General features: G+C 40.5%; 1 protein-coding gene across 2 annotated transcripts; it reads left to right on the top strand.

The window, feature by feature from the left end:
- Positions 1–11,879: 11,879 nt before the first annotated feature.
- On the top strand, positions 11,880–65,311 carry LOC308679735 (uncharacterized protein). 2 transcript variants are annotated; one of them, XM_081347382.1, is made up of 10 exons: positions 11,911–12,124; positions 57,108–57,155; positions 57,730–57,804; positions 59,363–59,410; positions 59,747–59,860; positions 60,456–60,491; positions 60,572–60,670; positions 60,764–60,788; positions 61,755–61,837; positions 64,350–65,311. In XM_081347382.1, exons 1-10 carry the CDS (start codon positions 12,070–12,072, stop codon positions 64,361–64,363), a joined length of 597 nt encoding a protein of 198 aa, XP_081203508.1. In that variant the 5' UTR covers positions 11,911–12,069; the 3' UTR covers positions 64,364–65,311. The 2 variants fall into 2 exon arrangements, with proteins under 2 accessions (XP_081203509.1, XP_081203508.1); XM_081347383.1 differs by lacking the exon at positions 57,108–57,155 and having other exon boundaries at positions 11,880–12,124; positions 64,350–65,307.
- The last annotated feature ends 6,778 nt before the right edge of the window (positions 65,312–72,089 follow it).

Below are 72,089 nucleotides of genomic sequence, written 5' to 3'. Positions count from 1 at the left end.
CTGTCTTTAGTGACAAGATCTTTAAATCAGCTGACTGCAGTAGTTCAAAGGGAGGTCTCTGCAGTGCGCTGAGCACCAGAGACAGGTCCAAAGAGGGTATAGAGGGGGAGCGAGGCGGATTCAGTCTCCTCGCACCCCTCAGGAACCTGACGATCAGGTCATGCTTCCCCAACGACTTACCTTCAACTGCATCGTGATGTGCAGCAATAGCGGCAACATACACTTTGAGGGTGGAGGGAGACAGCCTTTGCTCCAACCCATCTTGCAGGAAGGAAAGCACGACTCTGATCGGACATCTTCGGGGGTCTTCCCGGTGGGAAGAACACCATTCAACGAATAGGTTCCACTTCAGAGCATAGAGGCGCCTTGTTGAGGGGGCTCTAGCATGGTTGCTCTAGATGCTTCTGACTCCATAAGAGACGGCGGGCGTAGACCACCTTGGCGGTTGATGTACGCAAGGGTCGCAGTGCTGTCCATACGGACCAGTATGTGCTTGCCATGTAGGGGCCCTTTGTGGCGGCCCAGCGCAAGGCGTACTGTGAGCAACTCGAGGCAATTGATGTACCAATGCAGTTGAGGCCCCGTCCACATACAACTGCATGCCAGAATGCCTGGACACTTGTTCTAGGGGAACACCTGCCCGTAGAAACGAAGTGTCCGACCACGGGATGAAGGTTTGGAGGCAGTGCGGGGTGAAGAGCACCCGGTACGTGCCGCTCTGCCACACCCATCTCGGGACTTGGCCATGAAGCCAGTGCCGAAGTGGTTTCATATGAAGCAATCCGAGCGGCGTTACTGCGGCTGCGAATGCCACATGCCCCAGTAGACTGAAAAAAAAGTTTTAGTGGGACCGCTGTCCTGCTCTTGATTGTACTCAAGCACCTCAACACTGACCGGACGTGCTCCTCTGTGAGTCGCGCTGTCTGGTTTACCGAGTCCAACTCCATACCGAGATAAGAGATCTTCTGCGCAGGAGAGAGTTTGCTCTTGTCCCAGTTGACCCGAAAGCCCAACAGGCTGATGTGACGGAGCACCATGTCCCTGTGCTCGCACAACTGATCTCGAGACTGAGCCAGGATCAGCCAGTCGTCTAGATAGTTGAGAATACGAACGGCGCATTCTCGGAGTGGAACAATGGCTGCCTCCGCGACTTTCGTGAAGACGCGGGGCGACAGGGACAGCCCGAAGGGCAGGACTTTGTACTGATATGCCCGTTCCTCAAACGGAAACCGCAGGAGTGGTCTGAGTCGAGAAAGAATCGAGACATGAAAGTACGCTACCTTCAAGTCGATCGCTGTAAACCAACCTCGGGGACGGATGCATTCGAAAATGCGTTTCTGCGTTAGTATCTTGAACAGAAGCTTGTGCAGTGCCCAATTCAAGGTTCGCAGTTCCAAGATTGGCCGTAACGCACCCCTTTTCTTGGGTACAATGAAGTACGGGCTGAGAAGGTCTTCATATCGGCTGGAGAGACCGGCTCGATCGCGTCCTTCGCCAGTAGGACATAGACCTCTGCCCGCAAGACACGCTTGCACGGTGTCTGGGAGCCTGGCTAGCGCTCCCCAGCCCGTCTCGCTGGCTCATCTGTACCATTTTCTTTTTCCATTTTTTTTTTTTTGTAGGGGACTGACACCCTTGGTGACAAACAGACTGAGGGGAAGCCCACGAGTGACTCTGGTAGCACATCAGCACAAGCTCTTGGTTACCTCAGCCTGCTTCTGAACTGTGGAGAACCGCTGGGCACAGTCTCCAACAGTGTCACCGAAAAAGGCCACCTTGTGAGATGGGAGCATCGAGAAAGCGAACTTTGGCGATGTCTCGCACCTCAGCGAGGTTTAGTCCTGGGGCACTTCTGGACCACCAGCGTGGACATCGTCTGACCGAGGGCCAGCGCTGTGACTTAACCACGGTAGTCACTATGCGCAGATCAACCCTGACTAATTAGCAAAGGCAATTAGCAAAGCCGCCCCACCACCAAGAGTAGTGAGAGAGGAAAAACTTTTTCTGCAGATTTTGGCATGTTTGCCTTGCCATATTGGTGCCAATATGCTTCCATACTGCCAAAGTTTTTCACACACATCCGGGCAGGCACGGGGGTGGTGCAAGGCGATTAAGCGTCGCACATCGCCCCCAGAGTAGCCCGGGAAAGTGTGGCTGTCAAGTCTGAATCTGACTCAGCATGAGCACACACACCATTATAGTGGGAACTCAGCATCATCTTCATTTCCAGAGTGTAACAGCCCTCTCTCCGATGCAGCGATCGACATCTGATCCTCCCTGGAATCCCGAATTTAATGCTTGGTCCCTCATGAGAAGGACCAGTAATCCCATCCAAAAGCTGCCATGCATGCGAGACAGTGAACGTGGCCATCAAACTCGATGACGCACGGCATGCTGAGCGATCAAGCCCTCATGAGAAAGGCAAGACAAAGACAAACAATGTGCCGACGTGGTCATGCTCTCATGAGAGAGAGCATAAACCACCAACGAACTCAGTCTCAGCATGAATAGCTAAAGGAATGAGGGGCCTGAGGAGGTGGTTTCATCGGGGAACGCTCACTGTAATCCTCAAATCACCAATGCAGTCTCAACACGCTTAAGCCCAGGCATGTGAAACAGTGATCGTGGCCGTCAAATGAGGACAGGAAATGACCGCATCCAGAAATACACTGTTTGAATGACATCTTGAAAAAGACGCAGTCAAACCGTGTATGCTCTGTCAGGAAACTGCTCTCTCTGGTGCTGAAGCACCCAGGGATGACCGCGGCTACACAAACAGGACGAAAGTGCAAGCCTGATGTGAGCACTCACATTCTCATTGAAGGCGCAACATTCTGAGCTGTGAAAACAGCTGTTTTGCTCTCTGTGAGATCGCGGCCAGCGCTGTCTGCGCTGTAACACTGTAAGAGGCGATCTCCTGAAGAAGCAGACTCGTCTTTTGAAGTTAAAACACTCTCAGATAAGAAATCCAGAGCAGGGACAGCATTCACCATCTGGCTCCGAAGCAAAAGACAAGGATGCGAACGCACCTGCTGCTCGTTATATGCTCACGCGGCGATGCACGGCAGCTGGTGCAATTATCGCATGCCAATGTGTATTGGCGCGTTTAGTTTCACTTGAAGTAGATAGGCTCTCGCAAGCAATCCCCATTCGTCAGAATCACTTCTGACTCACGTCATAGTGAGCTGACGAAGGGGAACTTTGGAACAGTCTTCCTAACATTGTCCGGGAAGCAGACACACTGTCAGTTGAGATCTAGACTAAAAACACATATATTTGGCCTAGTATACACATAACACATTATAGACTTCTATAATTCAATGTTAGGCTGCATAATTTAGGTCAGCCGGAACCAGGAACACTTCCCATAAATCCTGATGTACTTGTTACATCATAAGAAGGATAGCGTCTACGTCCTGAAGTGTCTACTAGGTTCTCCACTGTGAATACCTCCTTCCCTTCCCTTTACCTCTGTCACCACGTGGCTACGCGGACTCGATAAATAATTCTGTATTATACATTTTTAAGGCCAGACAAGTAGTTTGTTGAGGGTTGATTTGTAAAGAAGGACTTCACTCCTGCGCACATATATATTCAAACGTGCATACCTATGGACTAAACACGTGATGCGTTTGCGCGGCGTCTGTGTTTGCAGAGAGGTTTGCGCAGAGGTTGCGTAGAGTGTTTGCGCAGAGATAACTGATAATCGTTTGCACCTGGGAACCTATTTCCGGGAGTGCAATCTCGAGCCACCAGGCACTGTTTTGTGCGGATGGGCGGCCATAGCGTGTTGAGGGTTTTCTGTTAGAAAGGTGTCGTGTTAGCGGCCCCTAAGTTAATAACTAATGATCTTCGCAACGGAAGTGAATTAATCAATCAAAACTAATTTTCTTTCCTTGCAGCCTTTCCTCGCATCCTTCAGGGGGTGGAGCTGACTCAGGTGAGACGCGAGGAAAGGAAGCAAGGAAAGGAAATTAGGATGCAAAAATTAGAAATGAGAAGCACCCTATGTTTGTGATGTGTGTCAGCACATGGCTTTGTCTTTGTTTGTGTTTGCCATGTGCTCCTCTTGTTCCCCCTCCTTGTTTAGTCCTTAGGCTTGTTCGACTTTATTTATTTAAGTTTATTTGAATAGGGACAAGTATGTTACATAAACTCATGTTACATACTACAACATTTTAGCCGAAGCTAATTCTCAATGTTCATGAATGGACTTGAACCGGTGCTGGACAGACCGATCAGTTTATGACATCAAAGTAATGCGAGAGCGATTGAAAAGCATGGGAGCTGATTCTCAAATCTGTTCTCAAACAGGAAAAGCTGTTCTCGAATCGCTCTCACGGTATTTTGATGTCATTCATCACCGATCGGTCTGTCCAGCGCCGGTTCAAGTCGAACAAGCCTATTGTCTAGTTCTTGTTTGCTTGGTTGTGTTCACCTGAACCTCATGTGCTGTTCCCTTTATATTGAGCCTCTTTATCCTCATGTCTTTGCTGGTTCATTGTGTGCATTCATTGTGTTTGTGCATTTCTCACTTATCTTGTCAGTCAGTGCTAGATTTAGTTTCTTTGTCAGTTCTAGCTCTGTATTTATTTTCTTTTGATTTTTTCTGTTTTTTCTTTGTTTTTAGTCCAGTCAAGTTCTAGTCTTTATTTTGCTCTAGCTCTCTAAAGCTTTATTTTTGGTTTCTCTTGTTGTTGCTTTTATCGTTAACTAATCTTTTATTTCTTTTCTCTTTAGCTTCCCTGCATGGTTGCAATCTTGTTTTATTTCTTTGTTTGCTAGTTCCAGTTATTCATTTATAAAAAAAACTTTTTTTTTATTTTTTATTTTACCCATTTAGTTTCTTATTTTGTTTTCTGGTGTTCTAGTTTTGCCAGTTTTGATTTTGTTCTTGTGTGTTGGTTCCTCCCTGAGAATCTCTGCCTGCTGGTTCCTTCTGCCTGGCATTTAGCCTGGTTCAGAGTCTGTGTGCAGCAAATATCAGATATCTGCTTCATGGTGCCTTGCCCTGTCTTCACCACAACCATCTCCCTGGCCTGGTCACGTCCACAGCAGTTGTTCGACCTGTTGTCAAGTCAAGTCAAGTCAAGTCACCTTTATTTATATAGCGCTTTTTACAATACAGATTGTATCAAAGCAGCTACACAGTGATAACATGAAAATAATACAACAAAGTTTGTTTCTAGAAGAAAATTGTGTGATGGTTCGGAGTAAAATCAACCTAGGGTCCTTTGCACCATGACATCGAGCCAAACACCGAGGTATTTGATACCACATTGATAACACACTGATTCGAGATATCAGCCGGGTGGCTTAGTGCAGGCGCTATTGGCTCCAAATTTGTATCTCGTAAATTACCCCACTATTGTAACGGTAAAAGATGAGGAAGCAATTGCAAGTATATTCATTTATTGAAGTGTGATAAACAAAGAACAATGATCAGCTGAGACACAGGATGGTAACGCAGGGACCCCGATGGTCAGATGTTCCAGTGAAGACGGTGAAGTGGTATGGTGAGAATCCCAGGTGACGAGTAATCCAAATCCAAGTGAACACGAACAGGAACAGGAACAAGGCAGGCACAAACTCGACACGAAGACTGGGAACACAACCGGGAAACCACATACAACGATCTGACAGGGGAAATGAGAAAGTGGTGAGTATTTATAGGGTGATGAGATGAGCTGCAGCTGGTGACGGGAGTGATGAGCTTAATTGTTGATGATCGCTGATCAGACGACCCGCCCACACAATCAATGCACAACACACACATGACAACAGAACACGAGACAAGAAGAAGACAATGGATTTATGAACCGTGACAGTACCCCCCTCCCTAGGAACGCCTCCTGGCGTTCCCAGGCTCCCTTACCTGTCGATTGTAATCATCGATAAGGGAGTGATCCAGAATGTCTCTAGCAGGTACCCAACTTCTCTCCTCCGGACCGTAACCTTCCCAGTCCACCAAGTACTGAAATCCGCGTCCCCTTCGCCTCGAGTCCAGAACACGATTAACCGAATAAGTAGGTTCCCCATCTACGAGTCGCGGCGGGGGGGGGGGAACCGGGGCTGGCGGATTAATGCGTGCAAAAAAGACGGGCTTAATTTTAGACACATGAAAGACGGGATGAATCCTCCTGTACACTGGAGGAAGATTGAGGCGGACTGTCACCGGACTAATGATTTTAGTGACAGAGAACGGGCCAATGAATTTGGGTGCAAGTTTATTAGAAACGGAGCGGAGCGGAATGTCCTTAGTAGAAAGCCACACTTTGGAACCGACGACATATACGGGAGGCCTACGCCGGTGGCGATCGGCTTTGGCCTTGGTGCGTGCCCCCACTTGGAGTAGAGTCTCACGGGCTCTAGTCCAAGTGCGGTGACACCTCTGGACAAAGGCGTGGGCGGAGGGGACCGCGACTTCGGATTCCAGACTAGGAAAAATAGGTGGCTGGTACCCTACACTACACTCAAACGGTGATAGGCCCGTGGATGACACTGGCAACGTGTTGTGGGCGTACTCCACCATAGACAGTTGCTGACTCCAAGAGGAAGGATTCTTGGACACTAAACATCACAACGTTCTTTCCAAATCTTGGTTGGCTCGTTCGGTCTGACCATTGCTCTGGGGATGGAACCCGGAGGACAGGCTGACAGTCGCCCCCAGAAGTCTACAAAACTCTCTCCAAAATTTGGACACAAATTTGGGTCCTCTGTCAGAAACCACGTCTGTCGGGAGGCCATGAAGCCGAAAGACGTGGTTAACGACAATCAACGCTGTCTCCTTGGCTGAGGGTAATTTGGGCAAGGGAATGAAATGGGCCGCCTTCGAGAACCGGTCCACCACGGTTAAAACTACCGTGTGACCCTGGGAGGGTGGGAGGGAGGTGATAAAATCTAGAGCGATATGGGACCAGGGTCTCGAAGGCACCGGCAGCGGTTGAAGTAACCCATCCGGGGGCCGATTGGAAGTCTTACCCATGGCGCAGACTGAACAAGCCAAAACAAAACTGTGAACGTCACGAGCCATACCAGGCCACCAGAATCGTTGCTTGACTAAAAATTGAGTACGATTAACTCCTGGATGGCAAGCCACATTGGAACAATGACCCCACTGAATAACGCTGGACCGTAGACCCTCAGGCACAAATAAACGGTTCGGTGGACAACGAGTCGGAGGCGTTACCCCTTCTAAGGCCCTCTTGACCTTCGATTCGACCTCCCATGTGAGTGAAGAGATGAATAGATTCTCTGGTAAAATGCACTCGGGAGTAGACGGGCGTTCGGAACGGTCAAAAATGCGCGATAAAGAATCGGGTTTGATGTTCTTAGAACCCGGGCGGTACGAGAGAGTAAAGTCAAAACGACCGAAAAAAAGAGCCCACCGAGCCTGCCTGGAGTTCAATCTTTTAGCAGTCCGAATGTATTCCAAATTCTTGTGATCGGTCCAGACGATAAAAGGTACCCCCGACCCTTCTAACCAGTGGTGCCACTCCTCCAATGCTAACTTGACTGCCAACAACTCCCTGTTGCCAATGTCATAATTACGTTCGGCAGGGGATAAACGATGTGACAAAAACGCGCAAGGATGCATCTTGTCGTCTGAAGGAGAACGCTGGGATAACACTGCACCTACCCCCACCTCTGACGCATCGACCTCCACCACGAACTGACGTGATGGATCAGGGGTTATCAGAATAGGGGCTGAAACAAAGCAACCCTTCAGTTTGGCAAACGCAGCCGAGGCTGCGTCTGACCACCTGAACGTAGTACTGGGGGAGGTCAAGGCGGTCAGAGGTGCGGCTAGTTGGCTGAAGTTGCGAATGAAACGCCGGTAAAAATTGGCGAACCCCAGAAACCTCAGTAGGGCCTTACGGGAATCTGGGTTTGGCCAATCCACCACAGCCTTAACCTTCTCAGGATCCATGCGCATTCCCTCAACCGAGATGATGTAACCTAAGAAAGGAACAGACTGTGCATGAAAAACGCATTTCTCCGCCTTGACAAAAAGCCCATTCTCTAGCAACCTCTGAAGCACTTGTTGGACGTGTTGCACATGTTCCTGGAGAGACGAAGAAAAAATCAATATGTCATCCAGGTAGACATAAATGAACTGATCGACCATGTCTCGTAACACGTCATTGACAAGTGCCTGGAAGACCGCTGGGGAGTTGGAAAGGCCGAAAGGCATAACCAAGTATTCAAAGTGCCCCCTGGGGGTGTTAAAAGCGGTCTTCCACTCATCCCCCTCCCTGATGCGGACCAAATGATAAGCGTTTCGTAAATCCAATTTCGTAAAGATAGATGCTCCCTGCAACCTCTCGAAAGCTGAAGACATCAACGGTAAAGGATAAGTATTCTTTACCGTGATGTTGTTCAACCCCCGGTAGTCAATACAAGGTCGCAGCGACCCATCCTTCTTCCCCACAAAAAAGAATCCCGCCCCCGCTGGAGAAGAGGAAGGACGGATGAACCCCGTTGCTAGAGAATCAGAAATGTATTTCTCCATGGCCTCTCTCTCCGGAACAGAGAGTGAATATAACTTGCCCTTAGGCGGAGACGTACCTGGTAATAACTCTATAGCACAGTCATAGGGACGATGCGGAGGAAGAGAAGCAGCCCGAGACTTACTGAACACCTCCTTCAGGTCCAGGTACTCCGCGGGCATGTTAGATAACTCCACTGTCTCCTCCTGAAACACAGGGACAGAAACAGACGGACAGGCAGACACTAGACAAGACTTATGACAAAAGCTACTCCACGAAGACACAGATTGTGATGACCAGTCCACTCTGGGGTTATGACGGGTGAGCCAGGGATGACCAAGGACGATGGGTGCAAGGGGAGTGTCCATGATGTAGAATGAGATGGTTTCGGTGTGGTTGCCTGATGTGATGAGGGTGATGTCTTCGGTGGCAAGTGAAATGGTGGGGAGTTCTTGACCGTTGAGTGCGTGTACTGCAATCTGATGTGTGAGGGATCTGAGGGGAACTTGAAACTTGAGTGCAAAAGTGTAGTCCATGAAATTACCTTCAGCCCCAGAGTCCAGAAGTGCTCGACAGTCGTGAAGGTGAGAGGACCATCGGAGCCTTACCGGAAGGAGAGTAGATGTGGATGAGGTCTTCTCGGCAGAGATCCCACCCGACAGTAGCCTCATATTTACTGCCGGGCTGGGCCTTTTAACGGACAGCTGTAAGCAAAGTGTCCCGCTCTTCCACAGTACATGCAAAGGCCCAGGGATCTCCGCCTTTCCTTCTCCTCCCGGGAAAGCCGGGCTCGACCCACCTGCATGGGCTTGTGATCTTCGACGGGGCTGACCGCGTCCCTCTCTCTGGATCGTTGTCCCTCGATCCCTCCCGGGACCCGCTGGGACTGAAGACGTCGATCAGCTCGAGAAAGACGACCATCCACTCTTATCGCCAGGGCAATGAGATCACTCAATCTGGCCGGAAGGTCCATGGCGTAGATTTCTCGTTGGACGCGGTCAGCCAGCCCATGCAGGAACATGTCCCACTGCGCCTCCTCGTTCCATTGGCTCTCGGCTGCCAGAGTGCGAAACTCGATCGAAAAGTCAGATACGGATCTTTCTCCTTGTTGAAGGTCGGCTAATACTCTGGCAGCCTCACGTCCGGACACGGAACGGTCGAACACCTGTTTCATTTCTTTGGAGAGCCTCTGGAACGAGGAGCAGCATTCTTCCTGGTTCTCCCACACCGCCGTTCCCCAAAGCGCCGCTTTCCCAGTCAGAAGCGCCAGAACAAACGCGACCTTGGTTCGCTCGTCGTGGAAAGTACGGGGCTGCAGAGAAAAATGCATAGAGCATCTGGTCAGAAAAGATCGGCAGTAATTGGGTTCACCTGCGTAAGCCTCCGGAATCGGCAGGCGGGGCTCTGACTGGGATGGGTCCGCTGATGGTGGTGGGGGAATCGGCGGTGCGGGTGGCGCAGCGGGAACCTGTGGTTGTTGTAACTGCTGGGTGAGCCCGGACACCTGCGTTACCAGAGCCTGAACAGCGCGAGCTGTCTCATGGAGATTCTTCTCCTGCGTGTCCATTCTCTTCATGCATTGATTCAGAAAATCCTCCATAGGACTGGAGGAACCACTCGCTGCTTCCATGCTTTTGGTCAGATCGTTCTGTAACGGTAAAAGATGAGGAAGCAATTGCAAGTATACTCATTTATTGAAGTGTGATAAACAAAGAACAATGATCAGCTGAGACACAGGATGGTAACGCAGGGACCCCGATGGTCAGATGTTCCAGTGAAGACGGTGAAGTGGTACGGTGAGAATCCCAGGTGACGAGTAATCCAAATCCAAGTGAACACGAACAGGAACAGGAACAAGGCAGGCACAAACTCGACACGAAGACTGGGAACACAACCGGGAAACCACATACAACGATCTGACAGGGGAAATGAGAAAGTGGTGAGTATTTATAGGGTGATGAGATGAGCTGCAGCTGGTGACGGGAGTGATGAGCTTAATTGCTGATGATCGCTGATCAGACGACCCACCCACACAATCAATGCACAACACACACATGACAACAGAACACGAGACAAGAAGAAGACAATGGATTTATGAACCGTGACAACTATGCCCAGAATGGTACCAAACTTCTACAGTAGTACAAATAGGTTCTGTACTCATAAAACGAGGCATTGAAAAGTTTGTAAGTACATCAGGAGTTTATTTATATAACACTTGCCCGACGGCTCATGCTACTGCTAACCCGGACACCGACGTCACTTCACTGAGTTGAGAAAAGCACGTAAAAGTCCTGACAGAAAGCAATGCATAAGGATGTAGTGTAACGTCAAATTATTATTTTTTCCGAAGTGTTGACAACTTAGTGTTTACTAATAATTGTTATAAACTGGTACTACCAACAAAATATTAGTGCATTCCTGGAACTGGGCGTCGTTACACTACATCTTTATGCATCGCTTTCTGACAGGACTTTTTCGTTTTACGTTTTACTGGGCATTATTAGTGGGGTAATTTATGAGATACAAATTTGGAGCCATTAGTGCCTGCACTAAGCCATGCGGCTGATATCTCGAAATAAGCTCTAACTTTAAAAATGTTTGGGGGGGGGGGGGATGTTTGGCTCAATGTCATGGTGCAAAGGACCCTAGGTTGATTTTACTCCAAACCATCCCTTTAAGTAAGGCAGATCAATAATATTGTTGAATATTAAATGTCCCCAACTAAGCAAGCCAAAAGCCAAGGCAACAGTGGCAAGGAACCAAAACTCCATCAGGTGACAGAATGGAGAAAAAATCTTAGGAGAAAACCAAGCTCAGTCGGGGGCCAGTTCTCCTCTGGCCAATGAGCAAACAGTGTATGATTATGATCCAGGCAGCATTACAGGTCAGAAGTCAGATTGGAGTTGGTTCCAGCAGTCCCCCACAGATGTCCTGTCACTGTTTTCCATTGGCAATTTTGTTTGGACTGTTCCTGCCTCACCCTTTCTTGTGCTGTGCTCTGTTAATAAACATCAACCTTGCTTATTCTGTATCTGGGTCCTCCCTCTCAGAACTCCTGACAGAAAGAAAAAAAGAAAGAAAGAAAGTCTTAGACTGTCTGGAATCACACCCTAAACAGTTAAATTACTTTAAGTTCTGTCTACAGCAGTGGGCATCATGTATCCGAGAGTTTACCAATGCTGCCTAACTTACTTAATCCTAACACAGCCATTCAGAAAAAAAGTAGAACATTTCTTTTGGATTAAGGTTGTCCCTCCAGAGAAAACAGGTCAGTGGCTAGAGTAGAAAACACTAACATAGACTTGTAGAGAAGTTCCTGACAAAAAAGGAATGTCAGCTCTTAGCTGAGCACCAATACTAAAACACTACCCACTTCCAAAGCTACGCCACATCTCCCGGTTCTTGGTCCTCCACCCTCAGTAGCTGCTGTTTCCTGTACCTCTTTGTCTAAGGGAAGTTCTAAAATAAGCATTGGAATAGCTGGATACACATCTCTTTCTCATCACTTTAGTGCTCCACTCTAAAGCAACACTCTGGTTTTCTGGTTGTTTTTTTGTAATTAGAGAAGAACTACACCATGGTTAGAAGGATTTCATTCTTCATCTGTTCTTGTATCCTCCTCCACTGGACAGGTGAAATAAACTTTTCCTTTATAGCATGCTGTAAAGATTAGTGGGTGTTGTGTAAAGTGCCTGGGTGGTTTTGAGTTTGATCGCTGTGATTTTTATATGATGATGTACATATGGTGTCTCTAAATTATGGTCTTTCTTTATAAAAGTTGCAAATGATGTGACATGGTATATAAAACAAATTTTTAGATATTATAACATTTCATATATACAAAGTTTGTTGTGCTAATGCTGAGCAGGGTTCATATTTAATGTTTCACATTATTTATCCATGTTAAATTTAGTTTTAATTGATTTAATATAAAAATTAATTTAATCTTAATCTTAATCAAACCTTCTCATTTAATTACCCCCTTTAAACTAATCTGCATTTTATTTGTTAGACCTGAATCAGACATACTTTATTTTAATGCAGAAAATTTACTTTTACATATTTTTGTTCAGTGATGCATGCACAGAACTGTGACATAAGCATTAGACGATATTACTGAATCTTAATATATATGGATTTGTATGCATATCATGCCAACCTAAAAGAAAACTGATTACTAGGGTGCTTCTTATTTCTAGTTTGTGCTTCCTTGTTTCCTTTCTTTGTTGCTTCTCAGTTCAACCCCCGTTAGCATGCTTGGGTAGGACGTGAGGAAAGAAAATGAGAATGCAGGAATTGAAAGAAATCTTGTTTGTATCATCAGCACTTAAGGGATCTGCCCTGAAGCATTTGAATTTTGGTCATTTAAGAAATTCATAATAAATAATAATAAAGCAAGATGCCCTCTTGAAATATGTTAGATGTATGGTTTATTTAAACAGCAAAGGTAAAGCATAAATTACAATTGTGACGTGTGAAGGGGGAGGAGAATTTATATGTGGATCAGATTAAACAAGAAAGAATTCCCCATGCATCCTCATGGTGCAAGGGGAATTGAGATGTCCTTTAAGATGATTTCTTTGATCAGTTTCCGGGTCACATGCTGGAGGACAGAGCGGCAAGGAAAAGGAAGCATCAATTTGAGAATTAAGCTAACTAAAAGTTAGAATCAGAGTGAAGCTGTGTAGGATATAACATTAAAGGAGTCATGACATGGATTTTTTAATTATTTTAATATGATCCTAAAGGTTCCTTATGTATAGCGGTAATAAAGTTTTTTGCACAAAAAGAAAATATAAATATACTGTATATATGCAGAAAAGTGACTATTTTCAACCTTCATTCCGACCCTCTATCTGAAATTATCTGTTTTAAGGCGTGGCTCCTTATGCCGAGTTCAGACTGCATGATTTTAGCCCCGATTTTGGCTCGCCGACAGGTTTTGAGAAATCGCCGACAAATGCCCGAAATCACAGGCAAATCGGTGCTCGTTCACGCGAGTGACAATCACGCAGTGTGAATGAGCAAAGACGCGATCTGAGAGAATCACAGACGAGTCGCCGACGCCCGTGAGATATTTGGCATGCTAAATATCTGGACCTGTCGGCGATTCAAAATCCTGCTGTGTGAAAGTGTTCTGACTGAAAACTACATCGGCGATGACCGACAGCCAATGAGAGAGCAATATACGGAGCAGCGGGGAGTTCGGGGAGGAGTTATAGACCACAATATCAGTATTTTAATAGATATATTTACAATTATATCAAACAGAAACAAAGCACAAATATTTGCTTGACCAGCAGCAACAGCAGCACATTGCAACATTATTTATTTACCCCAAACTCTCTTTGCAAAACACACAGTCCTTGCTCCCCTTGTCTTCCCAGCAATTTCCTCACGCATAATGTTTTTCTTTTTCTCCTTTTCGCTGCAAATCAGTGCACAGACAATTTGGATCGCAAGCTTCTTGCAGGCTATCATTTTTAATAACAATTTCAGTCTCGCGCGAGAGCTGCGGTCTTACGCACGCGGGATTTTGCGCTATTTCCTTATCACTTCTCGCGTGTGTTTGGTTGCGAAAGGTAGTTTGCGGATCAGACAGAAGTTGTCGGCGATTCTTCCTCCTGAAAGTCATGCAGTGTGAAACCTCCTGTCGCCGATGCATCGTGCAGTGTGAACACACCAGCAACTTAATCTTACCCTGCATAGTCATGCAGTGTGAAAAGAACAGTGACCCGACTCTTTTGAAAATCGTGCAGTCTGAACTCGGGATTAGGTACAGCTAAGCCTCTGTTTTAAAGCTACACTGTGTAATTTTTTAAGTTGATTCTTAGCAAAAAACAAGGGGTCCACAGCTTACAGTAAGCATCTGTTTAGTTGATTAATGGTTCGATAGTTCAATGGCAGTGAAGATGCATTCAGATTCTTCCAGGATTAGTGAAGAATGGCGAACTTCAATCTGACTTGGTTGTTATTGGGAGAGTGTGCTCTCCCAGGTGGAAAGTTGCAACATTGCTTATTGTACTTTGTGGCCCCATCAGTGCAGGGAGGTCCCGCGATGTTCCAGTTGGACCGGATGTCTCCAGCCTTTTCCACACAAACAGCAACAAGAAGAGCGTAGAGCCAAGGTCACTGGGGTTAGAGGCCCTTTTACCTTTTGCAGTCACACCTCTCAAATTGGCTTGACCAATAACAATGGGTATAATTTTAGGCTATGTGTCTGTTTCAATAGGAAATGCAGTTGAAAACAAACTCTGCATACATTCCTTTGGGCCATAAAATCAGTCTTATCTCTGTTTCCATGATAACCAGGGGCCTGTTCTGCTTTTTGGGGGTTGTTCACACACACATACTGTAGGCACATAGTTTTGTTGTTGGGTGTGGGGGTCTGTTGAATTATTCATTAAATATAACAAATAATTGTGTGTCTGATTGGTCCAGTTGCTACAATTTTATCTGAATTTGATGCTTCTGGGAATATTCTAACCTATGTCAAGTCAAGTCATCTTCATTTATATAGCGCTTTTAACAATGCAGATTGTTTCAAAGCAGCTTTACAGAGATAAGCGAATAATTTAAGGTAATAGAGATTGTTTTGGCTTTATAGCGGTTCTTTAATAAAGTTATTTTCCAGCTAAAGTTAGTTTTGATTGATTCGCTTCCGTTGCAACGATCAATTGTTATTAAATTAGGGGCCGCTAAGACGACACCATTCTCTCTACACAGCCTTTAAACGCGAACCTGTGATAAACGCTGATGGCGTTCACATGCGCATTAAGAATTGGTTCTATAGTTATGTGCGTTTGAATATATGTGCGCGGGTTTGTAATTCCCTGCAAACCAAGCCTAAACAAAGTACTGGTCTTTCCTTATAAATTTTGATACAGAATTTTATTTTGTCACTTCGGGGTAAGTACGCGAAATGAATTTTCCCGAAAACGCTTTATCTGGAGTGGTAAAGGGATCATCCATAGGGAGAGACTAGTTGGCACTTCAGCACTGCGTTGTCATCGGGTCCAGGCGAAGGTCCTTCGTCAGATCTGGATAAGGCCTGGATCCGGCAGGCTGCGGGAAAACCTCGGGATAAACAAAGACACTAAAATTAGCGTAGATGCCATTCTTCTTATGATGTAACGAGTAGGCCTACATAAGGATTTACAGTATGGGAAGTTTTCCCGGTTCCGGCTGACCTAATCTATGCGGCCTAACATTGAATTATAGAAGTCTATAATGTATTATGTGAATTCTAGGTCAAAGAGATGTGTCTTTAATCTAGCTTTGAACTGACAGAGTGTGTCTGCTTCCCAGACAATGGTAGGAAGACTGTTCCAAAGTTTTGGTGCTAAATAGGAGAAGGATCTACTGCCAGCGGTCAATTTTAATATTCTAGGTATTATCAACTGGCCGGAATTTTGAGATCGCAATAGACGTGAAGGACTATAATGCGTTAAGAGCTCGCTCAAGTACTGCGGAGCTAAACCATTTAGTGCTTTGTAAGTAATCAGCAATATTTTAAAATGTATGCAATGTTTAATAGGGAGCCAGTGCAGTGTTGACAGAACCGGGCTAATGTGGTCATACTTCCTGGTTCTGGTAAGAACTCGAGCTGCTGCGTTTTGTACTAGCTGTAGTTTGTTTATTAAGTGTGCAGGGCAACCACCCAGTACAGCATTACAATAATCTAGCCTTGATGTCATGAACGCTTGTTCCGCATTTGTCAATGAGAGCATATGACGTAATTTAGATATATTTTTAAGATGGAAAAATGCAGTTTTACAGATACTAGACACGTGACTTTCAAATGAAAGATTGGTATCAAAGAGCACACCCAGGTTCCTAACCGACGACGAAGACTTAACAGAGCAGCCATCAAGTGTTAGACAGTATTCTAGGTTATTACGTGAGGAAGTTTTATGTCCAATAATTAGAACCTCTGTTTTTTCAGAATTTAGAAGTAGGAAATTACTAGTCATCCAATTTTATATATACATATATTAATTTAAATATACAGCTGAGTATTGTCAGCATAACAGTGGAAGCTAATTCCACGTTTCCTAATGATATCTCCTAAGGGTAGCATGTACAGAGTGAACAGCAACGTAGTGACTAATTCTGTAGGATCAAGTTGCGTTTTTTTAACAAGCGGTTTAATCATAGCCATCTGGTTTTTGGTACGTATCCTAGAGACAAAGACGAATTAATGATAGTAAGAAGAGGATCTATGACCTCTGGGAGCATCTCTTTCAGTAGCTTAGTCGGTATAGGGTCTAACATACATGTTGTCGATTTAGATGAATTAACGAGTTTGCAAAATTCTTCCTCTCCTATAGCAATAAATGAATGAATGAATGAGAGATTTACCAGATACTATGAGAGATTTATCAGTCTCTATGGCTTCCCAGTTCCATTAAAGGAATATAATACCTTGATGGACCCTTTTCACAGACTGTGATGGTGTGTTTTAACGGTCATCAGCATCAGAAATCCTGCAAAGTTTTTTATATTTTCATTTTTTTTAAATGTATGTACATGTATAACATTACTTTGTATCACCTTTGCATCAGATTACAAAAAAAAACAGGGTAACACTTAAGAATACTGTTCCTTTATTAATGAATAACTACACAGGAACAAATGAGTAACGCACTATTAACATTCTAGTAACTACTATTAACTAACAAGAAACTCTGATTAACAAATGAGTAAGTAATAGCGCTCATTTGAATGTGGTATAGTTCACTATTAGCTAATCAGTAACTACAATTTTTTTCATACCTCCCAGATAACTACTATACAGGTTTATAATTAACATGAATAATGCATAATAAAAGGTAATGGTAAAAGTAATGACTCAAGTGTTACTACATCCTTCTAAAGGAACTACTAATTATTTGGATCAGTATTCTAAAGTGAAAAACATGATACCTGCCTAATATTAACTGGCTATTAAGCCAAGTCATTGTAAGCTTTTGAGGTTTTTGTAAGATTTTGAATTGTAATTTATTCCAGTGGATTTGGTAACACTTTAGTCATTACTAGTGTGTTGCCATGATCATCACTTTAGAATACCGATCCAAAAAATTTGTAGTTCCTTTAGAAAGATGTAGTAACACTTGAGTCATTAGCTACTATCCAAAACCTTACAAAAACCTCAAAAGCTTACAATGATTCAGTCAATATTAGGTACAGTAGTTATCATGTTTTTCACTTTAGAATACTGATCCAAATTATTAGTAGTTCCTTTAGAAGGATGTAGTAACACTTGATTTATTACTAATGGGTTACCATTACCTTATATTATCCATTATGCATTTTTAATATTAATTATAAACCTGTATATAGTAGTTTTTAGAAGTCTTCAGTGAGGTATGAAAAATAGTAGTTACTGATTAGCTAGTTACCAAGCGCTATTACTTACTAATTCGTTAATCAGAGTTTCTTGTTATATACTAGAATTTTAATAGTGCATTACTTATTCCTGTGTAGTTATTCATTAATAAAGGAACAGTATTCTAAAGTATTACCAAAACTAGTTAACGTTGCTGCGAGGGTGTTTCTAAGGCCGAGAGTGTTGCTGCGAGGGGGTTTCTACATTAATCTGGATACATTTGAAAACGGCTTTTTCGTTTATAAACGCTCTCCATCCACACTAACGGTTTTAGGTGTTTTCCTAAACTCATCCACACTGAAAAGTCATAAAATGCTAAATTCACTTTACTGCGCATGCGTAAAACCTCACAAAAGCTCACTGAGATAATACAGATGGAAAAATAAATAAGAAAGTTATTGCACAATTCTTCTGGCAGGATAATTTTATTAAGCAAAATATCTCACTATTCACTGATGCATCCAGGTCGCACTCAGTCACCATATGTTTGGTCAAAAACGCGACTGCTCTCATTTATTGCTGCAGGACAGCAAATATGAGTAAATTTTCTGTCTTTGCAGGACAGTGATATGAAGAGTGTGCAAAGTAACATATTTTAGCAACAGTGTGAAAGTGAATAGCACATAACAGGTGCAATACCAGTATAACTTGAATAACCTATTGGTACAATATGCGTCCCATGACTAAACTTACATCATCGTTTTTAAATATCTCCATTTTGACAGTCCACACTTCAATGCACAAGCGGTGTTTTTTCAAATTTATCCACTTTGAAGAGCGTTTTCAAAAAGGTTAGTTTTCATTATTAAAAATTGTCTCAGTGTGGACATGACCATACAGCGGCTATGGGAGTGACGGTAAAATTTACATCTTTCTCTCTTCTGACAGCCATTATCAATCTCTCTCTATTTTTTCCTCTATTTGAAAGTTGTGACACTAAGAAACACTATTGTGGAGTTTTTCTTTTGTTATTTGAGCAAATGGGAACACATAAAATATATTTAATGTAGTCTGTCATTCACCACTATAGAAGTTTACTATGACGACTTCCACTTCTAAGAAATGTGAAAAAAAGAAAAAGAAAAGAAAAAGAAATTATTAAAAGTCACCTGATGTTAAGTAAGGGGACTCAGGAGAATGTTATACATTCTGCTTTAGGTGGCATTGATCTATTTTGGTGTGTTCACAAAAAAAAAAAAAACTTTTAGTCCTGGGGCTGTCTGCATAAACATAGCCATTATGTTAAGAGAGTGTCTTAAGTTCTAGTATGACCCACTGGCAGTTAGCCAGGGGTAGTCAGTCTTACTTTTCGGTTTCAAATTAGGCCAATGTTTTTATGTAACTGATTTAAAAAAGCTATGAACAGTCTTAAAGTAAAAAAATGTATGTCTAACTTGTAAGTATAGTCTTAGCAGTTTATGCAACCAGCCCCTGGTCTGCTTAGCGTTCACATTGGCATTTTAACACCGAACCTAAAGGCATAGGGATATGTTCAAAACCTGATTGGTCGGCTTTTGTGAACTTACCAAACATCCAAAACAATGCTGTGTGCTGAGATAAACGCGCTTGTTGTATGTGCATAGCCTACACATGATAGTATTTTGACCAGCTAAGAACTCGCAAAGAGCTTATAAAATGTGTAAAGGAGTCAAAACAGCAGCAGTAATCCATCCGTCACACATCCAAACAAAGATCTGCTGTGAGGAGACGCGGTTCTGATACCTATACTGAACTGTGGTGGCCAAAATCATGACTATGACGAGAAAAAACAGGTATGCTTGAGCATCCTGTCCTTTTTAGGGTCGCATCTTGTGACATCATGTCCCGTCTTTGGTGCAGATGGGAGTTTTACTTACTCAAACATGTTCTGAGGGCAGAAAGGAAAATGATTGGTTTACAGCTTCAACCAATGAAACTGAAGCAAGGGCGGGGTTTAGACGTTTGAATTTGAGATGCGCTGCGGAGGGATTTCTTGAGGAAAGAGGAATAGTCGGAATAAAAGACATGTTCGTGGGAGAACGCATTTATTGCAAGGTAAGTGAATTTACAACTATATTGTGTTACAATTCAACATCCTCTAACGTTTACTAAGATAATAAGCGAACATTTAAAAATGCACAGAACTAGTCATTGTCTAAATATCGTATTGTATGCATTTTGATTGGACTGTTTCATCAGTCGACCAAGCTTATGGGGTAACTGGTGTAAAACATGCTTTTCCAATGCTACCTCGCTGTCTGTTAAATTGATATGCAAGAACAGAACTCGTTCAAATTTTCCGCGATATTTCAACGGTCAAAATGATACATCTCCCGCGATCGCGATGCTCTCAGGGCAGGAGTACTATAGATTCAAATTGCTGTTATTTTTAGTGTATTACGAGCTCTCAGGGCAGGAGTATAGATTCAAATCACTTTTATTTTAGTGTATTACGCGCTGCTCTCAGGGCAGGAGTACTCAATAGATTCAAATCACTTTTATTTTAGTGTATTACGCGCTGCTCTCAGGGAGTACTCAATAGTTTCAAATTGCTGTTATTTTAGTGTATTACTCGCTGCTCTCAGGGCAGGAGTACTCAATAGATTCAAATCACAGTTATTTTATTGTATTGCGCTGCTCTCAGGGCAGGAGTACTCAATAGATTCAAATTGCTGTTATTTTTAGTGTATTACGCACTGCTCTCAGGGCAGGAGTACTCAATAGATTCAAATTGCTGTTATTTTTAGTGTATTACGCGCTGCTCTCAGGGCAGGAGTACTCAATAGATTCAAATCGCTGTTATTTTTACTGTATTACGCGCTGCTCTCAGGGCAAGAGTACTCAATAGATTCAAATCACTTTTATTTTAGTGTATTACGCGCTGCTCTCAGGGCAGGAGTACTCAATAGATTCAAATCACTGTTATTTTTAGTGTATTACGCGCTGCTCTCAGGGCAGGAGTACTCAATAGATTCAAATCGTTGTTATTTTTAGTGTATTACGCGCTGCTCTCAGGGCAGGAGTACTCAATAGATTCAAATCCCTTTTATTTTAGTGTATTACGCGCTGCTCTCAGGGCAGGAGTACTCAATAGATTCAAATCACTTTTATTTTAGTGTATATTACGCGCTGCTCTCAGGGCAGGAGTACTCAATAGATTCAAATCACTGTTATTTTTAGTGTATTACGCGCTGCTCTCAGGGCAGGAGTACTCAATAGATTCAAATCACTTTTATTTTAGTGTATAACGCGCTCCTCTCAGGGCAGGAGTACTCAATAGATTCAAATCGCTGTTATTTTTAGTGTATTACGCGCTGCTCTCAGGGCAGGAGTACTCAATAGATTCAAATCACTTTTATTTTAGTGTATTACGCGCTGCTCTCATGGCAGGAGTACTCAATAGATTCAAATCGCTGTTATTTTTACTGTATTACGCGCTGCTCTCAGGGCAGGAGTACTCAATAGATTCAAATCACTTATTTTAGTGTATTACGAGCTGCTCTCAGGGCAGGACTACTCAATAGATTCAAATCACTTTTATTTTAGTGTATTTTGCGCTGCTCTCAGGGCAGGAGTACTCAATAGATTCAAATCGCTGTTATTTTTAGTGTATTACGCGCTGCTCTCAGGGCAGGAGTACTCAATAGATTCAAATCGCTGTTATTTTTACTGTATTATGCGCTGCTCTCAGGGCAGGAGTACTCAATAGATTCAAATCACTTTTATTTTAGTGTATTACGCGCTGCTCTCAGGGCAGGAGTACTCAATAAATTCAAATCACTTTTATTTTAGTGTATTACGCGCTGCTCTCAGGGCAGGAGTACTCAATAGATTCAAATCACTGTTATTTTTAGTGTATTACGCGCTGCTCTCAGGGCAGGAGTACTCAATAGATTCAAATCGTTGTTATTTTTAGTGTATTACGCGCTGCTCTCAGGGCAGGAGTACTCAATAGATTCAAATCACTTATTTTAGTGTATTACGAGCTGCTCTCAGGGCAGGACTACTCAATAGATTCAAATCACTTTTATTTTAGTGTATTTTGCGCTGCTCTCAGGGCAGGACTACTCAATAGATTCAAATCACTTTTATTTTAGTGTATTACGCGCTGCTCTCAGGGCAGGAGTACTCAATAGATTCAAATCACAGTTATTTTAGTGTATTACGCGCTGCTCTCAGGGCAGGAGTACTCAATAGATTCAAATTGCTGTTATATTTAATGTATTACGCGCTGCTCTCAGGGCAGGAGTACTCAATAGATTCAAATCACTTTTATTTTAGTGTATTACGCGCTGCTCTCAGGGCAGGAGTACTCAATAGATTCAAATCGCTGTTATTTTTACTGTATTACGCGCTGCTCTCAGGGCAGGAGTACTCAATAGATTCAAATCGCTGTTATTTTTACTGTATTACGCGCTGCTCTCAGGGCAGGACTTCTCAATAGATTAAAATCACTTTTATTTTAGTGTATTACGCGCTGCTCTCAGGGCAGGAGTACTCAATAGATTCAAATCACTTTTATTTTAGTGTATTACGCACTGCTCTTAGGGCAGGATTACTCCGATTCAAATTGACTTCAACATGCACTAACTGTGATAAGCACAATATAACTGTGTCTTTAGTGCTGTTTTGAGGGCATTATAAATGTATTTTAGCTTAAAGATCAGTAAAAGAAAGTAATTTTATTTGTTTACATTGGTACCACGTTACAATAAGGTTTCATTAATGTCCCTTGCACCAAGTTTACTCCACAAAAGAAATAGTCCAGGAAATATTTTAAAATGAGGATGAAACTGAAGCTTTCAGGTGAAATACATTTTACGTTTTGTTTTTTTATGACTATCAGCTTACATTGAAACCAACATCTTTATGTAATTCATTTGCAGGAAGACCTATAGATCTGGAGAATTTAAGGAGGAACTGACAGACATTTAACCAGGCGACCCGTAGCGTTGGGCCTGGTTTAACAGGAAGCCCATTCAAGTTCAATGACACCCCTCTAAAAGAAAAATAATAAAGCAATTAAAAACCTCTAAGAATAATGATATAAGCTAGTTAAAAGTACAACAGTTTAATGATAGGCTACATATTTGCTCTGCATTTTTTTTGTGATATGTTTCTGTTTTATACATTTAATTCACTGGAAATGTTTTGTAATAGCCTACTATAAAAAAGGAAAGTCATAATTATGCTTGAATTGGTTATTTTGCACAATTGGACCAAAAGACAGTTCAATAAAAATATAATTAGTAGGGCTGGGAATCGATTAAAAAAAATTAACTAATTAATTGCACAATTTCTGTAATTAATTGCGTTTCCCCCAAGCCAAGTAATCATCAATATTTAAAGGAATAGTTCACTTTAAAATTAAAATTCTGTCATCACTCACCCTCATGTTGTTTCAAACCTGTATGAATTTCTTTCTTCTGCTGAACACAAAGGAAGATATTTAGAAGAATGTCAGTAACCAGACAGTTTCTAGTACCATTGACTTCCATAGTAGGAAAAATATATGACGTCGATCGAAACACCACGCCTATCAAGTAAGGGTACTGTTGGCAGTGGAAACGCTAGCCAGATCATGGTTAACAGACCCGAACCGTACCGTACTGGCATTTAAAGACATTGTAAACTCAATTGGAGTTAGACAACACGTGTCAGGACCTACTCATTGTCGTAATCATACTCTAGATCTAATATTATCTCATGGAATAGATGTTGATGCCGTTGAAATTCTGCAGCAGAGCGATGACATCTCAGATCATTATCTAGTCTTGTGTAAACTTCATTTAGCCAAGGCTGCAAAGCAGACTCTGTGTTTCAAATATGTTAGACCTATCACTTCTGCCACTAAAGATTGCTTTATTAATAATCTTCCTAATCAGTTTCATCATCTCAGCATCCCAGATAGCTTAGAAGAACTCGATATTGCAACAGAAACTTTTAACTCTCTCTTTTCCAGCACTTTAGACACAGTTGGTCCGTTGCGCTTAAAGAAGATTAAAGAAAATAGTCTAACGCCGTGGTACAACGAGCACACTCAGGCCCTTAAGAGAGCAGCCAGAAAAATGGAGCGCAACTGGAAGAAAACAAAACTAGAGGTATTTCGCATTTCATGGAAAGAGAGCTCGATTGCTTACAGAGAGGCCTTAAAAGCTGCTAGATCTGCTTATTTTTCAAACCTATTAGAAGAAAATAAACATAATCCTAGGTATTTATTTGAAACGGTGGCTAAACTAACGAAAAAGAAAGCTTCAATCACCGAAGTTTCCAAGCAACACAGCAGTAATGACTTTATGAACTTTTTCACTTATAAGATTGATAATATCAGGGAGAAAATTATAACTATGCAACCGTCTACTACAGTATCGCATCAGGCAGTGCATTGTAGTCTCCCGGAGGAAAACTTTGATTCGTTCGTTGCTATAGAAGAGGAAAAATTTACTAAACTCGTTAAGTCATCTAAATCTACAACATGCATGTTAGACCCTATACCGACTAAGCTACTGAAAGAAATGAAGAGTTCGGTTGCAAAACGCGATAAATGCCATTTTTTGACATTTGGATTTTATTATTGGAAATCACTGTTCAGATGTACCTTAATCTATGTGTGAATTGCTGCCATTAATAAGATTTAAAAATGTACATTTTAAGCCTACTACAAAATGTATTTTTTCACAGAACGCGATATCCGCCAGCCCAGTTTCTTTACAAAGTGCGATATAACGGTTAGGCTAGAACGTTCAGGATGCTGCGCGAGCTCAGGATGTCAAGCGAGGAGAGAGTCACCGCCGGTGAAGTGCTCCGAGTTTGCTCAGTGATTTAACGATAATATCAAAACATAAAACATATATTTTTAAAAAGAGGATTCAATAGGCTAACTAAAAAAACGTTTACCATTTAATTGTTTATACTGTAGGCGGCGAGCTGTCAGTCACGTAGGCTATGTCACTGATCAACAGCTGTCTGTCAAGCGGGTCGCACACCGGACGCGCAGCTCAGCGCCGCGCCGCGCAGCGCCACGTCTTTTAAATTCGAACACATTATTCTCTATGAGAGTACACACACCGGCGGCGTCTGTCCGCGGCGCCCAGCAACGGCTCAGGACCGTGTTCAAAATCCTGCCGCGCCACAGCGCCATTTACATAGTTTTATATTAAATTTACATTTATGTGTCTCAAATCGTAGTTAATGTATACGGACTTAACCCCGTGCTGCAATATACATTTAGTTTTAAATTTATTTACAGAAATCAGAAAATTGCTGATGCTAATGGATTTTCAGGTGAGAGTTGTCCTAGACGTGGCGCGGCGCGGCGCTGAGCTGCGCGTCCGGTGTTGCGACCCACTTCAGAGTCAAGCTAACAGAGGTGTCAAGTAACAAAGTACAAGTACTTTGTTACATTACTTAAGTAGAAATTTTGGGTATCTATACTTTACTGGAGTAATTATTTTTCAGACGACTTTTTACTTCTACTCCTTACATTTTTACGCAATTATCTGTACTTTCTACTCCTTACATTTTAAAAATCGCCTCGTTACTCCTAGTTCATTTCGGCTTGTTTTCATCCGGATTGTCGTCGTTAAAGGGTAACTAAACCCTAAACCAACTTTTTTTATTTAATGATTTGTAAGAATGAGGCTTTATTAGTGCTGTTCATTGATTCGAGTAACTTTTTTGACATTTGGGTATAAAGTGTTTTAATTTTACAATATATGGTGTAAAAACGTCTGAGTGCTGCCCTCTTAAGGTTGAACGGTGGCTACTGCAGTTGAATTTTCCTATTGGATGTTGCGGTGGCAAGTGACGTAAAAGGTGGCAGGTGACGTAAGCAGGTTCCAGCTCTACCACGCCCCTGGCACGAGCTCAACACGCCCTTGGTATGAGCTAGCGTAGATTTATCTGTGTACAGTGGTCAGGAGGGTACGTAGGTGTAGTGTTGCTGGTTGCAACAGCACTGCTGGACTGCATAACTAGGCGCCAGTGTTTGCATGCACTTGGCCTGGAAGACCGTGAGTGTGAAACAGGCATTTTCGCGGGATTGCTTCTCCAACGCAATAGAGGTAGAAATGGGTTTCTCCACACAGCTCGCGCTGAAAAGCGACGCAGTGACAAACGCTGCTCCTCCTGCATGGACTCCACCACAGCAGCGGCGTCTTGATGTGAGTGATCATATTTAATCACAATTTATGGTTAGGCTAAAGTTATTCCTCTGGGGTCGACAAACGCGTCGGCGCATTTTGCTGGATTTTTTCACATAGCGGCAAAATATGAATGTGCCTATATAGAGAGCGCGCGCTATTGACATCAACTGGATAAAACCAGAGAATGACGGGCTCTGATAAAACTCATCAGATGCATGTACTTTATGTCGTCTTGCGAACCTGTGAGCAAACTCCATTTTAGAGTCTGACAGCAGGTCTCAGGTGCACGCCCACCCCGCTCACGGTTCGTCCCCTCTATCTCCGCTGGGGTCTGCCCACTTTTCTAGCATTTTTCAAATATTGACAGTGGGTGGAGTCAGGCTCTGACCAGGGGTTTAGTTACCCTTTAAAAAAAAAATTGGCCAATTACACAAACGGTTTAGATCTGAGTCCCGCCTCCTGAACACACATCGCTAAACTGATTGGCTTTGTGTTTTCTTTCTAACTTGTGAGAGGCTGTAGTCACATTTGGTTGTGCGAAGCGCCAAAACTCCTAAGTCCTAAGAAAACCAGATGCGGTAAGCGAGGGAGAAATCAACAGTTCTGTGCTCAAGAATACGGGGCAAATCGCGTCAAATATTGATTTGGGGACAGACGTTTTTACAATATAATTACAATCGTAACATAACACTAACATAAACGTTAGTGTGTGTGTGTGTGTGTGTGAGAGAGTGAGAGAGAGAGTGGGAGTGTTGTGTGTGTGTGTGTGAGAGAGAGAGCGAGAGAGAGAGAGAGTGTGAGTGTTGTGTGTGTGTGTGTGTGTGTGTGTGTGTGTGTGTGTGAGCGAGAGAGAGAGAGAGTGTGAGTGTTGTGTGCGTGTGTGAGAGCGAGAGAGTGTGTGTGTATATGTGTGTGTGTGTGTGTGTGTGTGTGTGTGTGTGTGTGTGTGTGTGTGTGTGCAACTCTACATTATAGGGTCAAAATATCCCCACAAGATGTCAATATCCGAAATCCTTGTCCTTTTGGGGATTTTTTTTCTTCTTCAGAAAACAGCTTATAAATCAGACTTTTGTTTTTTGAAAATGTAAAAATGCAGACAGTTTTCTGTGATAGGTAAGGTTAGTCTGTGGGGGGTAGAATACACAGTTTGTTTACAGCATAAAAATCATTATGTCTATGGAAAGTCCCCATAAAACATGAAAAAATGACATTGCTTGGTCTGTTGAAGGCTGGTCTTGTTAAAATGAGAGGCCTGTTGACCAAATCATCCCAGTCTCATCAGCTGGACTGAAAGAAGTTCCAGTGCTCTTAGGACACTGAAAACATGGCTCAGAGGTCACAAGTGACACTTGACAGTATTGCTGTGTGTCGTGTCCAACAGGACAAACTGGACAGAATTGATGTGAAACATATGCCAACAGTTCATTTCTGTTAAATGATTAGTTCACTTAGTTAAAAATAAAAATTCTGTCATCATTTACTCACTCTCGAGTTGTTTCAAACCAGTTTCTTTCTTCTGCTGAACACAAAAGAAGATATTTTGAAGAATGTCGATAACCAGACTGTTGATGGTAGCTATTGACTTCCATAGTATTTTTTTTTTTTCCTACTAAGGAAGTCAATGGGGTCCATCCACTGTCTGGTTATTGACATTCTTCAAAATATATTCTTTTGTGTTCATCAGAAGAAAGAAATTCATACAGGATTAAAACAGTTTGAGGGTGAGTAAATGATTTTCATTTTTGGTAAACTATATCCCTTTAATGAAAGATGCAGACATGTGTTTGGCCTCTTCAAAAAGCAAGGAACAAGACAGTATTGCACTATTGCATTGCACTATGAGCGGAGTAAAGTTAAGTCTCTGTTATACTGCCACCATGTCTTTATTAGTTATTTGTAACATTACAGAATTAATTAATTTACGTATTGCATTTTTTTCCTTGCATTACTTTTACTTTTATACTTTAAGTAGTTTTGAAACCAGTACTTTTATACTTTTACTTGAGTAAAAAGCTTGAGTTGATACTTCAACTTTTACAGAAGTCTTTTTAAACCCTAGTATCTATACTTCTACTTGAGTAATGAATGTGAATACTTTTGACACCTCTGCAAGCTAACGTTATGGATCTGATCATACAGGTTTGGTTTTCAGCAGCGGTGTGGAAGGAGCCTCCACTCTTTCTGTAACAAGCTACAAGTCGTTTATCTAAATAACTTAATCTTACTTATCTAAATTGTAACTAATCACAAATAGTCCGAAGCTGTTTAAGGATGGTTGAAACGATAAACATCCTGCAGTTTGTCTGCTCTGACAGCTCAGCTAGCCAGGCAGCGCAACGGGATTTTTTTTTTTTTTTTTTTTTTTAATGCCCACTGTCCCTATGTGAAGCACAAGCACACAGACGTCCGTACGTTGTTATCCGACCTTTTCATTCAGGGACTGCCGGGGTTACTGGCACATGCCATAGTCACATTATGTTTATTATGGCATTATGTTTTTGAATATTATTTACGATTAATTGATAAATTATTGTTAATTTTCCCACTGATGATCCAAAAGATTTCTTCAATGGTATTACAGTAGTAGAATATAGCCTATGGTGGATATATAGCGTTTTGCAAAAAAAAAAAAAAAAACATGTTGTGTATGTTCTGGCCAAAACTAACTCAGAATCTTATTATTATTAATCAATCTTTGTATATACTATTCCATATATTTATGATGTATTTTTTTAAACCAATTTAAGATGTTTGACAATGTTAAGATAAATATGTTGCATTTTGGCATGGTTTTTGACTTATTTATGGACATAAAATTAAATAAAAAATATCGTGGATTTGAAGAATATTGTGTCCCTGGCCTTCACTGAGCTCAAGTAATAGTTTAATGTACAAAAAATGTGAATGAACTTGACTGTTGATGTCTTAAATAATAATGTCAAATAACCAACATTTCTCAAAATGGATATATCTCGTTTTGCAACGAAACTCTTCAAATACTTCCAGAGGTCATAGATCCTCTTCTTAATATCATTAATTCATTTTTGTCTCTAGGATACGTACCAAAAACCTTTAAGCTGGCTATGATTAAACCGCTTGTTAAAAAACCGCAACTTGATCCTACAGAATTAGTCAATTACAGGCCGATCTCGAATCTACCTTTTCTGTCAAAGATATTAGAAAAAGCAGTATCTTCACAACTGTGTTCCTTTCTTGAAAGAAATGATATCTGCGAGGATTTCCAGTCAGGATTTAGACCGTACCATAGAACTGAGACTGCTCTCGTTAGAGTCACAAATGATTTGCTCTTATCATCCGATCGTGGTTGTGTCTCTCTATTAGTGTTACTCGATCTTAGTGCTGCATTTGATACTATCGACCACAACATTCTTTTAAATAGACTCGAAAATTATGTTGGCATTAGTGGAATTGCACTAGCATGGTTTAAATCATACTTATCTGACCGTTATCAGTTTGTAGCAGTAAATGAAGAGATGTCTCATCGATCACAAGTTCAGTATGGTGTACCACAAGGCTCAGTACTAGGACCGCTGCTGTTCACTCTGTACATGCTACCATTAGGAGATATCATTAGGAAACATGGCATTAGCTTTCACTGTTATGCCGACAATACTCAGCTGTATATTTCTTCAAAACCTAACGAAACTTACCAATTCACAAAATTAACGGAATGCATAGCAGATATAAAAAAATTATTTTTAAGTTTTCTAATTATTGGACAAAAAACTTCCTCAAGTAATAACCTAGAATACTGTCTAACACTTGATGGCTGCTCTGTTAAGTCTTCGTCGTCGGTTAGGAACCTGGGTGTGCTCTTTGATACCAATCTTTCATTTGAAAGTCACGTGTCCAGTATCTGTAAAACTGCATTTTTCCATCTTAAAAATATATCTAAATTACGTCATATGCTCTCATTGACAAATGCGGAACAATTAGTTCATGCGTTCATGACCTCAAGGCTAGATTATTGTAATGCTCTACTGGGTGGTTGCCCTGCACGCTTAATAAACAAACTACAGCTAGTTCAAAACGCAGCAGCTCGAGTTCTTACCAGAACCAGGAAGTATGACCATATTAGCCCGGTTCTGTCAAAACTGCACTGGCTCCCTATTAAACATCGCATCAATTTTAAAATATTGCTGATCACTTACAAAGCACTTAATGGTTTGGCTCTGCAGTACTTGAGCGAGCTCTTAACGCATTATAGTCCTTAACGTCTATTGCGATCTCAAAATTCCGGCCAGTTGATAATACCTAGAATATCAAAATCGACTGCTGGCGGTAGATCCTTCTCCTATTTAGCACCAAAACTTTGGAACAGCCTTCCTACCATTGTCCGGGAAGCAGACACACTCTGCTAGACTAAAAACACATCTCTTTGACCTAGCTTTCACATAATACATTATAGACTTATATAATTCAATGTTAGGCTGCATAGATTAGGTCAGCTGGAACCGGGAACACTTCCCATAAATCCTGATGTACTCGTTACATCATAAGAAGAATGGCATCTACGCTAATTTTAGTGTCTTTGTTTATCCCGAGGTTTTCCCGCAGCCTGCCGGATCCAGGCCGTATCCAGATCTGATGAAGGACCTTCGCCTGGACCCGATGACAACGCAGTGCTGAAGTGCCAACTAGTCTCTCCCTATGGAGGATCCCTTTACCACTCTACAGATAAAGCGTTGTCGGGAAACTCAATTCGCGTATCTACCCCGAATTGATAAAATAAAATAAAATTCTGTATCAAAAATTATAAGGAAACATCAGTACTTTGTTTAGGCTTGGTTTGTAGGGAATTACAAACCTGCGCACATACACTATATTCAAACGCACATAACTATAGAACCAATTCTTAATGCGCATGTGAACGCCATCAGTGTTTCTCACAGGTTCGCGTTTAAAGTCTATGTAGAGAGAATTGTGTCGTCTTAGTGGCCCCTAATTTAATAACAAATGATTGTTGCGACGGAAGCGAATCAATCATAACTAACCTTAGCTGGAAAATAACTTTACTAAAGAACCGCTATAAAGCCAAAACAATCTCTGTTACCATAAATTATACGTTTATCTCTGTAAAGCTGCTTTGAAACAATCTACATTGTTAAAAGCGCTATATAAATGAAGATGACTTGACTTGACTATTATCTGCTAACTTATTTATAGTGCGTGATACCTCATGTGAAAAAATTGCCTTAAAATCAACACACTTAACATTGTCAGACATATAAATATCACTTTTAACCAAATTAAACAAGGTCCTGTAGTGCTGTCCACATCTCAGCAATATTCTCAACACCTGAGATACCATCTACAGTACACGGGGGTGGTATACTACATTTGTTAAGACCCTTTACCTCCTTCCAAAAATCAGTAGTGTTGTTATCCATTACCTTCTCGGCCATAGATTCTGCCCTCATAGCTTGCTCATTTTTACAGATAAATCTGACAGCATATTTATACGCTGCATTAGCACTTTCCTTTTGTTCAAACAGTGGCCCCTGCCTTGGTCTACCAGCCAACACCCAGGATTTAAACACTAACTTAGCTTCCTCATGATATCCGGCCACATACTTATTCCAGCCAGGCCTCATTTTACCCCTTTTGTTTTTCCGTTTAAAATATGGTCTACTGCTTTCATAAAGGGCTCTCACAACATGATCATATAGAGTTGTAAATAAACTATAAAAAACTATGCTCTGTTATTTTACATTTGATTACTTTATTAGATTTCTAGCATATTATTATGGATACTTATATCCTGATCATAACTGGGATAGTTATGTGCATGTATATAATTTGCATATAGTGGTGTCCCATTTCATAGGGAAATATCTTCAACTCCACTTCCCCTCGTTGAGGGGACTTTACTTTCGAGGGCACTCAAAACCAAGTGGAAGTTTTAAGGGGGGAGAAATGGGACAGGGCCTAATAAACTAATACAATCATCCCTTTGTGAAAAAGAAGTACACTTTTACCTACTTTTAAAAAGAGTTGTATTATTTATATTTATTATTATATAATATATGGGGGCAGTCATGGTCTAATAAATAATATATATATATATATATATATATATATATATATATATATATATATATATATATATATATATATATATATAACCCCATTTCCAGAAAAGGAAATAAAATGCAACAAAATGCAAAATATGTGATTTGTTAATTCTCTTGAGCTTTTTTTTAACTGACAAAAGTACAAAGAAAAGTTTTCCAATGTTTTCACTGACCAACATAATTGTATTTTGTAAATATAAACAAATTTTGATATTGATGGCTGCAACACACTACAAAAAAGGGACAGATGCAAAATAAACATGAAAAGATTATAAAGGTTAGATTATCCAACTCTTTTGAAATAGTCCACAATGAGCAGGTGAGTTGGTAGTAGGTGATGGTATCATGTTTGGGTGAAAAAGGAGCTTCTCAGTCTTTGCAAACAAAAAAATGGCTCACCACTTTGTGCCAAATATCATAAGAGAATTGTCAAACAATTCAAAAATTACATTTCTCAATGCAAGATTGCAAAGAATTTATGTCTTTCACCATCTACCACACATACTATTGTGAGAAGATTCAGGGAATCCAGAGAAATCTCAGTCTGTAGGGTAAGGCAGGAGAACCATGTTGAATGTGCATGACCTTTGACCCATCAGAAGGCATTGCATGAGAAACCATCATACTACTCTGTTAAATACAGCCACATGTGCTCAGGAGAACTTAAAAAAACATTTTCACTTAACACAGTCTGACGCTGCATCAAGACATGCCACTTGAATCGCTGTTACGCAAGGAGAAAGCTATACATCAGTTCTATGCGGAGATGCCGGCAAGTTCTCAGGGCCCGAACTCATCTCAGATGGTCTAAAAGACAGTGGGAATGTGTGCTGTGGTCTGATGAGTCCATGTTTCAGCTTGTTTTTGGTAAAAAAACAGACATTGAGTTTTCAGTCCCAAAGAACAAACATCTGTTCTTTATTGGGGTGCGTTTGTGTGAAGGTATCACTGACATGGAGGCATATATTTGGACTGTACAGAGACATAAACTGCCATAAAGATGACATCTTTCCTGGGAAGCTAGACAATGCCAGGCCTCATTCTTCACATGATAAAACTAAGTGGTTTCTAGACACTCTGCACCATAAAAAGGATGTGCCTGCCTGCAGTCCAGATCTGTCTCTTATTGAAAATATATGACCATCATGAAAAGGAGAATCAGGCAACTATGACCACAGACTGTTGAGCAGCGGTCTTGTATCAGACAAGGTTAGGCAAATATCCCACTTGCAAAACTGCAACAATTAGTATCCTCAATTCCCAAATGATTAAAAAGTGTAATTAAAAGGAAAGGTGATGTGACACAGTGGTAAACATGCCTCTGTGCAACTTTTGTGGAGTGTGTTGCAGCCATCAAAATCAAAACGTGTTTATATTTACAAAATAAAATTAAGTTGGTCAGTGAAAACATTAGAAATATTTTATTTGTACATTTGTCAGTTAAATAAAGGTTCAAGAGAATTAACAAATCACAGATTCTTGATTTTATTGCATTTTACAAAATGTACCAACTGGAAATGGAGTTGTGTATATATCCTATATTCTTCAAAAGATTTCATTTAGTCTTAAATAATGTCACACAGGCTTGGATAAATAATGATAGAATTTTCATCTTTGGGTGAGCTATCCCTGAATCCATTAATTGTATATTGATTGCAATTCGATGAAAATACATTATAGTTTGAATTATAAAGTTTGTAGACAAATTTTGATGGCTTGAGAAAGCCTAGCCAGAAGGCTTAAAGTAGGCCAATTTAAAAAGCTTGATAGATTTAAGCAATTTTGTTGTTGTTGTTGTTGTTGTTGTTGTTGTTGTTGTTGTTAGATTAAAACATGTAGCTAGCAAGTGTTGCTAGCATGTTTTAACACATTGCTAACATGATTTAACATGTTGCTAGAATGTTTCTAGTAGGATTTAACATGTCGTTAGCATGCAGAGTGTAGAAGTGTTTTAGCACACTGTTAGCATGTTTTAACATGTTGCTGGAATTTTGCTAACATGTTTTAACTTGTTTCTAGAAGTTGCTAAAATCGTACTGAAGATATTACTATAAATTACAGCAACACCTCCCACTTTGCCTTTCAAACGAGGCTTGTGTTTATAACAGTGATCTTGGGTGAAAGACTCATTAAAAGCAAAGAATTCGTCTGATTTAAGCCAGGTTTCTGTCAAACACAGCATATCTAGGTTATGATCTATAATCAATTCATTTACAATAAGTGCTTTTGAAGAAAACGATCGTATATTCAGCAACCCAAGCTTTATCATTTGTTTATCTTTATTATATCTGTTTTTTATTTGTTGAACATTAATTGAATTACAGTGTGCTGGTTCGAAAGTAACTCACTCCCACTAAACCTTTTCTCTTTGAATTATTGCACCTGCATGGGAACAATACAAGTTGACACCATTATGACTAAAAGTTTGCTTATAAGTATTTGCTACTAAAGTAAGGCGGTATTTGACTGCATATCTATTGCAGACTGGTGGGAGTGGACGGCAACATGCCCAGTGCACTATGGGTATAGAAGTTTACCTACCTATTTGGCAAAAAGGAAGATGACAGCCTTCTTTCTTGGTTTTTCTCTAGTCAGGTAGCACCGATTTCAGTTCCCTTTCAAGGGAACTTGCGTTGCGTCGAGATTGACGCTATGGGAATGCTTCGCGTGATGACGTCTTGAAGCACATGTAAAATCAGTCCAATGGTGTGGCGGAACGTCAGATGCGGGTGACGTCACGAACCAGGAAGCTATAAAGCCTGCTTGAAAACAGAGAGCGCCAGCTTCTTTGTCTTCAGTACCTCTTTTTGTGAAACTGTCCAAGTCATATTTGTTGTTGTTTGTCTTTATATCATATATATATATAAAGCTATGGCGAGCAAGCAACAGTTTAGATTGTGTGTTCACCCCTTCCCACGTTATTTAACGGGTAGGGACACACACGCTCTTTGTGTAGCTTGTTTGGGTGAGGAGCATATCATGGGAGGAGCGTTCTTTCGCAGTCATGGGGTTCACAAATGGATCTATCAGAGGGGTTTGAGACGGGCCCAGCCTTATCTCTGCCTTCACCTAGCTGGATGTTGTCAGTGTTGATGCAGCAGAGACTGAGGATTCGCCACCTCAGTCTCATGCATTTGAAGAGCTGGTAGAGGTTGTGACTAGAGTAGTTGAAAGATTGAGCATTGACTGGCCAGCTGATAAACAGGATGTTCGTTCAAAAAGTAAACTCGACGAACATTTCCTGCCATCTAAATCGCAACGTCAACGCCGGAGCCTACCATTTCCCCCTGATCAACCGGTTTCATATAGATTATTTAGTTCTCAAATATCCAACTATTCCTCTATATCAAATTATAAAGAGCACGGTTATGGGGAGATGCCAAAGGTGGAAAAGACGCTTGCGAGCTATCTCTCCCCCTGGCAGCATCTTCCCTAAAGGCTCCGGCACTGCCCAATAAGCCAGTCAGAACTACACCTTCGTTGGTGGGCAAAGCTTATTCAGCTGCTGGTCAGGCTGCAGCCTGTCTACACACTATGTCGCTGCTGCAGGCCTACCAGGCTGAATTATTAGGAGATTTAGATGAGGGCGGGGGTATCGGACCTGAGGTAGTTTTTGAACTACGTCGAGCCACAGATTTATCTCTCAGGGCCACCAACGGCAAAATCTATCGGCCATTCTGTGGCAGCCCTGGTGGCCAATGAAAGGCATCTGTGGCTCAACCTCAGCAATATAAAGGAGAAAGACAAAACTTTTCTGATGGATGCACCTCTGTCACCTTCTGGCCTCTTCGGCGAGGCTTTTAATTCAGTCGTAGAGAGGTTCCAGGAGGCATCTAAACAGGCAGCCGCATTTCAGAAACTGCTCCCCCGTCGCTCTCATGCCGGGGCTGCTGAGCGGGAGCAGCCCCAATCTTCTAAAACCAGCTCTTCACACCGTGCCACCCAAAAGCAGAGCGTTGCTTCCCGTGCTCCCCCACAGAAATCCTGGGGGCACAGAGGGCGCACTCAGCCGCAGCCTTCAAAGGGTAAAGCGGATCTGAGGACCGTTATTATTGCTAAGAAGGCTGCAGGGAAAAGGTCCCTTCAGGCCAGTGAGGGCAGTTTCCCCCTAAGTAGAGCAGTCAACACCTCTTTTTTCTGTGCCCTCAGGGGACCGTTCTGCCAACCCTGCCACCTCGTGTGCTTCAGGGTGCAGCGGTCTCCGGCGAGCACATATCTCAAGGACCACCTGGAAACGTAGTGGCCTCGGGATGCCCGCCCCCTCTGAGGAGGGTCCCAGAGCAGTCTGTTCAGTCGTTCCCTGCCGGTCCACTGTTACAGGGCGACGGACTGACTACTCAACAACAACTAAATCCAGAAGCCAGTCTCGAGAGACTGGTACTTCTAGTAGAATCTTTGGCAGCGTGGAAGCTACTGCCAAATGTTTCTCATTGGGTCCTGCAGACCATAGAAAAAAGGTATCAAATGCAGTTTGGGTCTCGCCCGCCTCGGTTTATGGGGGTCCTACCCACCGTGGTGAACCCCGAGCAGGTTCTGGTTATGGAACAAGAAGTGAAGACCCTGTTAGAGAAAGGGGCCATTGAATATGTACCTCCCTCCAACAGGGAAACCGGGTTATACAGCTGGTATTTCATAGTTCCAAAGAAGCATGGTGGGTTGCGTCCCATTTTGGATCTTCGAGTTCTAAATGAGTCTGTTATGCAACTAAAGTTCAAAATGTTAACACTGAGACAAATCGTACCACAGATCAGATCCGAAGACTGGTTTGTCACGATAGCTCTCAAGGACGCATACTTCCACATTTCCATCCTTCCATGTCAGGATCCCATGCGCCTTCAGGGTATTCGCATTATGAACTACATCGACGATTGGTTGATTCTAGCTCAGTCGCATCAGTTGGCAGTTCGGCATCAATATGTTGTTCTCGCCCACATGAAAGAGTTGGGGTTACGGCTAAACACCAAAAAGAGTGTGCTTTCTCCACTACAGAGGACCACTTTTCAAGGCGTGGTTTGGGACTCAATGTCAATGCAGGCACGCCTGTCACCGGCACATATAGAGTCCATCCCTTTGGCTGTGAAAAGTATAAAGCTAGGCCAGTCATTCACTGTCAAACAGTTCCAGAGACTGTTGGGCCTGATGGCAGCAGCATCCAACGTGATACCTTTTGGACTGCTGTACATGAGACCCCTGCAGTGGTGGCTCAGGACCAGGGGGTTTTCCCCGAGGGGCAACCCCTTTCACATGATCAAGGTCACGCGGCGGTGCTTACGTGCCCTGGTTATGTGGAAGAAAACGTGGTTCCTGTCCCAAGGTCCTGTGCTGGGAGCTTCTTGTCGTCGCAAGTTGCTAACGACAGATGCCTCCCTCAAGGGCTGGGGAGCGGTACTAGAGGGGCGCTCAACTCAAGGTCTGTGGAGGGACCACCATCTTTCATGGCACATCAACCGTCTGGAGATGTTGGCTGTATTTCTTGCTCTAAAGAATTTCCTCACAGATCTCAGGGGACACCATGTTCTTGTCCACGCAGACAACACATCGGTAATCGCCTATATAAATCATCAGGGGGGTTTGCGCTCACGTCCACTATGCAAACTGGCACGCCAAATCCTCCTGTGGTCCAGAATTAAGGAACAGACATCCTGTTGAGACAGGGGCTGAGGCCCGGGGAATGGAGGTGGAGGGTATGGAGGGTGATATGGAGGGTGTTCGGCCAAGCACAAGTGGATCTGTTTGCGTCTTGAGAGACGTCTCATTGTCCATTTTGGTCCTCCCTCACACATCCAACTCCTCTGGGACTGGATGCTATGGTACAGACGTGGCAGAGGCTACGTTTGTATGCTTTTCCCCCAATCGCTCTGCTCCTGGGAGTTCTGGAGAGAGTTCACAGGGACCAGGTCCGCCTACTTCTTAGAGCCCCGCACTGGCCGGGCAGAGTATGGTTCCCCGATCTTGTGTCTCTCCTCGACGGGCCTCCACTGGAGCTACCCGTCAGTAGGGACCTTCTGTCCTAAGCAGGGGGCTCGATATTTCACCCCCGACCAGAACTGTGGAACCTGTGGGCTTGGCCTCTAAGGGGGCCCAGCTCATAGGGACAGGTCTCTCAATTGAGATTGTAGAGACCATTCTACATTCCAGAGCTCCTTCCACGAGGAAACTTTATGCCTTGAAGTGGAGAGTTTTCACTTCATGGTGTAGTGACCGTCAGTTGGACCCAGTTAACTGCCTGGTTGGTACAGTGCTGGAGTTCCTGCAGGAGTGGTTCACTGCAGGTCTAACCCCGTCCACTTTAAAGGTCTATGTGGCTGCCATAGGTGCTTACCACATTCCTTTGGGTGGAATGTCTTTGGGAAAGGACCCATTGGTATCTCGTTTCCTCTGTGGTACTCTGAGGCTGAGGCCTGCAGCTCGAACCAGGGTGCCGACTTGGGATTTGGCCATTGTTCTTCAAGGCCTTTCCCTGGCACCCTTCGAGCTGATAGAGGAGGTTCCTGACAAGTTCTTGACCTTGAAAGCCTTGTTCCTTCTCGCCATATCTTCTCTTAAAAGAATAGGAGATTTGCAAGCACTGTCGGTTTGTCGTGCTTGGAATTAGCACCTGGCATGGTTAAAGCGTTCCTTCATCCTAGACCAGGCTATGTTCCTAAGGTCCCCACTAATGTGGTCAGACCTATTATTCTGCATGCCTTTTTTCCTACTCTCTTCCAGAATTCGGACCAGGAAAAGAATAATCTGCTTTGCCCAGTTCGGGCGATAGATGCCTATGTCCACAGGGCTGCCCTGTGGCGTAAAACTGAATAGTTGTTTGTATGTTTCGGGCCCCCTAACAAAGGGTACCCCGAATCTAAGCAGAGAATAAGCAAGTGGGTGGTTGAGGCTATCTCACTTGCTTATGAGTCGGCTGGACAGCCTTCCCCTATGGCTGTTCGTTCTCACTCTACTAGGAGTATGGCGGCCTCCAAGGCCCTTATATCAGGAGTTTCTCTTCAAGACGTGTGTGATGCGGCAGAATGGTCCTCACTGCACACTTTCATCAGATTTTACTCTTTGGACTCTTTGGACCAGGGTCTCAGGTGCTGTCGTCCTAAGTGCTGCTCGCTTGATTTCACACTAGATAGACACTCGTAGCTATGGTGGCGTTGGTATAGACATTCCCATAGCCTCAATCTCGACGCAATGTGAGTTCCCTTGAAAGGGAACGCCTAAGTTACGACTGTAACCTCGGTTCCCTGAAGAAGGAACGAGCGTTGCGTCACCTTGCCATATCTCCTTTATACCTGTCAGCGACTACTTCAAACTTTTACGAAGCTGGCGCTCTCTGTTTTCAAGCAGGCTTTATAGCTTCCTGGTTCGTGATGTCACCCGCATCTGACGTTCCGCCACACCATTGGACTGATTTTATATGTGCTTCAAGACGTCATCACACAAAGCATTCCCATAGCGTCAATCTCGACGCAATGCTCGTTCCCTCTTCAGGGAACCGAGGTTACAGTCGTAACCTAGCCGTTTGTTCACCTTTCTACTGTATTGGCAGCCAAGTTTTATTGAATGCCCATTTTGCCAGCAATGAAGCACCCTTTAAGTACACTTAAGTGTCATTTTATTTCCTTAATATTACATTATCTGCAAGTACAACTTTTTAAAAATATACTTTTAAGACATGAAGTACACTACAAGTGCACATTCAACACAATTAAGTACACTTCTTTTTTTTTTGACAAAGGTCATTCCTGGAGAAAAAAAAAGGAAGAACAGGAAAAGCATGAAGATGTTTTAGCATTTCTTCTACACAACATAACTAGGTGTTGCCTTCACTTTTTTAAATCATAAAACAAAACAAACATAGACTTACATGAAGAAACAGGTGCCTCAGAACCCCTATTTGCACCAGCATAAAACAAATATAAACCAAGTCCTATGGTCGCTGTCACCATTTATTGACCATGCAAGATAAGCATTGTAAAAACATACTTCAACAGAACATTACAGATATCTGCAGATAGCAGATATTATTGTTACTTGCTTTCAGTATGGCAGCTTCACATCCGTTTAGCCAGTAATACATTATACTCTGATGTTATACATGATTAGACTTTTGAAAAGCTTCCTCTGTCAGACATCTTTCTGCTGGGGGATTGTGTGGGACCTTTCTGCCGACATTTCCTGTCCTGGCCAAACACAGTTTCTGCTCTCACTCTGTCTGATTTTGTGACCCCTTGCTTGACTTCTGCCTCTTAACAGCTAAAAGAAAAGCTGACACTTGCTGTGCTGTCCTGTCTGCTAAACAACACACAGCATTCACATATATAGACATATACTCTCAATAGTTCAGTTCATATGTTCAATGCCACTTTAGGAGAATTAGCCAGCTCCTATCAACATTAAATCATATCTTTATTATAAATGATCAGGGTTTGCGTAATAAAAATTTAGATCTTTGATAGAGCAAAGGAGTAATTAACTTCTAAAGTACGGTGGACAAGAGAGCTCAACGCTGCAACTGAAGAAAACACATGCAAATGGAAAAACACCTGCAAATTAATAAAAAATCTTTAACAGTTTCACAACACATGTGTGCTCCAAATACTCACAACACAACCAAATACAGAAACGTGCTGCAGATAGCACAGACCACAACGGAAATGTTTCCAGGGGATCCCAATAAGTGACAAATCCGGCTGGGACATGCTTATTGCTCGTTAACATCCCCATGCCCTACTCCCTTCGAAGGGCAGAGCCATCACGTAGCTGTTTGGAACGCACTTGGTGAAGGGAGCAACGAAAGACAATGTAATTTCCTCATTATTTTCACCTGGGATGTTCCCATGACAACGCAGCACCATGTCCATCAGCTGAATAGCTGTTCTTACAATCTTATTATTGCTGTTAACATAACTGTTGCAAATAAATATACATTTTATAATAAAAAAAAGTTTTAGTGTTATATATCTGTGTGTGTGTCTCAACTTTAAAACGTGCCTTCTCATCTTTGGACCCTGCATTATTACCTAACATTTCTTATGAAACTTATTTAAACATAACATGACATGACAAAATTTGCACATTGCACGATTTTCAAAGTCGTCAGATCACTGTTCTTTTCACACTGCACGACTATCTGGGGTAGCATTCAGTTGCTGCTGTGTGCACATTGCATGATGGATCAGCAACAGGGGCTTACAGATTGCATGACTTTACAAAAGGAAGAATCGCAGACAACTCTGCCTGGTCCGCAAACTACGTTTCACAACCAAACACGTGAGAAGTCATAAAGAAATAAAGCAAGATCACACGAGATGGGAATTCTCGAGCGAGACTGGAATTGTTATTATTGAAACATCAAATAGACATGGGTGCTCCTGCCAAAGTTCGACTAAACTTTCCTCCATTTTCTTGTGTCCAAATAGACAGAGAATGAGCCTTTTTTGGGTTTGAAGCTGAAAGATTTTGTATTTTCAGTCATCAGATTCATTTACATTGTGACTGTGTATCAGATGTAATCCACTCTGTCTGTGTCTGCAAAGGTGTGTGCCAAATTGCTCAGAGTGGATTAGCAAGTTAGATCGATCTCCTGTGGGAGGTCCTAACAGTTTTCCTTTGTTTGTAGCCCTTTTGGCTTCATGTATAAAGTTCAGTTACACAGACAGACCTTTGGGTTAAGATTGTTGAAGGACGACATGCTAACATCGCTGCTGAAGGACTGCTACACTACAAACCTTCAATAAATTCTTCTCCCCACAAGAACTCTGGTCAAGCTTACTTATTTTATGTATTGGAGAAATCTAATACATTGGCGAGCCCCCAAACAACTGCTCGGCCAAATACACCAAAATCTAACAATTTGGCGAGCCAGCCAGGAGAGACTGACAAGAAGAGAACTCACCAACTGCAACAAGGAGTAAACCAAGAACTCACCAGCTGCAACAAGAAGTAAACGGAATAGTTTTCGAGTATCTGAAGTTCAAAAGACTGCATCTGTGGACACAATTTATTCAAATCAACTGGATCCGGTCTCAAATATTCTAATTTGGTGAGTGAAACTTATCAGCTCTCTAAAAGAACATCTTCTGAAAAGAATAATAGTAGACCAGTAAAGATTTGTAGTGTAGTCACACATACTGTGTATTGTTGAGAATTTTAGGCTTGGGCCTTTTTCATGAGTCTGTAGGAACCTTTTAAATGATTTAGTTAATTCTCTTGAAACTGTAGGAGCTATAGAAATAAGTTTTATAGTTTGGCCCTGTTCTCTTGAGTCTCAAAGAATCATTTAAAAAAGAGGTTTGGTCCGTTCTCATGGGATTGTAGGAGCTATTGAAGTCACACATACTGTGTATTGTTGAGAATTTTAGGCTTGGGCCTTTTTCATGAGTCTGTAGGAACCTTTTAAATGATTTAGTTAATTCTCTTGAAACTGTAGGAGCTATAGAAATAAGTTTTATAGCTTGGCCCTGTTCTCTTGAGTCTCTAAGAATCATTTAAGAAAGAGGTTTGGTCCGTTCTCATGGGATTGTAGGAGCTATTGAAATAAAGTATAAGTTTGGTCTTTTCTCTGGAGTCTGTAGGAATTTTTAAAGAAACAATTTAGTCCGTTCATCCAGAGATTGCAGAAACTGTATAGGGTTATAAGTTTGGTCCTTTCTCTGGAGTCTGTAGGAATTGTTAAAGAAACAATTTAGTCCAGGGTTCCTCAATAGGCGGCCCGCGGGCCACATCCGGCCGGTGAGAGAAAAATGTTTGGCCCGCGCTTATTTCAAGGTTGTCATGGTAACATCAGCGTAAGCACGTCACTGGCGTTAAAATTCAAACGCTGTATCTGACAGCATTCGCGCACATCGAAAATATGGCAAGTGTTAAGAAAAGAAAAGTGGACACAGAAAATAGACGATTCAAATCTGAATGGACTGAACAATCAAAAGACTAGCATGTTTAATTTTTTAACGGTCCTCCACGACGACGGCGCGCGAGTGAGTGAGTGAGTGAGGGAGAGTGAGTGAGAGTGTGTGTTCGCGAGTGAGTGAGTGAGCGAGTGTGTGTGTGTGACTGTGTGTGTGTGTGTGTGTGAGAGAGAGAGAGAGTGAGTGCGTGTAACTTATGTGAGTGAGTGCGTGTGTGAGTGCGAGTGAGTGAGCGTGAGTGTGTGTGTGTGTGTGTGTGTGTGTGTGTGTGTGTGTGAGAGTGCGTGTGTGAGTGCATGTATGTGAGTGAGCGTGTGTATATGTGCGAGTGAATGAGTGTGTGAGAGTGAGACGGCTCGCGATGACTGGTCGGAAAACAATGTGTAGTCTGACATGTTTCTTGTCCACAACATGACAAGATTTTTAGGAGTCAAAATCGTGTAATCTGACACAGTGACTATCGTAACAGACATAAAAATTGTGTAATCTGAACCAGGCATAAGGCTGATAATATCAAACGCCATTTCAACTCATTGCACTGCATTTTTAACAGCAATTTTCCTGAACATTTTGAGAGTCGCAAACAGAAGGTAACACAATTGGTAGCAGCTTACAAGCAATCAGTTGCTGTTATTCATAAAACCACATCCATACAGGAGAATGCCACCGCAGCATCCTTACGTGTGGCTTGGAACCTGGCAAACAAGGTCAAAAAGCTGTTCACGGATGATGACATCTCCGGACATGGAGATCCAGAGTTGTTATTTGTTCATTTGTTTTTAATATCCTCCATGCAAAGTTCTTTAGTTTTCTTTATCTGAATACAAAAATGCTTATAATTGCTTGAATAAAACAGACTAATGAGAAAAATAAAATAATAAATAAAAATAAATAAAATCAGAATAATTATATTGTGATTTGTGACTCTTTTAACAAAACAACAACAACAACAACAATAATAGCAGAAGAGCAAACATTAAGGTCATAAAATTTTGATCGGTGGCCCTTGGCTTTGTATTGTCGGCAGAATTTGGCCCTTGGTAAAAACCAATTGAGGAACCCTGATTTAGTCCGTTCGTCCAGAAATTGTAGAAACTGTATAAGGTTTGGGACTGATGTTGCTGCAAGAATTGGATTGGGAATTCTTGACTGGGTGCTAATTCAGTAGCCAATATAAGATTAAAATGTTTGGGACTGATGTTGCTGCAAGAATAGGTAATTCTTGACTGGGTGCTAATTCAGTAACCAATATTTTAGTTTTGAATTAAACATTCTAATTGTGTTAGAAACTAGAAGTTTATTTGCCTTCTGATGAAAGATGCAGAAAGATTGAAAGTATTTTGTCTAAGGGACAAATCTGAACCAAGTTAATTCAGCCTTCTGAGTTAGGACTCAGAAAGAACTGAACAAGTCTTATCAGTCTGGAGTATTTCAGAAATGAAACAAGGAAACTTAGTCTGAAAGTGAATGTTTTGTTTTGAATGTAGGATTGAAAACTAAGCTGAGTTAGTACAGGCCGGCCCATGTCCAATGAAAACCTAACATCTGACAGCCTTGGCCAAACTGATGAAAGACTCAGCCTGGTAGGACACAATGCCAAGAATCAATTTTCACCATTAAAATCCAGGAGGGAAAGCCTTCATGATCTCATGGTAACTGATGAAGCAGTTAAGGTGCCGAGAAAAGATGAGTGGACTGACGTGAGCCATTGGGATTTGAAACATCTGCCTAGAGATGAGGGATAGACGGCAGTAGTGTTTATCAGAGTCCAGATATTGTGGGACTATGGTTTTTAGGATCTAGCTTGTTGCCTGAGGACGAAGACATAAACATGCAGCCACTGATAAACACAGTAGTGCCCTGCCAATATTAAATAGGGACAGTTTTTCAGGCAGTTAGGAATTATGTGTTTAAAATCTTTTCCTTGGCTAGGTACGTTTCCCTTTTCTCTTTTGTGTGATTGCAGGTGTTCCAGTGTGCCAGAGGATGAGCAAAGACATCCAACATTTAGACTGCACTGCATTGGCCACCAAGATGAAAACTTCTGAACATTCACAGAACACAACACTATCCACCACCTCCAAAAGATCACAACTCCAAAATAAAATCTTCCAGAGGACTCAAGCATTCAAGAGGATGCAAAGTTTCACCATGAACTCTTATCCTGTCATTTTAAGTACTGGTGCCTGTATGCAACATGCTGTATATATGATTAATGAAGTTTGTTTGGTGATCAAAAATGATCAGATGAGGGATTGAAAGATTAGATGTATCAGATGTAATCCACTCTGTCTGTGTCTGCAAAGGTGTGTGCCAAATGGCCATACAGATGAATGGCCCATTCAGATGTATGGCCCATAGAAACTGATTGGTGTGAATGAATAAAAAGAATTAGCATTGCTCAGAATGGATTAGCAAGTTAGATCAATCTCCTGTGGGAGGTCCTAACAGTTTTCCTTTGTTTGTAGCCCGTTTGTCTTCATGTATAAAGTTCAGTAACACAGACAGAACTTTGGGTTAAGATTGTTGAAGGGCGACATGCTAACATCGCTGCTGAAGGACTGCTACACTACAAACCTTCAATAAATTCTTCTCCCCACAAGAACTCTGGTCAAGCTTACTTATTTTATGTATTGCAGAAATCTAATACATTGGCGAGCCACCCAAACCACTGCTCGGCCAAATACACCAAAATCTAACAAAGCCATGCTTGCTGATATTCTGGTCTATAACTCCCCTCTGAACTTCCTGCTGCCCTGTAACTTGCTCTCTCATTGGCTGTAGGTCATCACCGATGTAATTTTTAGTCAGAACACATTTCACACAGTAGGATATTGTATCACAGACAGGTCAAGTCAAGTCAAGTCAAGTCATCTTCATTTATATAGTGCTTTTAATAATGTAGATTGTTTCAAAGCAGCTTTACAGAGATAAACATATCATTTAAGGTAAGATTGTTTTGGCTTTATAGCGGTTCTTAAAGTTATTTTCCAGCTAAAGTTAGTTTTGATTGATTCGCTTCCGTCGCAACGATAATTTGTTATTAAATTAGGGGCCACTAAGACGACACCATTCTCTCTACACAAACTTTAAACACGAACCTGTGAGAAACGCTGATGGCGTTCACATGCGCATTAAGAATTGGTTCTATAGTTATGTGCGTTTGAATATATGTGCGCAGGTTTGTAATTCCCTACAGACCAAGCCTAAACAAAGTACGGGTGTTTCCTTATAATTTTGATACAGAATTTTATTTTATTTTATCAATTCGGGGTAGGTACGCAAATTGAGTTTTCCCGACGACGCTTTATCTGTAGAGTGGTAAAGGGATCCTCCATAGGGAGAGACTAGTTGGCACTTCAGCACTGCGTTGACATCGGGTTCAGGCGAAGGTCCTTCGTCAGATCTGGATACGGCCTGGATGCGGCAGGCTGCGGGAAAACCTCGGTATAAACAAAGACACTAAAATTAGGGTAGATGCCATTCTTCTTATGATGTAACGAGTACATCAGGATTTATGGGAAGTGTTCCCGGTTCCAGCTGACCTAATCTATGCAGCCTAACATTGAATTATAGAAGTCTATAATGTATTATGTGAATGCTAGGTCAAAGAGATGTGTCTTTAATCTAGCTTTGAACTGACAGAGTGTGTCTGCTTCCCGGACAATGGTAGGAAGACTGTTCCAAAGTTTTGGTGCTAAATAGGAAAAGGATCTACCGCCAGCAGTCGATTTTGATATTCTAGGTATTATCAACTGGCTGGAATTTTGAGATCGCAATAGACGTGAAGGACTATAATGCGTTCAGAGCTCACTCAAGTACTGTGGAGCTAAACCATTTAGTGCTTTGTAAGTAATCAGCAATATTTTAAAATTGATGCGATGTTTAATAGGGAGCCAATGCAGTTTTGACAGAACTGGGCTAATATGGTCATACTTCCTGGTTCTGGTAAGAACTCGAGCTGCTGCGTTTTGAACTAACTGTAGTTTGTTTATTAAGCGTGCAGGGCAACCACCCAGTAGAGCATTACAATAATCTAGCCTTGAGGTCATGAACGCATGAACTAATTGTTCCGCATTTGTCAATGAGAGCATATGGCGTAATTTAGATATATTTTTAAGATGGAAAAATGCGGTTTTACAGATACTAGACACGTGACTTTCAAATGAAAGATTGGTATCAAAGAGCACACCCAGGTTCCTAACCGACGACGAAGACTTAACAGAGCAGCCATCAAGTGTTAGACAGTATTCTAGATTATTACGTGAGGAAGTTTTTTGTCCAATAATTAGAATCTCTGTTTTTTCAGAATTTAGAAGTAGGAAATTTCAAGTCATCCAATTTTTTATATCAGCTATGCATTCCGTTAATTTTGTGAATTGGTAAGTTTCGTTAGGTTTTGAAGAAATATAGAGCTGAGTATCGTTGGCATAACAGTGAAAGCTAATTCCATGTTTCCTAATGATATCTTCTAATGGTAGCATGTACAGAGTGAACAGCAGCGGTCCTAGTACTGAGCCTTGAGGTACGCCATACTGAACTTGTGATCGATAAGACATCTCTTCATTTACTGCTACATACTGATAACGGTCAGATAAGTATGATTTAAAGGGACACCAGGCAAGCCTGAGTGTTTTTTCTCTACGAAGCTCCCCCTAGTGTCTGGTAGTAAATGCTTTCAAACACACTGTCGTAAAAACGAACTGTTGTTCCTCCCCCCTCGCCAAGAGCAACCCAGGTGATCTGAGGAACCGGCTATTTCAAAACCAGTTATGTCTACCGAGGTAAGTAAAGCAATATTTTCTTTCCAAATGATGGCGAGTTTATTTTTTTATTATTGTGTTGTCATGCATACTAGTATTTTTACCGGGAACGAACGATATGAACTACTGCTAAAACTACTGTTTTTTTTTGGAGAGTGGGCATGAGCATAAAAAAATATATATCGGAGGCTAATATTTGTCTAAAGTTATATTAGCAAGGTCTATAAGTTCATCTGGTAGAATGACGGTTTATCTTTGCTTGTAAAGGTCAGCATCCGTTTTGCAGGCTTCTGTTTCTCTCAGTTCTCGCCATTCTGAAAAAGCCAGTCCGATATTTACTCGAGTCTGACTTCTTGCTCGGTCAGTCTCCCGTTTCCTCTTTCTTTGGTCCTCCGACAAAGATTTCCTAGCTTTCTGCTTCTTTTTTACAGTCTCAGCCATGACGAAAATGTGAAGAACTCAATCTATCGTTGCCCTTTGCTTATAGCTAGCTGATGCTTGAATGGGGGCGTGTAGGTGTGCAGTGCCGTCAAGCAATTCGTTACATCGCGAGACCTGATATCACGCGATACTTCCTGACAGCGAGGCCGGCGCCCCGCCGGCCCAAAGTTCCAAGTGAGTTTTTTCTGCTCTCGGGCACCAGGGGGGTGTGAAACCACCACCATTTAACCCGAAATAAGTAATATAACCATTCCACTGACTCCGAAGCTGTTCAGTTAAGGTAAAAAAGTTACTTAGATCACCTTTAAACCATGCTAGTGCAATTCCACTAATGCCAACATAATTTTCGAGTCTATTTAAAAGAATGTTGTGGTCAATGGTGACAAATGCAGCACTAAGATCGAGTAACACTAATAGAGAGATACAACCACGATCGGATGATAAGAGCAAATCATTTGTGACTCTAATGAGGGCAGTCTCAGTACTATGGTACGGTCTAAACCCGGACTGGAAATCCTTGCAGATATCATTTCTTTCAATAAAGGAACACAGTTGTGAAGATACCGCTTTTTCTAATATCTTTGACAGAAAAGGTAGATTCGAGATCGGCCTGTAATTGACTAATTCTGTAGGATCAAGTTGTGTTTTTTTAACAAGCGGTTTAATCATAGCCAGCTTAAAGTTTTTTGGTACGTATCCTAGAGACAAAGACGAATTAATGATATTAAGAAGAGGATCTATGACCTCTGGGAGCATCTCTTTCAGTAGCTTAGTCGGTATAGGGTCTTACATACATGTTGTAGATTTAGATGATTTAACGAGTTTAGTAAATTCTTCCTCTCCTATAGCAACGAATGAATCAAATTTTTCCTCAGGGAGACTACAATGCACTGCCTGATGCGATACTGTAGTAGACGGTTGCATAGTTATAATTTTGTCCCTGATATTATCAATCTTATAAGTGAAGAAGTTCATAAAGTCATTACTGCTGTGTTGCTTGGAAACTTCAGTGCTTGAAGCTTTCTTTTTCATTAGTTTAGCCACTGTTTCAAATAAATACCTAGGATTATGTTTATTTTCTTCTAATAGGGTTGTAAAATAAGCAGATCTAGCAGCTTTTAAAGCCTCTCTGTACGTAATCCAGCTCTTTTTCCATGAAATGTGAAATACCTCTAGTTTTGTTTTCTTCCAGTTGCGCTCCATTTTTCTCTCTTAAGGGCCCGAGTGTACTCATTGTACCACGGCGTTGGACTATTTTCTTTAATCTTCTTTAAGCGCAACGGAGCAACTGTGTCTAAAGTGCTGGAAAAGAGAGAGTTAAAAGTTTCTGTTGCAATATCTAGTTCTTCTAAGCTATCTGGGATGCTGAGATGATGAAACTGATCAGGAAGATTATTAATAAAGCAATCCTTAGTGGCAGAAGTAATAGGTCTAACATATTTGAAACACGGAGTTGGTTTTGCTGTCTTGGCTAAATGTAATTTACACAAGACTAGATAATGATCTGAGATGTCATCGCTCTGCTGCAGAATTTCAACGGCATCAACATCTATTCCATGTGATAATATTAGATCTAGAGTATGATTACGACAATGAGAAGGTCCTGACACGTGTTGTCTAACTCCAATTGAGTTTACAATGTCTTTAAATGCCAAACCCAATGCATCTTTTTCATTATCGATGTGTATATTAAAATCACCAACAATTAGTATTTTATCTGCAGTCAGTATTAATTCTGATAGAAAGTCCGCAAATTCTTTGATAAAATCTTTATGGTGCCCTGGTGGCCTGTATACAGTAGCCAACACAAATCTCAAACGTGATTTATCATTTATACTGTATATTTTTACATTAAGCACCAACACTTTAAAAGAAGTATATTTAAAACTTGATTTCTTAGTGGTTTTGAAAATATTTCTATAAATTACAGCAACACCACCCCCTTTGCGTTTCAGACGAGGCTCATGTTTATAACAGTAATCTTGCGGGGTGGACTCATTTAAAGTAATGTAATCGTTTTGTTTTAGCCAGGTTTCTGTCAAACACAGCACATCTAGATTATAGTCTGTAATCATATCATTAACAATGAGTGCTTTTGAAGTAAGCGATCGAATATTCAGCAACCCAAGCTTTAGCATTTGCTCATCTGTATTATAGCTGTTTTTTATTTGTTGAACATAAATTAAATTTTTAACCTTAGATGGGTTTAAACGTTTTTTGGATTTCCAAATTCGGGGAACAGACACAGTCTCACTACAAGTTATTTGACAAAATGAGTAAGAGATGTGTACCTAAATGTATTGTGAGAATTCTGTCCTACTGGTATGCCAACCAGTCTATGTTTATAAAATGGGTCCACTGTGTTTCTGCCCCTTTTGGGGTCAGGAACGGAGTCAGACAAGGTGGAATCCTCTCCCCTATTCTTTTTAACATGTATGTTGATTAGCTCTCTGTCTGCCTGAATTCGTGTAACACTGGGTGTATGATAGGCAACACTTTAGTGAATCATATTATGTATGCAGATGACCTTGTGGTCTTCAGTCCTAGCAGTGCTGGTCTTCAAAAGCTTCTTAATGTTTGCTCTGACTATGGAACTGTTCATGACATGAAATTTAATACAGACAAGAGTGCGGTGATGATTTGCAGAACAAAGGAGGATAAATGTTTAATGTTTCCTCTTAAATTGGCAGGTAATACCTTGAGAGTTTTGAGCAAATACAAGTATCTTGGGCATCTCATTACAGACCAGTTGAAGGATGACCTTGATGTTTACAGGCAATGCCGTTCTTTATATGCTCAGGCGAATAGTTTGGCTCGCAAGTTTGGTGGGTGCACAGATAGAGTGAAAGTTGCTTTGTTCAGAGCATACTGCACTCCTCTCCACAATGCACACTTGTGGTCTAGTTTCAGCAAAGCTAGCTTGCATAAACTCCAGGTAGCTTACAATGATGCACTGAGAATTCTGCTGAGAAGACCACGCTGGTGCAGTGCCAGTGAGATGTTTGTGGCTGCAGGTGTTAATACACTGCAATCCACATTGAGAAATGTTATGTACAAATTTATATGTCGGCTGAATAACTCAGAGAATTACATAATTATGGCATTGACCAGCATCAAGTTTAGCACTACACGGTATAAGTCCAAGTTATGGAAGCATTTGTATAGTTGTCTTCTCTGAAGTTTTTTATTGTATTATGTGTACTGTCTTGTTTTTTATTTGGACCTGTGAGTCTGTAATAAAGTTTATTATTATTATTATATTATTATAGATAGATTAATGCTCATTAAAGTTAAAGTTATTCATTCAAGAGCTGGGAGAAATTTTCTCTTTGCCTTTAGTTGTTTTATTCACATTAAAGGTGTAATCATTAGCAGGTTTATTAGACGCTGCCACTTTAAGACCGAATGCAGATCTAATACACATTTTCTCCCAACTATTCCACAACTAACTCCCATTTAAGACATAAACTGTGTTAAAGTGAATCTCCAAACTGGTCATTTAGCCATATTTTTGTCTGTATTTGATCGTTTAGACCATAGACTGTAAAAAAATATGGACGTAGTGTCCGTGATGTCACCCGTAGGTTTCTGAAGAGCATTTTTGAAGCCTAAAGTGGGCGGAGCCGGCCGTCGCCATCTTGGCCTTGCGTCACTCCCAGATAACAGAAAATGGGCAAAGAGGCTGAGAAATCACCCAAATAGCTCGACGTGATCAAGTTAGCTCAGGCTGTTAACGGCTCTGGGTAATGCTATTGACAGTACCAAGTCTGCGACTGCACAGGGCCTTGCGCTAAAGTGACACTTGATGATGTAAAGCCAATTAAAAGTTCCTGTTTTTGCCCTTCGAAATATTATAATAGTTAAAAGACATGGCTACAAGTGAGACTGTGTATCGTGATTCTGTACTATTCTGCTAGTTGAAAATGTATTATGCAGTAACTTAATATTACTCTGAGAGTGTGTGTGAGACAGTGATTTATGTGCATACATGTCAGTCACTCTTTTTTATAGTCTATGGTCCGTCAGCGCGGCATCGCTCGTCAAGTTCGTAGAGAGCTTATTCAGTCCATTTTAAATTCTGATTTTGGCCGCCTCTCAAATGGGTTAAACCATAGATATATTGCCTATGAAGTTCAAGTAAATGCGCTAGAAAATCCGCGCTCATTCATGGATGTGCATGAACGGAGAAAGCGCCAACGCCTGCATGATTTCATCTGACGGTACATAAGCATATTATAATCCATCTGTTCCGTGAGAGCACAACGAACGAGCCTTTATTGACATTTTTAAATTTGAAAACTCCAAAAAGCAACGAAATTGTCAGACATCCATTAGTGCATGTTCACAGAGGAAAAGAACTGAAATACAGCGCTGGTTGTTCTCTCGAACGATAGCAGCTACTCGACGACAACGACAGAATCCAAAGCCGTGGGCTTTGTACCCAAGTAATGGGTGTATTAAATTGTATGAAATAATCCCGAAAAAAAAGCACAAACACTGCAGAGAAAGCAAGTTCAGCAGCAACATTTGCTGAGGTGAAGTGACGGCCAGTAACAGCAGACAAACGGCTAGCATTGACATCAGCGACAACCCACCTGTCACTCAAGTGGCCACACCCTTAAATGCAGAAATTTAAATATTAATCAACTAAACGGATGAGTTATAAAAAAATGCACCCCCCTCACAGTTGTTATGAAGGGCAAAATTAGCTGTATAGACCAAAGCCACATAGAGATCCAGGCTGTAAACATGTTTTTTCTGCTGTAAAGTTGGTAATTTTAACATGGGGGAGATACAGATTTGACTCACTTCTGCAGCCAGCCCAAGCGGCCAGTTAATGAAGTGCAGTTTAACTCACTTCCGTGTTGGTTTCAAGAGAGAGAAGGGGAGGTTGCCGCTTGGTTTAGACGCGCACATGAAACCCAAAGTATAGTTTGCTTGTCTAGTTGCAGTCCGTTTCCGAACGCGCGCCGCCATGGGAACAGGGTCAACGTCTCTTGCGCGGATCATTGTGCTTATAATAGCTCTTTTTACAATCAAACACCTCCCGCAATTTATAATCAGCAGACACTGCATTTTACAACCATCACTGATTGTGCTCAGTGCTGTTTGGGTTTAACGTTAGGGAGAAGTGACAGTGCGCTGTGAAGAAAAAGATGAAGCACTAGACGAATGCGGCTAGTTTTTAAAAGTTTTACCTCACGTCCAAGCCAACATCGAAAATAAAATTAGATTAACTACCCAGATAAGATATTTGATGGGCAGACTCTCTCGAAGCACTCGGCAGATATCATCAACATCGTATAGATAGCTTCGTGAAATATTTTCGAACATTAGTGTTCAAAACTTTACAGTCCATTGGATGTGCATCAAACTAACATATTCCAACATATTTAGACATTTTAACATGCTCTTTTGCGAAAATATAATTACAATTCATTTGTTCCTTTCCAGTGGTGTCCGCCATCTTGTTTAAAAAAAAAATTACCGGCTTGCTGAGCCCGCAAGGTATCCTGGGTAATTTCATCTTCCACTTCGTTTTAAGCCTGCATCGGACCGCACTATGTTTTGAGGGTTGATTTTAAGGGGAGAATAGCACTCCTCCTTGCTCTTTAGAGTATTGGGACACCCTACCCCTACATGAGAACGCGCAAAAACAAGGGTTAGGGCAGAAATCTAGGGTAAGGGGAGGTATTTGGACAGGCTCTTAGACTTTGACTACTCATCTTTCTTTCACCAGTTGTGTTAAGAGCCTTGAGTCATGTAAAAGGTCACAAACACAGACAAGCAGAGAGCAGGGCTGAACAGGAAATGTCAGCAGGAAAGTAGCCCAATCCCCCAGAGAGTCAGACACAGGATGCAACTATTCACAAGTCTGTTAACATGTGAGAGAAAAGTCACATCCGAGTGTCTAACCAATGTCTTGTCAAGTCTTTCCAAGCAATTCATTTGGATGGAACTCTTTTGGGAGGAGCATTATATAATTAGAAGCATTATGTCCATAAATGTTACTTGTTAATCTCTGTATATGAATTTATTTATCACTTATCATATAACAGAAGTTACAAGTTGCCAGTTTACAAATTGATTTTATCTTGTTTACTGTTACTTACGGTTTGTAAGCTTATCAAGTGTTTCTCGACCCTTTTTTTTGAAGGGAAAAACCAGAGCGCCTGCTATGGCAGAAACCTACACACAGTACACCACTTCAGACATGATGCATTATTTTATACACATTTGTTGTTATACACAAATGTTTTAAACACATTTAATAAATAGTTTAAAGACATGAACACCACAACATGTTCTGTTTGAGTATGTTTCTACCAAATAGTTAAAAGACTTTACAACATGTTCTGTTTGAGTATGTTTCTACCATATGACTTTACAACATGTTCTGTTTGAGTATGTTTCTACTAGGGATCAGTGGCGTTTTCTTGCGGAGGCCAATGGAAGCCAGGCTTCCTCACTTTTTCAGAATATAATCGTCATTTAATAAACACTTTTGTTTTCACAGTTTACGTAATCCTTCTGTCATCTCCTCATCGTCTCTCTTCATTCATTACTGAGCGTTTTATGATGTGTAAAACAGCGCCCCTATAAAAGTGACATGGTGAATGAGCGTTGAAAACATGGTACTGCACCCTGTGTCTGTGAGGAGGCCAGGCTGAGTTGGCATCCCTTGATAGAAAAAAAAAGAATGATTAACCAATCAGGTGACGCTATTGGTTACGACACTGCTCCCCTGTGATTGGTCAGGACAGTGTCAAGGGAAGCCATGAACTTGTTGGCATCAGGCCAATCACATCACGTTATCATCGTCAATGAATGAATGAATGAATGAAATAGCGGAAGATTTGTGGATTTGTGTTGACATCTTGATTAAGCAGCATGAGTGCACTTTGTTGTTTATTGTTGTGAATAACCGCTATTAATCCTCGCATGAGCGTCACACCGATTTAAGGGTGTAAAAGAAATGAAAAAGGTTATCTTCTTGTTGCTTACCGTCCGTTTCCTATCTATCTGCGAATGTTTTAATGAAAAGACCATAAGATGTTCAAGAGGACTGACTGTGTGTGTGTGTGTGTGTGTGTGTGTGTGTGTGTGTGTGTGTGTGTGTGTGAGAGAGAGAGAGAGAGAGCGAGCGAGAGAGAGAGCGCGTCTGGTCTGAACTGCCCATTTAGCGATGTGTTATTTTTTTAATGTGATTATCTTCTTAAGGCGAGCATACACTGTGCGATGTCTGTGCGATTTCAGCAAGGAACCTACTCACACTGAACGAGTAGATCGCATGCGATGTAAAGCCAAAGCTCAGGATTTATGTGCTCACACTGTACGGTCCGAACGTCGAGCTGCGACTTGACTGCTCACACTATACGTGTGAAATATGCGCGAATCAGCGCGATAAATCCTTGTGCCGGGTTGCGCCTATGGACGATATCATGTAGCCTATCCAGAGATATTGTCAAAACAAGCATCAGCTATCAATATCAAGAAGATTTAGCATTTCCAATTTATATATTAAATTATTAGTTGGCTAGTATTATTGTATTATTATTATTATTATTATTATTATTATTATTATTATTAGGGAGGGCTACTTTTATTATTAAACTGATAGGCTATTATAATTAAATAGCCACGCAACAAATTTCATAGCGCATCACCGCATAACCAACGCGCTGTGAGGATAATAAAATATTAGCCTACAAAGAAGCTTTACTTCTCCTCATTAAAAATTGTCTAAAACATTTAGGTCGATTACAATGAATTATATACATATAATTAATTATTAACAGTCTATAATATGTCCGAACACTGCAATAATTCATTGCAGCAACAATTCAGGTAAGCAACAGTAATAACTTTGAACTACAGAACTTAAAGATCTCCCTTTTTTTTTTTTTTTTTTTTTGCTGCAGATGAAACTGTTTTCGCGCAGGCGCAGTGAGGGAAAAAACACTGAGTTTAGGGCAATCGGTTCGTAGCTCTGCTTCAACTGTGCGATATAGTCACGAGGAGCGACCAAAATTTCTATGCCTGAAATTCATCCGACCATCCGATTGCCGGTCGTGAGAGGTTTATCGTCTCTCGTTTCCCCCTGTACACTGCACGAACACGGCACGACAAACGACGCACGACAAAGCTGAAAATCGGCCCGACCCGAAAAAGAGTCGCACGAGTCAGAATTCGGCTCAAAATCGGACGAAAATCGCACAGTGTATGCCCGCCTTTACTGTTTCTTGCGTGCTTTGATTAAGCAGCATGTGAGTGCACTTTGTTGTTTATTGTTGTGATTGTTTGTGAATAACCGCTATTGTATATCCTTACATGAGCGTCACACCGATTTAAGTGTGTATTAAATGAAAAAGGTTATCTTCTTGTTGCTTACCGTTGGCGTTTCCTATCTGCTAATGTTTTAATAAAAAACACCATGAAAGATGTTTAAGATGACTGACTGTGTGTGTGTGTGTGTGTGTGTGTGTGTGTGTGTGTGTGTGTGTGTGTGTGTGTGTGTGTGAGATAGATAGATAGAGAGAGAGAGAGAGAGAGAGAGAGAGAGAGAGAGAGAGAGAGAGAGAGAGAGAGAGAGAGAGAGAGAGAGAGAGAGAGAGAGAGAGAGAGAGCGTCCGTGCTCAAAGTGTTGGATTGTAACAATTGTTACAATTGTAAGCGTAAGTCCCGGTAAGATGATGCTGGGCGCTCTAATAGTTCATCCAAATAGCAACATATAAATGGTAACGTATGATTTTCTGCCCCCACCCCTTAAAACACACAGCTTAGAGGTTGTGTCATAATTGGCTTCCTCAGAAATTTTCCCCACGCCACGCCACTATGCTCAGCTTATGTGACATAAATGGTGCCAGTGACTGTTACACTGTGCTTTGGTTTATATCTGTTTCTTTGCAGCTTCAAGTGTAGCACCAAGTCCTACCACCACTGCTTTACCATCCACCAGTGAGTTTGTGTTTGATTTTTCACAGATTAATAAAATCATTTTCTTTCCGCTGATTGAGTCTGATTTTGTAAAATAATGGCTAACCCACACTGGTTCTTTTATTGAGAAATAACTTAAGATGTACAAGTATGTTTTTGTAATTGGAAGCAGAGATTATCACATCAGAGATTTTATTGCATAAAATCGAGGAACATATTTATTTTCTCTTGTTTTCTGCTAGTTTATGGTTAGTAAGCTAAACCATTGTTTCTCAACCCTTTTTCTGGAGGCACACCAACTAGTAAACTTTTTTTTTCTAATCAAACACAACTGGTTCAACTTGATTACCAAGAACAGGATATGATGTGATAACTTCTCCTTGTAGTCTTGTGAGGACAGGGGAAAGGATTTGGCACAACATCAGAATATACCCATATTGAACATGTAACAAGTTGCTAATGTAACTGCTAGCAGAAAGCCACAGAAGGACCACTTTTCTAATTATTGCTCAGACATCTTATAAAAAGTTCAAAGGCATGGATATAAAAACAGATCTTCATGTGTTTCTACTATGCTCTGCTTGAAAATTTTCAGTAACTGAAGTCAAAAAGACAGATCTGTCTAATGCACCTTCAAGTGCAACACCAGCTCCTGATTCTTCAGATATTGGTGAGTTTGCCATACAGTCTGCAAAAGATGAATTAACAACTCCAATTATTTTCCATTTTGTTTTTATGTATAAAAATGTTGCCCAAATTCATCATTCATCAGTAACTGTGTCATCTATTTGATACTATTGACCAGAACTTCCTTAAAGGAGAACTCCGGTCAATTTTAACATTGAGCTCATTTTTTTGTACATTTGGAGTGCTGTCAATACAGAGAACAACGACAAAAATCGGTGTTGCCTACACCGAGTTATTCTATTTTTAAAATTTGCACCCTGTTGACTTCAATGGGGCAAGTACTAAACCTGCTTTTAGCCTCTTAACATCCTTGATGTGTCATTACAAGTGCACAGAAAATGTGAGTGATTCCTTCTGAGTGAACACGAGTGAATCTGACTGCAGTAGATGTGAAAGATATGTATAAAAATGATGTTATTTAAGCCAGCGCAAATACCTGTGTTTACATCCTGTTTTCGGCTGAAGTCCAAAGTAGTCGATTGCCAAGTTCAAGCGCATAGGTTTAGTTACCTATGATCACGCGCGTGAACTCGGCAATCGATTACTTTGGACTTCAGCCGAAAACAGGATGTAAACACAGGTATTTGCGCTGGCTTAAATAACATCATTTTTATACATATCTTTCACATCTACTGCAGTCAGATTCACTCGTGTTCACTTTCTGTGCACTTGTAATGACACATCAAGGATGTTAAGAGGCTAAAAGCAGGTTTAGTACTTGCCCCATTGAAGTCAACAGGGTGCAAATTTTAAAAATAGAATAACTCGGACAGGCAACACCGTTTTTTGTCGTTGTTCTCTGTATTGACAGCACTCCAAATGTACAAAAAAATGAGCTCAATGTTAAAATTGACCGGAGTTCTCCTTTAAGATGTGTATCCATGCTAGTTAAGCTAGACAGTTGTGAAACATCCTAATTGAATTCATTGTTTAAATATCTAGTTAACTTGCTTAATACCTTCAACAAAATCCTTAATATCTTTTAAGAGTGATGAACTTTGACAAATCAAGCGATTAGTTTTTCCTTGAATGGATGCATAATATCAGTCTGTTACCTTGTACATAAAAACGCTGTGCCCTAACTGCCAGAAGTTCATACAGAATCATACTTCTACATGCATATAATCTAAGATCCTTGTTTTCTGTTTTTGCTATTAGCAGCAGAGATTGTTGCATTGCATCATCATGGATTAGGCTAGTTCTCTCTTATCGCTAGAGCAACAGTAATTTGGCACTAACGGTGTCTCTATAGCAAAATAGCTTTTTCACAAGTCAAATCATACTTAAAAATATAGCCTATGGTAAACTGCTATAGCAGAAATCAACACAGAGACAGTACACCACTTTGCAGACCTGGTGAATTTTTTTATACACATTTGTTGTTATACACAATTGTTTTAAACACAGTTAATAAATAGTTTTAAGACATGAACATAACAACATGTTCTGTTTGAGTATGTTTCTAACATGCTCAGTTTGAACATGTTCAATAAATGGTGTCAGTGACCATTAGAGTGTGGTTTATATCTGTTTCTTTGCAGCTTCAAGTGCAGCACCAAGTCCTACCACCACTGCTTTACCATCCAACAGTGAGTTTTTGTTTGATTTGTCACAGATTAATAAAATCGTTCTTTCCACTGATTGAGTCTGATTTTGTAAACTGATGGCTTATCCACACTGGTTCTTTATTGAGAAATAATTTAAGATATACATGTTTTCTGTAATTGGAAGCAGAGATTATTGCATCAGAGTTTTAAAACTGAGGAACATATGTAAATGCAAATGCAAAATCCAGTTACTGTAAACAATCTGGCTACCAGTAAGCAATTTTTTCATATAAAGTCTGAGTTATGTTTTATTTATTTAATTTTTTTTATTCTATTATGAAGTAATATTTAATATATATTGTATTGTTTCCTCGTCAGCAACTCTAGAGCCAAACACAACTGAAAAACAACATCACATCAGCACTTTTACCAGCCATCCTTCTTCACCACCACAACCAACCATCACTGCAACATCAAGCAAAGCATCTCCTGGTGAGCATTTCTTCACAATTTGCAAGTTTTCAAGGACAATCAAATGTAGGTTTTGCAATCATGGCTTTCGTAAAGGGAATATTCCTGAATGAAATGTTCTAAACACTCTTTCTGTTATAAATACAACTTTTGGAGCTCCAACTATTAATACATTCACCCCAAAAATGATTTGGATACTTAATCCACACTTTGAAATGGTTGAATAGTTTGAAATTTTGGTATCTAGTTCAATGCCATTTATATATCTTTACAAATGTTTGTGGAGGAAAATTGATGCAGACACTTTTATCCGAAGTAATTTACAATGAATTGCAGGTATACTTTATAAGTCTTGCATTCTCTGGGCACTGAAGCCAAGATCTTGGCATTGCTAGCACCATGATCTACTTTTTGATCTACAAAAATCTAACATTGTTTTTCATGTACTATATTTTAATGCATGTAGATCAGATAAGCATGGTTTCCTTTCTTATCCAACACACAATAAGCTAAATGACAGCAGTAATTAAAATACAACAATTTGTGTGTCTGTGACTGCTTTAATGCTTTGTACAATAGACCTGTGTGTAAAAATTTGTTTATTTTCCAATTAAAGGACCCGGTAGTAAAGGAAAGCTTGCAGATAATTCAGGTATATTAAATTCCATTATATTTAAGCTCAATTGAAAATCTTTGGTGAGAATATAATCATAATCATCATTCTCTTCATAGAAAACAGATATCTGTGGATTCTGTTGCCTGTTCTGTGTATTGTTCTGGCAACAATGATATACTTGAAATTCAAGTGTAAAAAAGTCCAGCATCGGCCAGGTGACTAAATCTGAATGAGTCCTATATGCAATATTTCCTTTATTTCTGTCAGTAACTCCATAAATGCTAATCATATATTTTCCCTCTTTTCAGAAATGGCTGACAATGGAACAGAGAAGTAAGTGTATATGTTTACAGAATCTCAATCTTAAGATTGTAAGGTATAAAGATAGTGTACAGCCAGTTAGCTGTTATTGTAAAATATTGCACAAACAAGACCCTTGTCTAAAATCTTAATTTTACTAAATTGCTGATCGAATATGAAAATTCTTAACAGTATCTCATTGTGGATGCAATAGAAGGTGCTTCCTCCTATTTATCGCACCTCCACAATGCCAGTATTCCCCTGCCTCTGACCCCTTTTCCCTAACCGCCACCCACTAAAGATAATAGGGAGATCAAAGATAGGCATTTCCACTGCAAAACACTATCACTAACACTGTGACCCTAGAGACCTGCAATGTCATTGTGTATAAACACAGACTTTTTTAATATGGAAATATTTTTCACTGCAAGCTCAGGTCTAGTCCAGTTAAAACTGTGCAATTTCATTTGACTTAGTCCCTGCATGCTTCAAACCATGATTACGATGAAGGAAATGCTATCGATTGTTTTGTTGAAAAGAACATTTGAATGAGTGCTGTGAGTTTGAACAGCTATTGTGTCCAGCATGTCAATGCGACAATGTGGTTTGTTCCTATTTACCCAGTGTCTGGCATAATAGTTTTATATAAGTATAAATGTGAAAAAAATTATCATTATGTAGTGCAATTTACGTCTGTGTTTACCACATGAAAATGTTAAACAAAGAGATTGTGTATAGAATACATAATAGACAAAAAGTATAGAATATTATAGACAAAGAAAAAACAATGTGAACAACCCAAACCTCCTCAAAAAGATGTTTTTCTTTTGGGGATATAAAATTCTGTAAAAAAAAAACCCTTGACTAAAATCTTAATTTTACTAAATTGCTGATCGAATATGAAAATTCTTAACAGTAAGTGTATGATGTATTGTTATATTTTGATGGCTCACGTTATCGTTTTCATTGGTGTTCTTTTATGTTGTTGTGGGCACTCAGTGCTTCTTTCCAGAGGACAGACAGTAACAAAGACGGTGTTATGCTGTTAGGAGTCAGTAAGACATCAGTTGGAGAGGACAATGGTATGTCACTTACTTCTCTGTCTGTGATAATCACTGCATAAATGTTTGAGATTTTATTTTCTACTAACAAATTCATAGTAAATCAAATAAAACCGTACATAAGGAATCAGATCTTAGATATAATACAACAGCCATCTTTATTAAGAATCTTGCAAAGTGGTATTTTTTAAGTTCTGCAAGATGACATTTTTAAAAGTCAAATTTGTTTGTTCCAAACCATGCACATATTATCTTTCTTCACTGTGAAGCACAAGAAGATATTATGAAAATTGCCAAAAGCTTTTTTGACAAAAACTGATGAAAATACTTTTCAGAATATCCAATTTTGTGTTCTAGAAATACAGACAGGTTTGGAACAATATGATCTTGAGTAAAATGATGACAAAATGTTCATTTTTGGGAGTACTGTCCCTTTAATACATAAAAGCATCTCTATCAAAAGCCTGGATATTTATTATTACATAACTTCACTCTTCACTCATGTGTTTGGCATGGTCGCTATATGTTTTTATTGCTAGTGTGTAGTGCAAACAATCCCAGATTAGATGTAGTGAGACTCGGCTGTTTGGTTCAAAAGCCTCTCACAGGCAATAAGACAGATCCAATCCCATTTTTCATACCCAGATTGTTCCCTTCTCGCTTTAATCTGTCCACACCCTTCCCTTCTCGGCATTCCATCGCATTCCCCATCTCCAAACACTCAGAGGAAGCCGAGGGCTTTGAATATCTCATTGTGGATGCAATAGAAGGTGCTTCCTCCTATTTATCGCACCTCCACAATGCCAGTATTCCCCTGCCTCTGACCCCTTTTCCCTAACCGCCACCCACTAAAGATAATAGGGAGATCAAAGATAGGCATTTCCACTGCAAAACACTATCACTAACACTGTGACCCTAGAGACCTGCAATGTCATTGTGTATAAACACAGACTTTTTTAATATGGAAATATTTTTCTCTGCAAGCTCAGGTCTAGTCCAGGGTGTGGTTAAAACTGTGCAATTTCATTTGACTTAGTCCCTGCATGCTTCAAACCATGATTACGATGAAGGAAATGCTATCGATTGTTTTGTTGAAAAGAACATTTGAATGAGTGCTGTGAGTTTGAACAGCTATTGTGTCCAGCATGTCAATGCGACAATGTGGTTTGTTCCTATTTACCCAATGTCTGGCATAATAGTTTTATATAAGTATAAATGTGAAAAAAATTATCATTATGTAGTGCAATTTACGTCTGTGTTTACCACATGAAAATGTTAAACAAAGAGATTGTGTATAGAATACATAATAGACAAAAAGTATAGAATATTATAGACAAAGAAAAAACAATGTGAACAACCCAAACCTCCTCAAAAAGATGTTTTTCTTTTGGGGATATAAAATTCTGTAAAAAAAAAAAAAAAAAAAAAAAAATCAGTCTAATTCTAATTATCATTAAACTTGACAATAGTCAGACATTATTTTTGAACATTTTCTCATAAACCTCAGAAACAATTCCTGTGCTAATGAATATTTGTGTGTAGCTTGATGTTTGTGTTTGTTTTTTAAAGCAATGAATTTGTCAACTTTAAGGTGCAATTCCTCCCTCTAGTGGGTAAAGGATTTATTACAACTATTCAGTCTTGTTGTAGCCTCTACGCTGTAGGCAACGCGTTGGTTTTCATTTATACTTCTGCGTCGTTGTCCGCGTTGACGCGCATGCAGAGGGAGCGTGTGAAACCCGAGGGAGCGGTCCTAGCAGACCAATCACAGCGCTTGCGTCCGCGTAGAGTTGACGCGTTGTTACATTTTTGGAGAGGTGCACGTCAGGGTACGCCGAAGGGTACGCGCACTACACACAGCCTACGACGTAGCTACGCCGTGAGTTCGACGCAGAAGTATAAATAGGCCTTTAAGTACTGGCAGCTCATTACTCGGATTTGGTCCCGTAGTTAAAACATTTTTAATTTTCTGTTAATTGACAGTGTGTTTGACTTTCTGTAAAAAACAGGACACTTTCTGTTATTTAATGGTAGCAACTGCAAATGTTAAATAAATCCGTAAAATAATAGAAGATATACTGGCAACTCATTACTCTGACTTTATCCTGTAATTCCATTTTTTTAATTTTCTGTTAATTTATGGTTTGCTTGCAATACATTTATAATAATTATATTATTGTATTGCAATTAATACTTGCAATACAAAGACAATTTGTTTCAAGATTATAAAGCCTACAGCAACAAAAATATACTGTAACTTTTCTGTTAGTTAACGGTGTACCTACAGTGATAACAGCTGTTAAAAAAAATCAGGTCTTCTGCGATAAAAGCATTTTTTTTATTAACTTACAGATCTTCACAAAATTCTTAAAAGACTAAATTAAAAATACTACACTTATGTCCCAAAGTTAAAATTTACCCCTCTGTAAAGTGTTCCAGGTTTGCTATACACTTATCACTGTTCCTTCAATGATTTGGGCAATTTGGGTTTTTGTTTCTACATTTGTATTGTCTCTATCACCATTCAATACAGCTGCAGCAAGATAAGTGGAGTTCTGCGGGAGGAGAGGCTCAACATTAGCCATGAATCCACACTCACTTACTCTGAATAATGAAGAATAATGACAGAGGAACTGAAGAGGAAAGGAGTGATGAAGGAGTGCTTCCCACAAACAAATGATTTCTTACTTTAAGATAAGTGTTTGTGTTTCAGGACAGCAAACAGGGAATATTGTGTTTGGACATACTCCATTATTTAAATAGGATTGTAAACTCTAATTCTTCACAGCTTTGCAACTTTGCTGTAAAGAAAAGTTGGTCATATACATGCAGTACTTTTTACACATTAATTTCCTAGTTTGTAATTTTAACTTTGTGACATAATTAAAAATTGCCTGGTTTAGCATTTATATCTTGAACTAATTGATTGGTCATTATTTTAGCTTTTTTGTTATTATTATTTTCAGCAAGTACTGAAGTATTGTATCTTTTTTATAAAATTGTGCTTAACAATTATTATTTTTGGTCAGTGTAATTTGTTCCTTGACTCCAATTGTTGTGCATTTATATCATCATATCCATTGTTTTAGCATTTATATCTTGAACTAACTGATTGGTCATTATTTTAGCTTTTTTGTTATTATTATTTTCAGCAAGTTACTGAAGTATTGTATATTTTTGATAAAATAGTGCATAACAATTATTATTTTTTGGTCAGTGTAATTTGTTCCTTGACCCCAATTGTTGGGCATTTAGTATAAACTGACTGTTCTGTGTGATGCTGTTCAATATACTATTACTCATTTTTAAATTGTTTTAAGTATTTGATAGTCTAAATTTTTAAACGAAAAATACTTTTTTTGTACCTTTTGTATGCACTGCTAAGATTTTGAAAGATTAAAGAAAGTTTAGAACTTCAAATGGACCTGGATTTTCACTACTGCCGCTGAGTTCTTAATGGACTGTGACTGACTGCACTTATTATTTAGGGTAATTAAAATAAATAAGAGAAAATGATGATGGGGTCATTGTTACTTTATTTCCAGTTAAAGACACATTGGTTTATTGGTTGCTAAAATTGACTGCCTGGGTTGTTTTAGCAGATATTTTTACCAATGTGAGCTATTATGGATAATATACACAAGTAGTGCCAAACTTATTGAAGGCCAGATTATTGTTAATATAGCATGCTATAGAATATAATGGTTTTATCGACATAGTTTAATCATTACAAGCCAAGGATTTGATCAGTTCTTAGTTATATATATTAATATTTATTGAATTATAAAGGATAATTAAAGCTGCAAGTAGTGATGAAAAGGGCCCTCGCACCCGTGCCGCGGCCACCCGGCGCCTTTAGGAAAACAGAGCACAGTGGGCAGTATGTAAATATAGGAGGACTATGTCAAAGTAATTTGTATTTGCCACACTTCCTTGTCAAAGTAATTTGTATTTGCCACACTTCCTGCTACCAGCAGGTGGCGCTATTGCTATAACCAAATATGAGCATGGTCATGTGTTCAGGACAGGACTCTTATCAAACATGTGAAGTTTGGGGTAGATTGGACATCGTATGCCTGAGTTACTGCAGGCTGTCTGTGGTTGCCTAGGAACATCGGAACTGCAAGCAAAATTAATATTGAACTTATCTTATCATGCATATATCACCAAAAGGCCGAAATTAGGTGTACGTTCGTCAGGCCGCCGAGGGCACACCCTTTGACGAAAACTCTAGATCTTTGCAATTTAATGTCATAAAGGCCTTAAGATTACACTCACCAAATTTGAAGAGGATCAGATCAAAACTGTAGGAGGAGTTCGTTAAAGTACAACATCAGGAAATGGCAAAAACTGCACAAAATCTGAGAGGAAGTTCAAAATAGCTGACTTCCTGTTGTGTTTAGGGCTATGCTCCAAGAGACTTTTTTGTAGGTATTGGGTCATTACATGTATGTACCAAATTTCATACCTGTACGTGAAACGTAGAGCCGGGGCAAAATGTAGGGGCAATAATTGAGCCATTTTGCCCCACCCAATTCTGAAACCCATATCACATGTAAATTTTCACCACTTCTGAAGCGTGTGCAAAGTTTCATGAGTTTTCGAGCATGTTTAGGCCCTCTAAAAATCGATTCACTTTGGAGAAGAAGAAGAAGAAATATAGCTGCGAGCAGCGATAACGGGCCCAAGCCGGTGGCACCGGGGTGGCGGTGCCGCCGGCTTTGGCCCTTCATCGCTGCTCGCAGCTATATTATATATATATATATATATATATATATATATATATATATATATATATATATATATATATATATATATACACACAGTACATGATGTATATGTGTATATGTACATTTTATTTATATATATATATATATATATATATATATATATATATTAGGGGTGTGACGAGACGCTTACTCCACGAGACGAGACGAGACACAAGATTGGGTTCACGAGAACGAGACAAGACGAGATTTTTACACAATTTTTAAGAAATCCTCAATGATGAAATATATGAATGGAAAATAGTCTTTTATTCAACTGAAAATCACAAAATGCAAAACAATTTACGTGCATTTTGAAATCAACTTGTAATTAAAGCTGCAAGCAGCGATGAAAGGGCCCTCGCACTCGTTCCATCGTCACTCGGTGGCTTTAGGAAGACAGAGCATGGTTGGGCAATGTGCATTTAAGGAGGTATATATAGTAGTTGCTAGCATGTTTAGTATGTTTCTAGCATGCTTAGTACACAATAGTTATGTGGTTAGTACTGCATTACTGTGTTAACCATGTCAGTTTCTGTTGACAGTAGGTGGGGCTATGTCTATATCTGAATATCGCTATGTAGATGTGTTCAGTGCAGGACTTTTATCAAACATGTGAAGTTTGGGGCAGATTGGACATTGTATGCTTGAGTTACAACAACTTCCTATAGCATTTCTAGCATGTTTTATGATGTTTCTAGCATATTACATATTCATTTTGGGGTAGACTGGACATTGCATGCCTCAGTTACAGCAAATTCATATTTAATTGCAGTAATAGCATGCTTTAACACTTAGCTAAGTATTTGATAGCATGTTTCTAGTATGTTGCTAACATTTTTAGCAGCTGGTGGCAATTTTTTTATATGTTAATAGGAGTCCAGAACAGTGTTAAACGTCACTTCCTGTTGCCAGCAGGCGGCGCTATGACTATATCTGAATATGAGCATGGACTTGTGTTCAGGAGATAATTCTTATCAAACGTGTGAAGTTTGGGGTAGATTGGACATTGTATGCTTAAGTTACAACAACTTCCTTTATTATTTCTAGCATGCTTTAGAACTTAGCTATGTGTTGCTAGTATGTTTCTTGCATGTTACATATTAAGTTTGGGGCAGATTGGACATTCCATGCCTGTGTTACAGCAAATTCCTATTTAATTGCAGCAATAGCATGCTTTAGCACTTAGCTAAGTGTTTGCTAGCATGTTTTAGCATGTTTCTAGTATGTTGTTAGCATGTTTATCACTTGCTGCCACTTTTTTTATATGTTTTTATATGTCCACAACAGTGTTTAACATGTCACTTCCTGTTGCCAGCAGGTGGCACTATGACTGTAACTGAATATGAGCATGGTCATGTGTTCAGCACAGAACGTTTATTAAAAGTGTGAAGTTTGGCGCAGATTGGACATTGCCTTCTTGAGTAACAACAACATCCTGTTTCATTGAATTAGCATGCTTTAGCACTTAGCTAAGTATTGCTAGCATGTTTTAACATGTTTCTAGCATGTTTAGAAGTCAATGGCATTTTTAACATGTTGCTAGAATGGCATCAACGTGTTAAACATGACACTTCCTGTTACCAGTAGGTGGCGCTATTACTATAACTGAATATTCTCATGTAGATGTGTTCAGGACAGAACGCTTATCAAAAGTGTGAAGTTTGGGGCAGATTGGACATTCCATGCCTGAGTTACAGCAAATTCCTATTTAATTGCAATAATAGCATGCTTTAGCACTTAGCTAAGAGTTTGCTAGCATGTTTTAGCATGCTTCTAGTATGTTGTTAGCATGTTTAGCACTTGCTGGCACTTTTTTATATGTTATTAGGAGTCCATAACAGTGTTAAACATGTCACTTCCTGTTGCCAGCAGGTGGCGCTATGACTGTAACTGAATATGAGCATGGTCATGTGTTCAGGACAGAACGCTTATCAAAAGAGTGAAGTTTGGGGCAGATTGGACATTCCATGACTGAGTTACAGCAACTTCCTGTTTCATGGCGAAACATCGAAATTTGTCAGGCCGCCGAGGACCCGCCCTTTGACGAAAACTCAAGATCTTCGCAATTTAACGTCGCAAAGGCCTTAAGATTACACTCACCAAATTTGAAGATGATCAGATTAAAACTGTAGGAGGAGTTCGTTAAAGTATGAGGCCTGAAAATGGCAAAAACTGCACAAATATCTGAGAGGAAGTTCAAAATGGCTGACTTCCTGTTGGGTTTAGGGCTATGCTCCAAGAGACTTTTTTGTAGGTATTAGGTCATTACATGTATGTACCGAATTTCGTGCACGTACGTGGAACGTTGCGGGAGGCGCACTCCGTTGAACTTTTATAGGTGGCGCTATCGAGCCATTTTGCCCCGTCCAATTCTGAAACCTATATCAGATGTAAATTTTCGCCAGTTCTGATGCGTGTGCAAAGTTTCGTGAGTTTTCGAGCATGTTTAGGCCCTCAAAAATGCAATCCAATGCGGAGAATAATAATAATAATAATAATTAAAGCTGCAAGCAGCGATGAAAGGGCCCTCGCACCCGTGCCATCAACACTCGGTGGCTTTAGGAAGACAGAGCATGGTTGGGAAATGTACATTTAAGGAGGTATATATAGTAAGAGTATGTCAAAGTCAGTTACAAAATGTTTTGTATAATGGTGATAATAGCATGCTTCATGACTCAGCTAAGTGTTGCTAGCATGTTTAGTGTGTTTCTAGCATGCTTAGTACACAATAATTATGTGGTTAGTACTGCATTACTGTGTTAACCATGTCAGTTTCTGTTGCCAGTAGGTGGCGTTATGACTATAACTGAATATGAGCTTGGATGTGTGTTCAGGACAGAACTCTTATCAAACGTGTGAAGTTTGGTGCAAATTGGACATTGCCTTCTTGAGTAACAACAAAGTCATGTTTCATTGAATTAGCATGCTTTAGCACTTAGCTAAGCATTGTTAGCATGTTTTAACATGTTTCTAGCATGTTTAGAACTCAATGGCATTTTTAACATGTTGCTAGAACGGCATCAACGTGTTAAACATGTCACTTCCTGTTGCCAGTTGGTGGCGCTATTACTATAATTGAACATTCTCATGTAGATGTGTTCAGGCCATGACTCTTATCAAAAGTGTGAAGTTTGGGGCAGATTGGACATTCCATGCCTGAGTTACAGCAAATTCCTATTTAATTGCAATAATAGCATGCTTTAGCACTTGGCTAAGAGTTTGCTAGCATGTTTTAGCATGTTTCTAGTATGTTGTTAGCATGTTTAACACTTGCTGGCACTTTTTTATATGTTATTAGGAGTCCATAACAGTGTTAAACATGTCACTTCCTGTTGCCAGCAGGTGGCGCTATGACTGTAACTGAATATAAGCATGGTCATGTGTTCAGGACAGAACGCTTATCAAAAGTGTGAAGTTTGGGGCAGATTGGACATTCCATGCCTGAGTTACAGCAAATTCATATTTAATTGCAGTAATATCATTCTTTAGCACTTAGCTAAGTGTTTGCTAGTATGTTTTAGCATGTCTATAGTATGTTGGTAGGATGTTTAGCACCTACTGGCATTTTTTTATATGTTATTAGGAGTCAAGAACAGTGTTAAACGTCCCTTCCTGTTGCCAGCAGGTGGCGCTATGACTATAACTAAATATGAGCATGGACATGTGTTCAAGAGATAACTCTTATCAAACGTGTGACGTTTGGGGTAGATTGTACATTGCCTTCTTGAGTAACAACAAAGTCCTGTTTCATTGAATTAGCATGCTTTAGCACTTAGCTAAGTATTGCTAGTATGTTTTAACATGTTTCTAGCATGTTTAGAAGTCAATGGCATTTTTAACATGTTGCTAGAATGGCATCAACGTGTTAAACATGACACTTCCTGTTACCAGTAGGTGGCGCTATTACTATAACTGAATATTCTCATGTAGATATGTTCAGGACAGAACGCTTATCAAAAGTGTGAAGTTTGGGGCAGATTGGACATTCCATGCCTGAGTTACAGCAAATTCCTATTTAATTGCAATAATAGCATGCTTTAGCACTTAGCTAAGAGTTTGCTAGCATGTTTTAGCATGCTTCTAGTATGTTGTTAGCATGTTTAGCACTTGCTGGCACTTTTTTATATGTTATTAGGAGTCCATAACAGTGTTAAACATGTCACTTCCTGTTGCCAGCAGGTGGCGCTATGACTATAACTGAATATGAGCATGGTCATGTGTTCAGGACAGAAGGTTTATTAAAAGTGTGAAGTTTGGCGCAGATTGGACATTGCCTTCTTGAGTAACAACAACATCCTGTTTCATTGAATTAGCATGCTTTAGCACTTAGCTAAGTATTGCTAGTATGTTTTAACATGTTTCTAGCATGTTTAGAAGTCAATGGCATTTTTAACATGTTGCTAGAATGGCATCAACGTGTTAAACATGACACTTCCTGTTACCAGTAGGTGGCGCTATTACTATAACTGAATATTCTCATGTAGATATGTTCAGGACAGAACGCTTATCAAAAGTGTGAAGTTTGGGGCAGATTGGACATTCCATGCCTGAGTTACAGCAAATTCCTATTTAATTGCAATAATAGCATGCTTTAGCACTTAGCTAAGAGTTTGCTAGCATGTTTTAGCATGCTTCTAGTATGTTGTTAGCATGTTTAGCACTTGCTGGCACTTTTTTATATGTTATTAGGAGTCCATAACAGTGTTAAACATGTCACTTCCTGTTGCCAGCAGGTGGCGCTATGACTATAACTGAATATGAGCATGGTCATGTGTTCAGGACAGAACTCTTATCAAACGTATGAAGTTTGGGGCAGATTGGACATTCCATGCCTGAGTTACAGCAACTTCCTGTTTCATGGCGAAACATCAAAATTTGTCAGGCCGCCGAGGACCCGCCCTTCGACGAAAACTCAAGATCTTCGCAATTTAACGTCGCAAAGGCCTTAAGATTACACTCACCAAATTTGAAGATGATCAGATTAAAACTGTAGGAGAAGTTCGTTAAAGTATGAGGCCTGAAAATGTCAAAAACTGCACAAAAATCTGGGAGGAAGTTCAAAATGGCTGACTTCCTGTTGGGTTTAGGGCTATGCTCCAAGAGACTTTTTTGTAGGTATTAGGTCATTACATGTATGTACCGAATTTCGTGCACGTACGTGGAACGTTGCGGGAGGCGCACTCCGTTGAACTTTTATAGGTGGCGCTATCGAGCCGTTTTGCCCCGTCCAATTCTGAAACCTATATCAGATGTAAATTTTCGCCAGTTCTGACGCGTGTGCAAAGTTTCGTGAGTTTTCGCGCATGTTTAGGCCCTCAAAAATGCAATTCAATGCGGAGAAGAAGAATAATAATAATAATTAAAGCTGCAAGCAGCGATGAAAGGGCCCTCGCACCCATGCCATCAACACTCGGTGGCTTTAGGAAGACAGAGCATGGTTGGGAAATGTACATTTAAGGAGGTATATATAGTAAGAGTATGTCAAAGTCAGTTACAAAATGTTT

This window comes from Scardinius erythrophthalmus, assembly GCF_964197995.2.
Source record: "Scardinius erythrophthalmus genome assembly, chromosome: 2".
Taxonomy (NCBI): Eukaryota; Metazoa; Chordata; class Actinopteri; order Cypriniformes; family Leuciscidae; genus Scardinius; species Scardinius erythrophthalmus.
Note: the sequence above shows the minus strand (reverse complement) of the source record. Positions and strands in the feature narration are given on the sequence as shown.

Excerpts from the sequence above, each read along its gene's own strand:
- LOC308679735 (XM_081347382.1), top strand. The coding sequence starts at position 12,070 with ATGGTTAGAAGGATTTCATTCTTCATCTGTTCTTGTATCCTCCTCCAC. Across the intron at positions 59,411-59,746 it reads CACTGCTTTACCATCCAACA|CAACTCTAGAGCCAAACACA; the intron begins GTGAGTTTTTGT and ends TTTCCTCGTCAG. Across the intron at positions 59,861-60,455 it reads ATCAAGCAAAGCATCTCCTG|GACCCGGTAGTAAAGGAAAG; the intron begins GTGAGCATTTCT and ends TTCCAATTAAAG.